This window comes from Impatiens glandulifera, chromosome 1 (assembly GCF_907164915.1).
Source record: "Impatiens glandulifera chromosome 1, dImpGla2.1, whole genome shotgun sequence".
NCBI classification, from domain to species: domain Eukaryota; kingdom Viridiplantae; phylum Streptophyta; class Magnoliopsida; order Ericales; family Balsaminaceae; genus Impatiens; species Impatiens glandulifera.
Genome location: NC_061862.1, coordinates 130,863,031 through 130,931,301, shown reverse-complemented (window position 1 = coordinate 130,931,301; position 68,271 = coordinate 130,863,031). Strand labels below are relative to the sequence as shown.

The 68,271-nt window shown below is 30.3% G+C and overlaps 2 protein-coding genes and 1 non-coding gene across 4 annotated transcripts; all 3 read left to right on the top strand.

The window, feature by feature from the left end:
- The first annotated feature begins 9,950 nt into the window (after positions 1–9,950).
- Positions 9,951–10,179, top strand: LOC124923226. The gene has a single exon (XR_007098228.1). It is a non-coding gene; the product is annotated as a small nucleolar RNA U3 (small nucleolar RNA).
- A 7,108-nt stretch (positions 10,180–17,287) lies between these two features.
- LOC124919789 (arginyl-tRNA--protein transferase 2-like) lies at positions 17,288–27,027 on the top strand. The gene is made up of 6 exons (XM_047460123.1): positions 17,288–17,572; positions 19,833–19,871; positions 22,027–22,177; positions 22,597–23,688; positions 25,084–25,390; positions 26,692–27,027. The coding sequence occupies exons 1-6, from the start codon at positions 17,434–17,436 to the stop codon at positions 26,806–26,808; spliced, it is 1,845 nt and encodes a 614-aa protein (XP_047316079.1). The 5' UTR covers positions 17,288–17,433; the 3' UTR covers positions 26,809–27,027.
- Positions 27,028–36,919: 9,892 nt separating this feature from the next.
- Positions 36,920–39,714, top strand: LOC124932314 (GDSL esterase/lipase CPRD49-like). 2 transcript variants are annotated; one of them, XR_007098741.1, is made up of 7 exons: positions 36,920–37,093; positions 37,229–37,306; positions 38,143–38,283; positions 38,706–38,782; positions 38,865–39,014; positions 39,241–39,536; positions 39,584–39,714. XR_007098741.1 is itself a non-coding variant. In XM_047472937.1 (6 exons), exons 1-6 carry the CDS (start codon positions 36,983–36,985, stop codon positions 39,452–39,454), a joined length of 771 nt encoding a protein of 256 aa, XP_047328893.1. In that variant the 5' UTR covers positions 36,920–36,982; the 3' UTR covers positions 39,455–39,714. The 2 variants fall into 2 exon arrangements, 1 of the variants encoding a protein (XP_047328893.1); XM_047472937.1 differs by having other exon boundaries at positions 39,241–39,714.
- Positions 39,715–68,271: the final 28,557 nt, after the last annotated feature.

The window sequence follows — 68,271 nt, the reverse complement described above, 5'->3', positions numbered from 1 at the left end:
GAAAAATACACAAATGTAGTTCCCAACAACTACATATTTTCACTCTTTAATGCAATTCACTTCAACTTTAAGGGGTAATTTAAACATAAAAGGAGATTTGAGAATCTCAACATTTGGTTTAAAATCCCCAAGAAATTTTGCCTTTGTATTGTACTTGAGTTTAATCTTTTTATTCAGTGATTTTTTCCAAACTTCATTCACTTTCCAACTAGAGCTACTTCTGATACTATAAGTCTTGGTTATTGGGAAATTCATTAACTCCCGCGTTATTTCTACGGACCATCTAACTATCTTATCATATTATTCCTTATTGAGTAAAATTCAGTCCTGAAGATAGTGAATATTAAGTTGAGTTATGGACTGTTGGATTTTTTCCTTGCTAAGAACAATCTCTCAATTCTTCGCTTGAAACAACAATTTCGTAATTTGATTCTTTAGTATGTAGAGATTAGCCCTTTCATTATATTCAACCCTGCATTTTCCATCCTTATAGAATTTTGCTTGAACACTTTATGTCTTTTCAATTTGATTTTGAGAATTTTCTCTATTTCCTTCTACTATATTTTAGCCTTCTTATAACCCTATTTTTTCTTTATTTCAAAATTCCCAGATCTCTGTTTTTTCTATGTTTCAGCCATCGCTTTTTTGATTGTATCAATTTCTCCAAAGTCTTTTACTTTTTTCGCCTTATTTTTGTTATTTCTCCCCATTTGTTGTAAATCCTAAGAATCCTTACTTTCAGTAAATCTGCAACAACATAATTGTAGAATTACAGCCTTCCAGCAATACTGCAGCAATAGACAAAATCCAACGGAGTAGGTTTTGAATCTACGGAGGTTATGTATTTCTGAGAAAGCGGCATGACAAACAAATGGAGGCACGGCGAACGACGAAAACACAAATGCACAACGAACATCCAACGACACAATGAACACCTAACACGACGAACACACAACAACACGACGAACTCACAATGGCATGAGGAACACCAACCGAACATGAGGACCACAAGGCGAATGTACAAATCGCACAGTTCGCACGATGATTTTCCGTAGGATTTAGGGTTTAAATTTTCATAATTTGATTAACCCTCCTCCACCTTGATCTTTTTACCAAGTTTCTTTTCAAACTCATTTTTATAAATAGTGAATTTCTCTATGACTTAATCTTTACTTTTAACAATATACACATAATAATATTTTGTGTTATAATCAATAAAAGTAATGATGTATTTGCCTCCACCACGTTTTGGTGTTACTTTTAAATCACACACGTCTGTATGAATTAAATCGAGTGGTCTATTATTTCTTTCAACGTTTTAAAAAGATAATCTCGTCAATTTCGCCTCAACACAAATTTCACACTTGTGTTTCTTATTTATTTTGAATGTAGGTATACTATTTAGTTTTATTAATCGATGCATCGAATCATAATTAATATTACATAGTCTACCATGCCATAAAATTAAATATTCCAACAAATAAATAGAAATGTTTTTTTTTCATTCATACTTGGCTTAACTACCATTACATTGAACTTAAAAAGTACATCAGTAGCATAACCTTTACCTACAAACATTTCACATTTGGATAAAACAATCTTATCCGACTCAAGCACAATTTTAAAACCATGCTTACTTAAAAGAGAATTGGATGGTAAATTTATCCGTATGTACGGAACATACAACACATTAGTCAAAGTTAAGTATTTCCCTAAAGACAACCTTAACACCACTTTTCCTTACCTTGTATGTCGGAAGTGGTAGAATTTCCCATAAAAAACTTTTCACCGTTCTTCACTCATTCGAGGCTTGTAAATACTTCTTTATTGGATCAAAGATGTCTTGTAGATCATGTGTCAACTCACCATTCTCATGGATTAAACCCCACCAAGTTAACCTCAAATATCACCGCACACAGATTCTTGTTCGACAATCCTTGAGTTAATTTAGCCTTTCGAACTCTTCTTGACTTCTTGCAATAGGAAGATCTATGGCCCATGTCATTGCAATTGAAAAACTTTCCGTGAACTTCTTAATTAGAAATCCTGCCTTTAAGTTTAATGTTCCAGTTTTATACAAAAGAATTGTGTTTCTTCTTGTCCTTATCATGTTCTACCAAATTTTCTTTAGCCACATGTTGACTAAAGTATTTCTTTGAGGCACTTTTATTTTCTTCATCAATGCATAGACGAATCACTAATTCTTCTACGTTCATCTTCTTTCTCTTGTGCTTAAGGTAGTTATTAAAATCATTTCAAGACGGTGACAACTTCTCAATAATAACCCAAATTCATGCCCCCAACATGAATTTCATGCAAAATAACTTGGATCTCTTGAATTTGTTTAATGATCGGTCTTAAATCTACCATTTTGTACTCCAAAAATCAACTAATCATAAACTTTTTTGCACCCGCATCTTCGGTTTTGTATTTACGTTCAAGAGATTGTCATAGTTCTTTGGTCGTATTCTTTTCACTATACACATTGTATAATGAATCTGACAAACCATTAAATACGTAATTTATACAAAAAAATCTGAATAGTGTCAAGCATCAATGGTTGAAGCCGCTTGCACATGAACTTTAAGATGCATGTTTGCATCTGATGATGAAGCCACATCTAGCTCATTCATCTTAGGAGTGAGAGGATTCTCCATGAGGAATCGTGCGAGAGTCAAGGTCGTGAGGTAAAAGAACATTTTCTACTGACATCTCTTAAAGTTTGAGATATCAAACTTTTCTGGCTTATCTAGATGGTTAGCGGGAACCGGCACCCTCATGTTGGAAGTAGGTGTTTCGGTAGTCATTTCTAAATCACAGCCAGAAACGTGTAAACATCCGAGATAAGTAATATTATAAATGTTTTAAGATTGTTGGTTATCTTATCTCGTAATAATTAGACATACATATTATTGAATACAACACAATGATAATAAAAAAAAATACAATAGATTATTTAATAAAATGAAGAAAAGTTTTCTTGTTTGCTCTAAGGCCTATGAAATCATATTTTCCTTAAAACAATTTCACCATCTCCCGTTTGTGCTGAAGAGTTTCTTCGGTGGCTGCTTCCCAAGATACAGCGGAACCTGCAAATAGAAAAATCACTACAACAACGAACTAGAAAAATTTCTTGAATCACAATCACTAAGTTTCAAGAGAACTAGTTGAGTCAAGAATTCGAAGAATGCTCACAAAGAACATGAATTTTTTTTGGAATTCTAGAATGAGAAATGATAAGATGATGTCTGTAAAGGAATACAATGTGAAGGGATATATAGCTAAAAATTAAACCATAAAACCGTTAATCAATTCTTTAATCCAACGACCCCTCATTCATCATTCATCCATCCAATGGTTATCATTGCTTATCTTTTCATTATTTTTGCAAGTTACATTCATCCATAAATATTTTGTAGTTATAATAGCAATTAAAAACGTTCGTTAATTGCCTCATTCAAGGATTAACAAATTCAATTTCATTTGGATTAAATTTTATCTTGACTCACATTGAATTTGATGTGAATTTCATTTTGATTAATTTTACCTTAATTCACATTTGAATTTGGTATGAATTTCATTGGATTAAATTTCACGATTTATTCATATTTGAATTTCATATGAATTTCATTTGCTCAAATATCATTTTCATTTAATTAATGAAATTAGTTTAATTCCAACACGAATATGTTCTAAACAGCATAAGGAACTTGTTCATATCCTTATAAATTAAAATAATCAAGCCTAACGAATCTTGAGTGTAGGTAGAAGCTTTCATTTAGTTTTGATTTCTGGTTATAGGTGGATGTTCTTGATATGGTATGATTCAATGAGTATTTTAGAAGAGGAATAAATCGAATTCATTGATGAATTGGCGATTAATCGTAAAAAAAAACTAATGAAATGTGTGAAGAAGATGAACTGAATTTTGGTTCTATTGACTTTTCTAAGATTGACTAATTTAGTTCTGTTTGGACTTCGGTTCACACTTTAGACCAACCAGTTGATTAATGAGGATAATTGTAATTAGCTATAGTAATTTTATTTAATTTGGTCCTTTTGTGGTGATTTTTTAGTGGTTTGATCCATAATAAATGATTGAAGAAGGAATAAGTATAATATTTATATTTTGTCCCGGATATTAATAAAAACAAATAAATATATATTAGGACACTAATATTATTTATTCTTAATATTTTTGAGTATTTTAAATTTGTTTACGTATTTGTTTTTAATTGTTAAGAATATACTATAATGTGATTGTATAGTAGTAAAAAGAACATTGAGTAGAATTGGAGACCATTTGTAATATTGATAGTATATAAATTAATTAACGGCGTCTTGTGTGAACCCGGGCCTAAACCCGGATTCCGGATTCTCCCTCCCTCCGTCTCCTGCCCAGATTGATTTATTATTAAATTAATAATGCTGCAATCTGATTGGTGCGCCACAGGGGAACACGGCAATCGGTAGCAGAAGATCTGAACTGATAATATACTGTATATTGTAATTGTTTTAAAATTTAACGTGAACTAATATATTGTGACACAATTACTATCCGTTCATGATTTGTTTTTGGCACAATTTCACTAATAGTTGACCTGAAATTAGTTAAAAATAATATTTGTGTCCCTCACATCGACTTTGTTTCGCCCAAATTAATAAACACAATTAAATATATATCTTAATTAATAATAAAATATTATTTTATAAGAGTTTTAAGTTTATTTTTGCAATCTCGAAAAAACCCTTTAGTTTATTGGTTCTGAAAAAGCCTGGGTTCAAGAAATTTCAACCTCGATTTGCGTGTAAGAAATATTTTTAAAATAAAACATCATTTTTAAAAGATTTCAAATAATTTCTAACCGCTTTTAAAATTAATTATAAAAATAATTAATTTTGTTCAAATTTGAATAATCCGGAGATTTGTATTTTAATCAAATGATAATTTGATTTTTAGAAATCCGATGTTTAAATTAATTAAACATAATTAATTTAAAGAATATTATTTATTTGAAAACAGAGTCGCCAATTGATTTTTGAAAATCAATAAAATGGCGTATGTGTACAAACGTATTGGCCAAAATTTCTTTTAGTTCGTAGTTTAGTGATACTCAAGAAAGGGTTTTCGCGCTTCATCCTCCATACCCGTTTTAAAAACGTTCTCTACTTATAAATTTGGCTTTTGAAAATCGGTTGTATAACGCTTTATTTTTACCGATTATTCTTTTGGTCCTATGCATGCGCGCATAAGGTTTGTGCGTTATTTAAAAAATTGTAAAAACAATTATTTAAATGCCGGTACATGTTGCTGATGATAGTTTAGGGAGGAAAATACCTAAGAATTATCAGTCATTTAAGGCATTAGGGTTTATGTATAAATCTCAAACAAGTCTTTATAAAAAATTATTTGTGAAAATATCTCAAAAATATTTTGAATTTCTAATTTTTTGGATTTTTAGAAATTGATTTGAGGTTCCAAAATTACAAAAAAAAAATAAGTTTGGATTTTATAAATAGGAACCAAATAGGCCTTAGGACCGATGTCCTAGGCCTTGAGTTCGTTTTCATCGGTCGGGGTCGAAAGGAGCCTCTCAGTCGGGGTCGAAAGGAGCCTCTCGGTCGGGGCTCGGGATCTTCGGTCGGGATGTAGAAGTCCATTGGTCGAGGTGTTAAGGGTTCTTGGTCATTGGCTGAAATCCTCAATCGGGATGTAAAAACCCTCGGTCATGGGTTAGCTCGGGCTAACTCTCTCGGTTCTTGGTTTAGGAATTCTCGGTCAAGGGTCAAGATTCCTCGGTCCTAGGTTAGACCTCTAGGTCTTTGATGTAAAAATCCTTGGTCGAACCTCTCGGTCCTAGGTAAAGAACATCGGTCGCATCTCTCAGTTCTAGCTGAAGAACATCGTTCGAACCTTTCGGTCATATCAAAATTCTCAATTGGACCTCTCGGTCCTATGTTAAGATTTTTTGGTGAGGTCCTAGGTGAAGAACATCAGCCCTCAAGAACATCAAAATTGCAGGTTTTCTAATTTTAATGGAGGCTTGGATTCTTCAATCCAAGAGCCTATGTAGCTTCACAAAGCTCCCATAAACATTTAGAACATCACCATAAGGTATCAATTGATCTGGGTGATGATCAATTTGTTCAAAACAGTTTATAGCCAAAAATTGGGTTTTAAAAAGTTGTTTTGAAGTGTAAAGAGCTAGTCAATAGTTTACTTATACTCAATATATTTATTGGTACCAAATCAAGAAAACTACATGTTCATTTGGACCAATTCAAGAACTCAAAATTTTCAATTATTATGAAAATTTTGATTTTGATCAAATATGATTAGGATGGATTAAACATGATCCAAACAGTTGTCCAACATCATTACAATCATATTGGGAAGCTTTTTGAGCTACGATCCTCAAGGATTAGGCTAAGAACAACGAACCCTATTTTTTGATTTTTTAAATTCAAATTTGGATTTTTCTTTTTAAGACCGATTGATAGGTTCTAGCTTACACATAAAGCTCATAAATGTTCATAAGATTGATTTTCAATCATCAAATTCAAGAACCAGACAACACACAAACTTATGAAACTAAAATATAAAAAAAATCAATTTCAAACTAAAAATATGAATTAAAGGATGATTGAAAGTTTACCAAGGATTGGAGAACACTCCTTAAACTTTAGGAAAGCTTTAGGGATGCCTGGATCCAAACTTTAGAGCCTTATGCATAATTTTTGAAAAATCAGAAACATTGAGCTTCAATGGCGGATTTTCGATTTCTTCTAATTTAAGGCTTGAGATCTTATCTCTTGGCTTAAAAAATGTTGAGGGATGTTATTTATAGCTGTCTGAGGTTAGTGGAAGCTTTAAGTGGATTGAATCAGCTAAACGCCATTAATGGCGTTTTGGTTGTTCTTCATCCCACTTGCTAGAATAGGGACGAGTCATCCCTATTAATGTAGGAGAAATGATCGTCGTGGTAGGGTGATCATTTCATCTTTCGAATCAGGCATTTTGGTTGACTGTGGAGAATGTTCCATCTTTGAAAAATCAAAGATGGATTTGTTCTTATCATTCCGGCTATCTCGTTGGAGAAGACAATCTGGGCTTCAAATCGGCGTCGTTTCGAGGCTGCAGCGCGTTCCTCCAAAGATCCGTCAAACGTCGTTGGCATTTGGGCGCTATGTTAGCGTTCTAGCTGACGGGCGTCCACCGATATGGTGCTTCTCGGTCGCGCGCTCCTTCAGCTACAACAGGCTACGCGGGCGCGTTTGGGCGTTGGATAAAAATTCAGCGCCTATCTGATGGACGTGGTTCCGGTTGTAGGTTTCTTTCCTGATTTCGGCTACACCGAATTGCGTTTTATTTTTTTAATTAAAACCTTAAGGATTTGTTTGAAATTTATTTTTCTTTCACCCTTTTGGTTTTAATTTTGATCTTTTTAAATACACAAAATATGAAAACATATATAAAAAATGTTTTGCCAATTTTTTTATATATATTTTAGAGTTAAATAAATAATTTTGGAGGAAAAAATGGGTACACCCCATTTCATCTAAATTATATATTTTAATTCCTTAATTTTTTAAATTATTTTAGATAAAATGAGTACAACATTTTTCCCATATAATTTTTTTTTTACTATTTTTCTTAATTAATTAGGCTTTAAGATTTTCAAAATTCCGGTATATCGACATATACAAAATAATATTTATAAATTAAAAATATTTATAAGAAAATAAATAATAACTAATAAAATTATAAATAATTATGTTTAAATTTCATAAATTAGATTCACGTAATCAATATGAATTTTTTATCAAGATAAATTGTTATTAACGAATTAACCAATTTTAATAATAAAAAAAATTCTTTGAAAATATTTGAGACTTAACTTTTAAAGTATCTATTATGTTTTTGTAGACTTAACAAATTTATTTATTTTCAAAGTGATTTGAAAAACATATTTTATGAAAATCAAATCACGTTAACTCAAATCACTATTATTATCTAAAATATAATATTTGTGTATAATGATCAACAAAAAATAATATTGTCGGGTAGAGTTAAATATTCTTATAATATAAAGTCTATTCTAGAATTTAAAATTTTATAGTATATTTTTTTCCTAACTAATTCAATCTATCAAAATCGTAAAAAAAAAAAAAAAATCAATCTTTAATCTATAAAAATTGTAGAAAGATGAACCGGAGATAACTAAGGACAATCAAATCATTCAAATAGATAGGATTTGAAATTTGGAAAACAATATAGAAAATAGGGTTACGTGGATAATTGAATTTTGGAAAGGCCCATAAACAATAAGTTCATAGATAATTTTATGGATATGTTTCAAATTTTGATTAAAAAGTAAAATATAATAAAAAAATAAATTATATGATTAAGCTTGAAAAGTTCGAGGAGCCATCAAGCGAGTATCACCTAAATTCAAATTCAACTCGAACATTAAAAGAGTTGGCTCGAGCTCGACTCAAATTCGAACCGAACTTTCACCTGGCAGCAGCGGGTCAGCTCATTTACACCCCTAGGGTGTACCAACTAACTTCAGGTGCTGTTTTTAAATGAGTATGAAAAGGAAGATGAGTTGAGTCAACTCGGAGGAAATGTGAGTTTGTGTCATGTCAACCGCCTATAAACACGTCCGGATCTCTAATTTCACTCGCTCAGATTTATTTCTTACTACTAATTTCACTTTACTTCAGTTTTGCTACCATGCGATTACGTCAAATCCACCTCTTCATCTCCTTGTTGATTGCTTTCTGCGGATTTTCTCATTTCGTCGCAGCAATTGTCGAATTTCACCTTCCAGATGCATGCGCCAGCAGTTACGGAATGAATGGCTTCTCTTCCGTTTAAAATAGTATGTGCGGCTGGCTGGCTGACCACGATCGGCAGCAGATAGAAGGTTCTCCGACGGACGGAAATTCCAGTCTTGGCATCATCGGATTGTAAGACATGATTTCTTCTTCCCTTAGCTTATGATTAGTTTTGCTAGGGTTTTGTCTTTGCACTGTTTGTTTGTTTGTTTGATTGATGTGTCTCGTAGTTTTAGTCTGCATTGCACAATGGGATAAATTTCTTGTTTGTATACATCAAATTCATTCATTCTTCATGTGTTTTGCTTTGGGGATGGATGAATGATGATGGAACAGGCAGCAGGATAATTAAAGGTAGTCTTGACCAAGCTTAATTATCCTTCAAAGTTACAATCCATGACTAATTAATTCCATCACCTGATAAAAAGATCTCTCTTTCTCTTTCTGTATCATTAGAGATCATTTTTGTGTCCTGTATTATTACCATATCACTCAACTCTTTATTTAATTAGATCTTGTTGGGTATTAATATTGATTATGCATGCATGCTACCCTCAATGTGCAAAACATTCCATTATTGACTATTATTTGTTTTTGAGAAGAAGAACTTTCTGTGAAATCCATCAATAGACATGACCTTCATTTTGCTTGATCCATCCTCCTATCAATGATCGATCAGTTTTATCATCCAAGTTTTTGTTTTTCTATCATCTCACAGGACGGACATATCACAGTGTTTTGTGCAAGCCCAATTCTTTAGTCTGAGCTTGTTTGGTTTTGGGTTAAATTAATCGAATGGAAGCTGATTTGTCCGGACAAGCATTTGAATATGAAAAGTTTTACTATTTACACTATCTTCCTCCCATGATGAACTAATTTTCCTTGTCATTTACCCTATCACACTTTTACTATTAGTTTGGTTTGGTTAATTTGGGATTAGTTTTAGTATATTATTGTTTAGGTAAATATTTGTGTAGATTATTTGTGGTATAATAATTGTGTTGACCATTTTATTCCAAACAATTCCTTGAGCTAGTGTTATTATCCCACATTGCCCAGATGACATATGTTTCTGTACTATATATTAATAAGGTTAGAGAGTACAAGTCACGACCTTACTTGAACAGGATCTGTTCTATAGGCTCGTACATCTGTATCCTTGATTTCTAAGGAGACAGGAATCTATGTCTGGTTGATGAGATGTTGCCGCTAGACCAGAGCGTGAATAACGGTGCTGTTGGCCACCTGTTTCGGCTTGTGCTCACACTGCTGTAGAGGATCGTTCTCAGTCGGGGCTTCGGCCCAAGCTGGGTTGGTCTAGCGGTTGTCTGACAGGCTCACCTTTTTGTTTTAATTTAGTATACATAAGAGATCAGACTTATGATATGCCTTAAGGTGGCATTGTATGTAAGTTCATCTTTTAGATATGCCTGCAAAGTGTTTGATGGAATGCACTCTAAAAGCAAAACCTCTTTGGAAAAGACTTTTTTCTACTTTTGGAAAGAAGGGTTTTCATGAATGATCTGAACATACATTTTTATAATTGCTGACATAATAATATTACTGCCTTCTTCTTCTTGTCTTTTCAGGGTGTTCTTGAATTCATATTTATGTTAGACTTTACTTGAAGATGAATTGCATACAGACTTTGACATATAAAAAGACAGGAATCTAAGCCTTGTTCTATTTGTGTGAATTTTGTTTTGATCGAAACATATTTTACTATGCAAAAAAAAAATTCCCTTTTGAGCTGATGATATTTCTTTGTTCCTTCATCTTGATGTTCTGGCTAGCTGAGTAATGATTTAATAGCCACAAGTGTAATTTTTTAGCATGCTGCCTTCTTCTTGTCTTTTCAGGTTGTTCTTGAATTCATGTTTATGGTATTATGCTTTTGTACTTGTGTAAGAGTTCGACGAAATGTAGACAATGAAAGCAAAACCTCACATTGATTTGATTTTCCAAGCATGTTTAGGATTGAAAAACATATCTAGTCATAACTAGGTCACCTCTTTGGAACCTTAGGTGGTGTGGTAATAGACACCCCTTGTCTTGAGAATTTGGAACTTAAGATCGACCCTGCCAAACTATGTAATTGAGTTCTTGTCCTAGGGCTTGTTTTAATTATTTAATTTTATGACTGATGATATTTCTTTTTATATAAAATATTAATTAAACTAGAAAAATAAAGTATCTAAGCAATAGCTTCTTCTGGGTTGTCAGTCTCATAATATATAAAATTAGTGGTCAAAATGAGTACATTCCATAGGAATGAGTATGTACTGAATCAGAACCAAAATCCAATTAGAACAAGGCCCAAGACTATGTGTATTTGGTTTAAGTGGACATGATTGTACACTTGGAACAACTAAAATCTACAGATGTCGCTGTTTAGTTCAGTTCAAAGAATTGTTTGATGGAGTGATTAGGAAATTCTACCATTGCTCAGATGACGACTTCTGATCTTATGCTGCATAATTTACACATGCATGTAGTTTTTGATAGGCAAGTCATGAATCCTTGAATGAATTTACAGGAAGCATGTAAATGTTGTGAAGTTATTCTTAATGATCTTTGCAGCTGTAGTCATTTTTCTTCTGCTGAATCTTCAAGAGTTTTACAGATATTAAGTTTTCCTTTCATTTTCTAGGGTGGTATTAATGTCTGCTACAGCTGATTTTAAAAGATACACAGATTATTTCAAAATCTTGTTAGGGGTGAAAGGGTGGAAATCCTTGCTATTTCTAGCCGTGGCCAACATACAAATTATCATCGCAAAGTTTCATACCTGGAGCAGTTAGATGCATTATTGGTTATATGATATCCTGGACTGGACATATAATTGCATTGATGATTGCTGAGTGTTTAGTTGTTTATGATGCTGTATATCATGAAAAACTATTCTATAATGTTAAGCTAGCTCTACCATCTTAAGACTTAAGTGAGCTGAATAATTAACATAATGTTACAGAACTTCCATGTTTAAGAATTAATCTTTGCCTTTCCACTGTTTAAATCATATTATTCCTTACTATATATTAATAAGGTTAGAGAATACAAGTCATGACCTTACTTGAACATGATCTGTTCGATAGGCTCGTACAGGTTGGTCTAGAGGTTGTCTGACAGACACACCCTTCTTTTCTCACTCTATCCTAATTCATTCCTCTTGTTTTAGTATACAGAAGAGTCTGAAGAGAGCTTTATAGCTTACTAAATCTTCTACCTATAATTGATTAACTGCTTCCATATATAAAAAAAATAAAGATTTGAATGCATTCTCTCTTTCAAAGTTGATGTCAAACCATACATAATGCAGAGCTAAATTAGATTAGATATGCCTTGAGGTGGCATTGTAAATTCATCTTTTAGATATTTCTGTAAAGTGTTAATTGGAATGCACAATGAAAACATATGTTTTGGCTTCTAGAACATGATTAAGCCTGACAGACTATTTTTTTTAAGCATACTTGAACATAATCTGTTCTATAGGTCTGCATTCTTGATATTTTAAAAGATATGAATATATGCCTTCTTCTGTTTGTGTTCTATATATGTGTTTTCTTGAGTTTTTTCATTTCAAAACATATTTTAAGCAACACTTTACATGAAGATGATATGTATACCTACTTTGACATCTAAAAAAACAGGAATTTAAGACGTCTTCCTTTTGTGTGAATATTGTTTTGATCGAAATATATTTATTTTACTATGCAAAAAAACTTCCTTTTGAGATAGAGTTGACAATATTAACTCATATAATAGGAATATCATCATGAACCTCTAGAGTCTAGACATTACAAACACCCACGAAATAACCATCTTTCCTCTTGTAATCACTTGATACTGTCTCATAAGAAATATTCCTCCCCACATTCACTACATAAATTCTCTTGACAAACTTTGAACTATAATATTTATTAGGATTCCCTCTTCTAGTCTAACGGCAATAAGAGGTAAATACTAACCCTAGGTTCCTGGGTTCGAGTCTGTCGGGGGGCAATTCTACGCATACTTAATCTGATGTTCTATTTTTTTTCCAAAAAAAAAATATTTATTAAGAAGCTAATTGAAAGAGTATGAACATGGACAATATTCATATAAGGAGTTATTTTAAGTCTATATGAGTTATTTTAAATCAATATAGACTAAATCAAATCATCTCAAATTTGCTGTCCACCACTTTGTCCCCACATTCACATATGTGAATATAGGTTGACTTTTTTTTCCTTCTCTTTTTTATTAGTTTTGACTTATTTTATAAAATGACTAAGTTTTGATAAGGGACAGTGGAGCACAAAATTTAGAACAACATATTTGAGCCCAAATAAAATACATATTACTTCCTTTAAAAAAAAAAAAAAATTCCAATAATTTTTTTTTATTTGGATAGAGAGATAATATTTAATTATTGTATTTTTTTTACAATTTCCCATTTAGTTTTTACTATTTTATCTCTTTTAATATAATTGTATTTAGGAGTTTTGATATTATTGTTTATGCGGTCATGCTAAGTTACTCCATTACAACAAAATAATATAAACTAAATTTATTATTTCTAATAAGATTGAAATTCATAAACTAGAAAAAAAGAAAAAGTAAAAAGGTAAGCATAAAACTAAATAAATAGACAATAAGTACAAAATAATAAAATTTACAAACATATATTCATTTAGTCACACTTTTTATATAACTTATCTAAACCTAAATATAAAAATTATTTATTAATTTATGATCAATTACACTAATATTTTCAAATAAGTCTATTCTAAGAAAATAAAACAAATCACTTGGTTGATTTTGAGATTTTTTAGATTCCAACCCTAGGTGAATTGAAAAATTCATTTTGCAAAAATATATATTAAGTTATAACTTGTCTTGCAATTTTTTTTTTCCTTTTTTGTTGTTGTCAGTTAACCTTTAGTTAACTAGAGATTGAATATTATATTTATTATCTATCTCCACTATGTGTACACAAAAAAAATAATATATATATATATATATATATATATATATATATATATATATAATTTTGTAAATATATTTATTTATTTTCAATATTTTGTAAGAAATATAATCTCTTATAACAATACAAAATTTTAATATATTATATTATATATATATAATTTTAGTATTAATATTTTAAAGAAAAAAAAAATCATTTATATATATACAAATTATCAGTTCATTTCAGTATTAAATTATATATAAAAAAAATTATATATGGACACATATTATTAAAAATGGACTATTTTAACCTCTTACCTATATCCAATTAAAAAAAGCTCCATTGTATTTGAGGCTCGAATTTATGTAATTTTCATCAAATCAAATGGGGTCGAACTTGAATTGGTGTTATGGAAAAATTTGACGAAATAACCCTGATAATAGAGTTATTTCTAAAATTAATCTAGGTAGGATAATTTTTGCAAATATAACCTTATGTCATGAGCAAAAGACCTTTTTATCCCTCAAATAAAATATTGGGTTATTTCCTGTTTCTTTTCCCTCCCTCTTCTCATTTCAGTTTCCTCTTTCTCCCCCGAACTTTTGGTATTCCCTTTCTCTCTTCTTCTCCCCTGACGATCCAAGCGAACCAACAAAATGAAGGAAGTCGATCGATCAACTCCCCGAGGCAACGCCGAAACGCCTTCATCATTTCAGGTGAGTTTTTCCCGTTTTTCCGTCGTTTTCCTTGCATGCATGCTGAAATGTAAGAATGGTTTAGGGTTTTAGCGTTTAGAGTTTAAGTTTAGGGTTTTAGGGGCTGACTGAATCCTGTATTGTGTTTATTGTTAGCGCGGCAAACGAAAATGCATTTTCCGCATACGAAAAAGGCGACAATTGCATTTTTCGTAGACGACAAATACATTTTTGTCTGCGAAAAATGCAACATCACAGACGAATAATGCATTTTCGCCTGTGAGGCCATTTAACTTTTTTAACATTGTTTCACTTGGCTAATTTTGCAGAGATTGTTGGTTAAGTATAGGTCTTTAATTTCGTTGATCTATTTTGTGAGTTTATTTGTATACTTGATTGTTGGTTAAGTCTGGTGGTGTTAAAAGAAGCAAAAAGAAGTGCTAGGAAATCGGTTGTTCTCCTTTGTTTAGGACTTTGAGATGAAATTCACTTTTCTAATAAGTTAAAGCGCGATCACTCTTTTAGATCTTTTTTTTCTGTTTGTGTTGTGTTTAGACATTTTGTATGTGTTTTAGTTAAAACTTTTGTTACAACTTGTTACTAAAGAAACACAATTTTACTAATTTTGGGTTGTTATAACTTACATGATTATGATTATTTTTTCGTCATTAGAGTTTTATTTCTAGCACAATTGTACAACCAAATAGATTGAGGTGCTTTGAGCAATTATTGATTGAGATATAATTATGCAACCAACTCTAAACCGTTTAATAAACCATCAAATGCCTATTTCTTAGAACAATTTGTTTTGAAATGGTGTTGTTTTCAAATTAACTTATGTAATGGTTAATGTAAAAATAACTTAATCAATTGAACCAATCAGATTTAAAACAACTATATTTTCCGAACTAAAACAATGATTATAATAGAATGAAACCATGAGACCATCTCTGTTTTCAAACTAAATTCATTCACTTTTTACATACAAAGATGCATTTTTTCTCTAACTCTCTTAGAAATCTGAAACAACAATTACATTTCACATCTCTGTTTCCAAGCTAAATCCATTCACATTTCACATCTCTGTTTCTCTAACTCTCTCAGAAATCTGAAACAACAATTACATCACAATTTATACAAAACAGCAAAAATAGAAACAAATCAAGTTTATAGAACCATATACCTGCAATTGGAAGCAATGACAGTAAGATCATCAGTTGTGAACCCTCACAACTAACTAAAATCAAGGTTTTCAAATTTACAAAGTTCAAAACTCTCATCAATTCAGTTTACAAATAATGGGATAAGTCTAGTTAGTCCAGTTCAAAGATTTAAATTGCATTTTTCTTAAACGAAAATGCATTTTTCGTAGGCGAAAATGCATTTTTGCTTACTACGCTAACAATAAACACAGTACATGATTCAGTCACCCCCTAAAACTCTAAACCTAAACTCTAAACGCTAAAACTCTAAATCATTCTTCCATTCAGCATGCATGCAAAGAAAACGATGGAAAAATGGGAAAAACTCACCTGAAATGATGAAGGCGTTCCGGCGTTGCCTCGGGGAGTTGATCGATCGACTTCCTTCATTTTGTTGGTTTGCTTGGATCGTCGGGGGAGAAAGGGGAAACTAAAATGAGGAGAGGGAGGAAAAAGAAACGATAAATAACTCAATATTTTATTTGAGGGATAAAAGGGTCTTTTGACCATGGCAAAATGTTATATTTGCAAAAATTATCCTATCTATATTAATTTTGGAAATAACCCTATTATCAGGGTTATTTCGTCAAATTTCCCTATTATATGGGGTTCGAATATCAAAATTTTAACAATTTGAACTTTTTTTCAAATGGACAAAACATATATCATATTACTTTAACGTATTATTTTCGTTTTTTAATTAATTTGTCATGTTTTTAAATGAAATAATATTTAAAAACAATTTGAACGTATTAAAAGTTATAATATTATTTTTATAGTTTACGCATTTTAGTTTGTCAAATTTGATTTGAGTGACTAAAATAATGTATAATTTAAAAAAAGTTTTGAATAAAAATAGATTTTTTATTTATTTAAAAAAAATTATAATAACATAATTTTGACACAATTTATCAATTTGGACATATTTGTATTTTAATTTGAGTATTATTTTTGAAATATACGCGTTTAAAATTCCCGAACACGATTCTGAATGATTTAAAATTGTGTGAAAATAATTAAAAAAAATGAGAATTGCTATTTTATTTTTACAAATGTGATAAATTTAGTCAAAAAAATGAAAATATTATGTTAAAGTAAAAAGACGGACATTCATCCGTTTGTGAAAAAATCACAACAGTTTGATCGTTATTTAATAAAAACGATCTAAGTTCGAGCCTTAAATATCAATTAAGACTTAACAAATTTCTTAAATTCGAATTATCAAGATTTTAAAATACGTGATCGAATCAACGGTTCAATTGATATAGGAAAGCAAAACGAATGATTTTATCCAATTCTAACTTCAAATATGTCTACCTTTCAAACTGTCCAAAATCCTATCCAACCAGACTATTCATCACAAAAACTTTTCCTATTGGAAATATTAGCATTTCCAATAAGGACCTAAATTCCAATAGAGTAGGTAAGAACCATGATTGTGGTCGAGTCATGCCATTCTACTGGTCCGATTATCGAGAGAGTAGAATATTAAAACTAAGAATATTAATAATAAATATTAATAATTATAATACAGTAGAGGGAATTTTTTTTTTAATAAATTTAATTTATTATTGTAAAGACCATGACATTGTCATGGTAAACTCTCATTTCCTTGCGAAGACCTTTAAGAGTGAACCAGGGCTGGTGTTGATGGAATCACGTTGAAGAATCTGAATTTGTTTGGTGAGAACTTCGTGTTGATGAAACTATCGAACCTTGGCGAAGAGAAATTGGATTGAGATCGATAATGACGGAAAACAAGAAGCTCCGAAACGAGGCTAGCGGCAGCGGCAGCAATAGAGGTGAAAGCGTCGTTGGGGATGTGGGTCGCCGAAGAAACTCTTGCGGATACTGTAAATCAGGCGGAAACTCGAGTATTTCTCACGGTGAGTTTTTTATGTGCAGATTTGACTCCCGATTAGTTTCTGGATGATTATATATAGATTTCTTCATTTGTTGGGTATGTTCTTGATAGGCGTTTTTAAATTTATACTGTAAAAAGAGTATTTCTTTAGATAAAATTATGTCTGTGAGGAAGAATTCAATTTTGGCTTCAGGAAAACCATAGTTAGTGACAGATCAGATAAGATTACTGAGTTGGTTTATAAGATACAAAATTTTGTCAAATTAAAGAGCATGGTCAAATCAAAAGTCTGGTTTCAAGATCTATGAACAAGAGAGATCCCTAAATATCCATTTTAAAAAAGAGATGAATTGAAGGGCGGTGCAATTGAGCTTCTCTAAGTGGAAGAATTTCCTATTGATGGTGTAGGACTATCATTTACTTTATGTGAAAGGACTCCTAATCAGCTATTCTCCATTACACTTCTTTATGGTAGTGAGACCTTTTAAAGCTGTCACATCTTCGGAATCGATTTCATAAACTTATTCCTAAAAGAATAAATTACAGGTTTCCATCTTCATCTTGTTTAGGGTTGCTATCTTCACCAACATGCAGTTTTCTTTCTATTATAAAAAAAACATTGTGTTCATCACCATCATTGTGCATTTTTCTTTCGTTTCTTTTTATCTTCACCAATCTTCTCTTAACATTCGTGCTCATAACATCATAATGGAAAATCGTGTTGGGAAATTATCAGTGGACCTACATTTTTTCTGAGTGCTTGAATGTTTTATCACTTGACAGATCAGGGATATAGCCGTGAAGTAGTTACAACATCAAGCTTTAGATTCTTAACAATAGATCTTGAACTAAATGAGTTTTGTTGCAGTTTGATTTGATGGAAGATGTTTGAAAACTTAAATAGACTATTAAGGAATAAATATCAAATTATCTGTAGAATTGACATGGAGATTAAAATTACCGATTTTACTTTGTAATGACTCAAATTACTCATCAAACTTGGCATTTTGTCTCATTTTACATAATCCTTATAAATAAACACATTTAATATTGTCTGTTTGGATCTATCTACACGTTCCTCTAACTTGGCCTAAAACACGAAATTTGACATGATGCCAACTCATTCTAAAGTAGTCACAATAAAAAAAATCCCTTAACCCATATTCTTTCCCTTCTCCACTAAATTACAGTTTCCATCTTCATATTCTTTCCATCATTTTGCTAGCCCACCCCTCTCTCGCCTTTGGTCCCATTCCGCCATGTTGTCTTAGATTCGATAAATTTGTTGGGTGCGCTCTTGATAGGCATCGTCAAATTATTCTTCAAAAGAAGTATTTGTCTAGATAAGATAATGTCTGTGAGGAAGAATTCAATGTAAACCTGGCTTCATTGAACTGGAAACCATAGCTAGTGACAGATCATTAGATATGATTACAAGGATTTTCTTCAACGCTAGGTTGGTTTATAACATATTAAATTTTGTCAAATTAAAGAGCATGGTCAAATCAAAAGTCGATAATTCATCAAACTTGGCATTAAAAAATAATCCCATAACCCATATTTCCCTCCCCCATATAAATTACAGTTTTCAATCTTCATATTCTCTCCATCATTTTGCTAGCCCACCCCCCTCTCTCTCATTTGGTCCCATTTCTCCATGGTATCTTAGATTCGAGTTTTCGACAAACTCTTTGGTCTCTCCTGCAATAATCGGTGATGTTGAAAGTAGTTGTTGAACTCATTGTAGACAAGCTCTTGGCTAGGTGATGTGGATTGGGGAGGTTATACACTGTTGACGGAGGCTACTGCTTTTAAGATCTGTGATGAGCAACTTTATTCACATGTTTTTCTTTAACTAAAGAATCATAGTGTACAAGGAATAGGTCTTTTGTTTTATGATGAAGGGTAGAGACTGTATAAATGGAGACAATGTCATTTAATTATGCATCTGAAAGTCCATAAGTCACTCCCTTCACAAGTTATAACATATTTCTCACTCTTAAGTTTCTTTTTGGTAAAACCTTAAGCATAGGACTACATATTTTGTTTTGGAAAGGATTAATTCAAACTCAATGAGAATTTGTCCTATATTTTTTAACTTTTATTTGCCTCTGTAGATTGATGGTGAGGCAAGTTCTTCAAATGAGAAGAATCTTCTCTCTTGCATTTCTGATTTGCTAAACATTAAAATGTATACTAATGTTGCATCTTGCTATGGTTTCAATGTACACGTAGATATTAGTGTTTCATTTTCAACTTCCTTAATTACCTTTGTTGTGCAGGTTTATGGGCAAATAGTTTGACTGTGGATGACTATCAAGGTTGGTAAATCTTCTTACTTGTTACTTTGTTTTTACTCATTTAACCTGAGTTGTTCTATATTTATATGTGAAGATATAATAGATACATAGATAGAGTAATTAGTTGAACCCAGTTTGAACTGCTATAAATTATGTTACATATGGCATGCGCACTAGTGTGTACATATACCTGAGAGTGGAGAGAGGAGAAAGTTCTATTCAAGTATCTTTTTTTGGGAACCGCTTAAAGTTCCAACTACTCAATAATTATTCGTTCGCCGGAACCAGAAGTTAAAATTTTGGTAGAAAGGATTTCTAAGCATCTTCTTATCCTAAAAGTGAGAATCTCATTTCTTTTCATGGGGAGGTTATGGGCGACTAAAGGATTTTTTTATTCGAAAGCAATAAGCTTTACATTATTGAAACTGGGAATAAGCCTATCTACATTTAGGATAGAGGTTAGTTCTTATGAAGACTTCGGCTATTGCTAGCATGTGGCATCTTTGAAGTGGACTCTCCAATATTTCCCCTCACAAGAAACTACAAGATGTAGATATTGGGCATGTCACATGGAAGAGCAAATGGATTTGACGTCATTCCTTTAGTGAGAAGATTAGCCAAGTGACCCTGTGTGGATGTATAGTGAACCAAATAAATTTGTTGCATACAAGTATTTCTAGAACAACATTAAAACTATTTCTAAGTAGTTCATGTGGGATTGCTAACTTGAAAACTGGCATGAAGATTTGCCAAACCAAATTACATTAACTTGCAACAAAGATGTGAAGTTCCGTAGAAGAGTTTGCACCTAACATTGCTTGATATGAACATGAACTAGTGGTCAATAATGAGATTTGCTGCTTGAGCCTTCCACCACTTGTTGTTTCTTGGCCATTAAAATAGATCGTCTAAAAAAGCAACAACTTGTGTTTGAACAAGACAAAATTAACATAAAAATATTGTGAGACAAAAGAAAGAAGACGGTCAAAGAACAAGGCCATGGTGCAACGTGTGACAAAGGGAACATAAATGTGTTTAATTTAGTGCAATGTAGAGAAGGGGGTATGCATGTATTGACATGCTTAATTTGTTTTCTTTAGAACAATATCAGATAATTAGTTAGGAACCAGCTGTCGATTATTATCAACTTTATACAATGTTTTCTGTAACTAAATAGATCTTATATTTGTAGTACCTAAAAGTTTATCTATCATAGGAATTACATGTATTGTGTATTAAAAGCCACACCCCTTTGCATAAAATCATTTAGATAAATATTCCTTCAAATTCTGCAACGATTGTGGCAGAACACCAATTCCTAGAAGTTCTTCTTTCAGTTCTCAAAAACCCTTTGAGTTGTCCTCCAATATTCACATTCAAACATGACTCAATATGGAGTTGCTCTACATATTTCATCATCAAAAGTTTCGTCACATTCTATACATTTTTCTTCCTTTGATTCCCATGTGGGATTGAATTTCTATAAGAGTATGTTACGTATACAACACTGGTGTGGATAAGCTATACAGATAAAACGGATATCAGCCTCTTTACATTGGGATAAAGTTATGTTTTTATGAAGACTTTAGTTATCGCTGGATTTTCATTAAATGTGATGGTTTTGAAGTAGACTCTCCATTAATATGCTGTATGATTTTCCTACTCCACACTTTGATTTGGCTTCTATAATGACCATGCATTAGATATGTATTATGCTTTCATAGGCTCTTATCCTAATTCGCACAACTAACAAGCAACACCTTATGCTTCATCAAGGCTGTCCAATCATATTAATTGACCAATTAAGGTTTATACATATATATGCAACTTAATGCTGTTTCATAATTGTTAGGCTGAAGTTATTAAGATTTCTTTGGTGTTCCCCTGGTCTTCTCCATGCTTGCATAGCTTTTCTTTTCTTTTACTGAAGCATAAGTGTAAATCATGTGTTTATTGTTCTCTACCAAAGAGTCAATTTGACATATTTTCCAATTGTTAGTGTTGGTTTTTGATATTTTCTTTGGTTGTGTCGAGACGTTTTGGTTTTATTGTTCGAAAGTTGATTGTAATATATTGTGTTGTTTTTTTCAAGCATTGGAGATTAAGTTATTAAAAAATTATCATTTTAGAAGAAAACCGTTCTACTATAGTATAACCAACATATTCCATGTTACAGCTCTTCTGGATAGAGGATGGAGAAGATCAGGTTGTTTCCTTTACAAACCTGAGATGGAAAGGACTTGTTGCCCTTCTTATACTATTCGTTTGAAGGCAGACGAATTTGTCCCATTGAAAGAGCATCTTCGGGTGTCTAAAAAGATGCAAAGGTACAATTAACTATCATCATAGTATTGCTTGAACTTACCAATATCTTGTAGATATAGAGACTAGTGTGGAAATAGTTATTTTTTTATTAGGTATATGTTAAAAGAAGTGTGTGCCTTGGGTGCCTCACTATGTTCATCTGCTTGACTATGAAGATGTTATACAAATCCCAACTATTAGATTAGTTGGTATTCAGATACTTGATGGCCCGACTTTATCACCTTTTGCATTGTGATTTTAGTTAAGTATTCACTTTTCATTCCCTTCTTTCCTCCTGTACACCTGCAGTTACCATGTAAAATGAAGCCAATTTTGTACCAGTGGCTAATTTCCCTATACTTTTTCATATACCTCATGGGATTTGGAAGTGACACCTTGTTTGAAATATCTAATATAGTAACTTTTTTGAATTGAACAATAGGTTTCTAGACGGCACAGTGGATATGACAAAGAAAGATATGTCAGTAGATGAGAGGAGTACTAGAAAGGGTTCATGCAGCAATATGCCTATGGAAGGTAAATGTTTAGCCACAGAAAAAACATCTCAAATTAACCCGGGTGGACAGAATGAAGTGGAAGGTTGCATACTTCACTTGTCCAAACAAATTGATAGTGCTGTATTAGCATTTTCCCAGAATGTGGATCTTCCCTGTGACATTAAATTACCAAAAGCTTCTGTCAGAATAATTTTGCCAGCTAAAAGAAAGACACTAGTTCAAGGATCTGAAGATCTTTTGTTCTCCAGCAATATTGCCTTCCAAGTTGCAGCTACTTTAAGACATGTACAAAAAGATGTGCAGTCTGCAGATATAATTGCAGATAAACTGGCAATTTCTGTGGGTCAGTTGGTAGAAAATTCTAGCTTGTTGGTAAGATCCTCTCGTGGACATCTAAATTTCTATTCTCCTAACAACATTTTATTGAGGGAAGCTGTGGAAAGAGATGTAGTTTCTAAGAAGTCTCATACAGGACCTGTAGATAAAGGTATCTGCTCAAATACTCTGCCTGGATGTACTCATAATAAAAGAAAGAAGCTTGAGATTGAGTTGAAAAGATCCACTTTTGATCCAGAAGAATTCGCCCTGTACAAGAGATATCAAATAAAAGTGCATAATGATACACCAGACAAGGTTACAGAAAGTTCGTACAGTAGATTTCTAGTTGATACTCCCTTGATATTTGTACCCTCTAAGGGTGACGGTGTAGTTCCTCCGTGTGGCTTTGGATCTTTCCATCAGCAATATAGAATTGATGGAAAGCTAGTTGCGGTTGGTGTAATAGACATTCTCCCTAAATGTTTGTCTAGCAAATATTTGTTCTGGGATCCAGACCTGGCCTTTCTTTCTCTAGGAAAGTATTCAGCTCTACAAGAGATATCTTGGGTTAAAACCAATCACCTTTTCTGTCACAGTCTTGAGTATTACTATCTGGGCTACTACATCCACTCTTGCAGCAAGATGAGATATAAAGCATCATACTCCCCATCCGAGCTACTTTGTCCTCTTCGTTATGAGTAAGTTACTTTCTTGTATTAAAACGAACCTTTTAGAATTTCCATGACTAAGGTGATTACTTTTGTCTTTACTGTTTTACTCCAATTCATTCTCCACAAGTACTGAGTAACATGCTAAATATATTGTATTTAAAATTTTGATTTTGAAAAGGGTTAAATAAGTCACTGAACTTTTGATTAGCTCAATAGCCTGGATGAAAAACTTAAATAGCTCCCTTTTAAGAATAAATATAATGTGTTCAAATTTCCTTTCCACTAGTAACCCCATGGTATACCAAACATCCAATCGAAAGGGGAATTGTTGAATGACGCTACAATTATTTTTACGGAATGAGGTATTTGAGAATTGTTTGTAAGTTCAATGTGCTACTTGAAACAATCAAAAGTTTAATGGCCTATTTTAAAGCCTAACATAGTTCAATATATATTATTTTCTGTATTTTTTTCATTACTTTATTCTTTTATATTTCAGAATATTTTGGTTAATATTATTAACATTACTATTTATATGTTATTTTTTTTTATAGTAATATGAATCTTTAATTCATTAGACTATTTATTTATAATATTATTTTTGATAAATCATTTTAGTATATATAAAATTGTTATTTTGTAAAATGTCTATAGTATAAACGGTACCTCACGAAGTTTCCCCGAACCGGATGGTAGTAAGAAAAGCAATCATGGTAGTAGAACTGGGAAGTTGACAGTAAGACCACTCCCGGATCCCCCCATTGTCATTCATATAGAGTACAATAGCCTAATATAATTAGTACAAATAATAAATAGATAATTAGTATTGTAGTACTTAGTAAGTTACAACTTACAAGCTATTAATAGTAGTTAAGTGTTATTTAAAAGTAGTTATGTAATTCCCTATTAAGTAGTAGGATGAAGTCGTTTTGGAATGTGTTGAATTTGGTACTGAATGAACTTGAATAGTTTGGTTTTTAATCTCATCTAGGCCTTGGATCGTTGTTCTTCTTGATCACCCCTTTTTGTGTTTATCACCCACTTTCTATCCTAATTCTCATCAAATTCTGTTCCAGTTAATGTTGGACACGTAACATAAACATGCTAAGAAAACTGTGGTTGTCTTATCTGATTGATAAATGTAGAATAATATTGCCACAGAAAAAGGTGTCCAATTTGTCAAGTGAAGTTCATGCTTCTTGTAATTCTCCTCATGTTTGAAATTTGTTAAAAGAACATAATTCTAAATCTGTTCAGATCAGCCTGAGTGATTTATGTATTTCTAGTTTTGAGATACATAGAGATGGAATAATTTATTTGGGTATTCAGTTGAGGCATCACTTCATATATAGTCGTCTAATTTACTAAACTCTTGTCGTGGCTAGTGTTCATTTTCTTACAAGTTTGCAATTTCTGCTCTAGGTGGGTTCTGTTTAATATTGCAAGGCCTCTGCTTGACAAGAAGTCATATGTTGTTTTGTCTGATTACGCGTCTTTACCAGTGGAGGAATCTTCAACAGCTAATATTCCTGAAAATCACGTGGAAGTAAAACATTCTAGAAATGGTGACGAAGACATGAATGATATTCATATTGAAAATGATGTTGATGATGATGAAGAAATTGATGAACTTGATAGTGAAGAGAGCGACGATGATGATTCTGGATATACAGATGGAAGTATTGCTAATACTTTAATTGGCTTGAGACGATCTCGGCTTAGATACAAGGTACTTTGTCCATTCAATGGTCTATAAAACATTTTGGAAACTATTATCGCTTTTCTAATTGATACTTGATTTATTTTGTCATAATGTCATCTGTTGTTGCAATAGGTTGAGGTACCACTTGGTGAGAAAAAATTGACAATTTAAAGTGAGAAATGAGATCAATTAGGAAAGGAATTATTATTTTCTTTGAATTTAACCCACCTTAGATAGCTGAGTGACATGAGACTTAGATTAATTGACAATATATCTCTATTTGATGGGGCTTCTTCCTATACCTATGAATTCCATTGGACCCAGAAATGATACATTGGAAGACTCCTTTGGGTCTTCCAATATCAATAGGTTGATTGTTTCGCTCCTGTATCTTCCAAAAGGAAAAAAGATCTCTGAGAGTTGTTGTTTCCTGAATCCGAAAGAGAGAACTTGGATTTTCCCAATAACTAAAAAGTGTAGCATGCCTGACTCTAACTGGGGTTCGCGGTGGTGGATATATATATATATATATATAATATATATATATATATAATATATATATATATATATTATATATATATAATATATATATATATATATATATATATTATATATATATATATTATATATATATATATAATATATATATATATATATATATATTATATATATATATATATATAATATATATATATATATATATAATATATATATATATATATATATATTATATATATATATATTTATATATATATATAATATATATATATATATATATATATATTATATATATATATATAATATATATATATATATTATATATATATATATATATAATATATATATATATATATATATATATATTTGTACAGGAGTATGAATTCTTTGAAAATAATGGAACTCTCTCTTTTTTTTTTCCTGTTGACATATAAAGGAAGTGGAAAAATGTGAATTTCAGTTAAAGGAATCACATGAGTAAGATATAACATTTTAGGTAATTTACCTTTTATCCACCTATCCAAACTTGATTTTTTTTTTATTATCTTTAAATGGCATATTAACAAGGGCTTGTTTTATCAGAATTTATTTCAATATAATTGTATTGTTTTTAGAAATTGTTTGATGAAAAAGTGATTCATTTGTGGCAATTGGTCAAAATATTCTTAATAAAGTAATAATATATGTGTATTTTGATTAAAGAAGTTATTGTTACTGGGATATTGATCAACATCAAATAAAGTCCAAATGGTTCTAAACAATTGCTTTATTGAGTCTACATATATATCTCTAATTTAGATTAATGATTTTCCTATTTCCCTATGCGAAAGGATTTGGAACATGCTTTCGGTTCGACGGAGAGAAGATATTTGGAAACTCAACTGCGTAGGTATAATAAGGCAGTCGGCTCAGAGCTCTCTGAGAGAATGGTGTATTCGGTAGGGTGATACACCTCGGTTCAATTCGAAAACATCAGGTACCTTATTTGAACCATATAAAAAAATACTGTGTTTTTCTACACAAGTGTCGTCTGTTGGTCCAAACAGAACATGTGATGTTTTTATTTCTTCTGAGAAGTTAGAACAATGGCTTGTTGAATCCTATATACATTCTAAAGGATTTAAATCACATATCAATTGAATGAACACTTTGTTTGTTTTGATTCATGATCCAATCTTGTGTATAATTTATGGGATGAATGTTTTCAAAATTCATAGAAAGTTAAATAATAGTAGGAAATGAATATTCAGTTATGTTCAATTATTATCTGCAACATCTTGATAGTGAAACTTATGTATTATTAATATGCAATTTGAAATTAACAACACATTTATTCAACATTTGAATTTATAACTTTCAATCAGATAATTAGACCATTTTAATAAACTATTTTAATGTATGAGTGAATTCCAGATTATTAGAAAGTAAAAAAAATTAAAATAACAGTAAATGAATATTGGGTCTTTTTTAAATTGGGGTTATTTAATTTAGAGAGTGAAAATAAATAATTATTATTGATATTTTGAGGAGGTGAAAATATTTTATTTATTTTTAATTAATAATTTAAATTAAAGAATATTTTAGTATTTTGGATAAGGAATTAAGTGATGTTATTGATAGAATGAAATGATGTTTGAGTGAAATAAATCAAATAAGCCCTCCTTAAGTTAAAGTATTAGCTATTAAAATATTTTTGTTAATAAAATTTATATAATATTATGTAATTAAATGTTTCAATTAGATAATTATTAAATCCAAGGGAGAAAATTATTAAAATAATATATTATTTATTTAATCTGTTAAATTATATTTGAATATGTGTCATTAACTCTAATATTTTATATTTAAATAATTAAATTATTAATAAAATATATTGTTCCTTCAATTTTTTATTTTATTTTAAAAAGAGTTATATATATATATATATAATAATAATAATAATTTGTAAATAATATCTAAATAAAAATAAAAATATTAAATAATATGATAAATTTATAAAAACAAACTTAATGTAAAACAAACTTATTTAAGTTTATTAACATACAAAAATAGAAAAGGTTGAACAAATTAATAAAAAATACAAAAAAAAAATCAATTTTCAAATACAAAATAAATGAAAAATAATTAAATATGCGTTGAATAGTTTGGTTTTCTAATAAATACGTTCCATCCATCATATTAAAAATGCAGAATAAGTCGGTAGAAAAAAACTGTGGAAACACAATAAATCCAATAGGCACAACAACTAAGACTAGTAAACAATGAGTCAATAAGTTTTGGTCTAAGTATGAAATGAGGACCACAACGAATTGATTTTGAATCTATGTGTGTGGCTAAAACTTATCTCAAAACCATTTAATGTTAAAACACTTCAAAAGTACAATATCTCACTTTCAATATATTATTCATGTGTATCTTGTGAGAGGGCAATAAAAAATAATTTGAAAACATTTTTTGAGTTTTCCATCTAAACAAAAATTGTGTACATGTATCATCATTTTATTACCAAACATTAAAGAAAAACATTAGAGTTAAGCAAAACAAACATTTTCTTTAATATTTTCAGAGTAATAACAAAATGAGCAATACGATTTTTCTGTTCCAAATCTCCTAATTACTGATCAATCAAAATGAAGCATAATATTATATTATTAAAATTGAGTTGGTTAAAAAAAGCTGAAACCAAGCTCCACCCGTTCTTTTGTCCTTTCTGTTTCCCGTTTGTAACCCAAATTGTTTCTCGTTCTGTCACATTATATCCCAAAATTATTCCACATCACCAGTTCGCATCTCTTTCAATTTCACAATTTTATTATGATTTACGATTTTTCTCTCTAGACTATTCACGATTTCTTTGTCCAAAACCTATTACATGAATGTTTGTCAGAAACAAGCTCAGTAGTTCGCCGAAACTTCATGAATTTTTGCCGAAAACAAGCTCTGTAGCTTGCAAAAGAAAATGGTAGAACTAACAAGGTTCTGTTTTGTTCGTGTGAAATGTTATATTTTGTTTGAAGAACTAACAAGATTTTTTTTGTTAATATATAGGAAATATCCAACACCATCAACGATAATGATGGGATGTAATGTATTTCATGTGAAGCACGCTTAACATGAGAGCGCACATCGCCTGAGAGCGTACATCAACTCTCTTGTAAAGCGCCCTTCATATTATAGCTGATGTACAACATCTATCGTGTGATGCTCGCTTCACATTAGAACTATTGTACAAAGAGTTGTACATCAGTTTTCGTGTGATGCTCGCTTTACATTAGAACTATTGTATAAAAGCTCTCGTGTAAAACGAGCACTACACGATAGTTGTTGTACATCAGCTCTTATGTAAAGCGCTTAACACGAAACAAATTATAACGGATGTACAACAATTATCGTATAATGTTTGCTTTACACGAGAGTTCACGTACAATAATTTTAATGTGAAGCGAGCATCACACAATAGCTGATGTATATCAGTTCTTTGTACAACAGCTCTTTGTATAGCAACTCGTGAATCGAGCATATCACACGATAACTGTTGTAACAAAATATTATTATTATATACAATGTTCACCAATATTTTGTTTTTTTCATTATCTAGAATTGAGAGCGAATCTACGAGTTGTCACCATCATTTAAATTTTGATCAAAACGGTGAGAATTTGAAAAGTACTACCCCTATGTTTTTCATAAGTAGCCTCCCCAAGACAAAGGTAAGGTACATCACAAACCTTGTATAGTTGAACTCAAGCCAAGCACAATATGCCATTTTTTATTTTTTGCGCAAATTTTCAAATTTTGTGTAAAGTTGTTTAAGTGTTAGTTAGGCATCTAAAAAGCTTTATACCGCTCCTAGGAACTAACTGAAACTCACTATAAATTTTCAATCCCCTTGTAATTGCACTTATAAACACAACTTGTTTTTGCACACATTTGAGTTTGAGCTTTGTTAGATTAAATTAAAGAAAGAGAAAGGAAAAAATTAATTAAGTTAAAGATTAAAGAAAAATCTTTAATTAAGTTGAATTAAGAAAAACGTTTTAATTGATTAAGATAAAGATAATAAAAATCAATACGACGTAGTTTTGATGATGCGTTGATAATTAAATAAAACTAAATTCTGCAAATGTTTAATGTACATGTAAGTTGAAAAGACGCAGGTAAGTTGAAAAGGCGCGAGCAGCAAAACTGACGTCAGTAGAGCTGAAGAGGCATTGACAACAGGGTTGTCAACAACAGAGCTGTCTTTAGCACGGTGACAGCAGGGTTTGAGAAACGTTAATAACAGCTTTGCTTCAGCAGCAACCTGAAGAAGCGCTGACAACAGTCTTACTTCAACAGTAGGGTTGAAGAAGCGCTGACATCAGACTTGTTTCAGCAGTAGTCTGAAAAAGCTGACATCAGCCTTGCTTCAGCCTTGCTTCAGCAGCCTGAAGAAATACTGACAACAGCCTTGCTTTAGCAGCAGCCTGAAGAAGCGCTAACAGCAGTCTTGCTTCAGCAGCAGTCTGAAGAAACCAGCAGCAACGTTGCGTCAACAACTATATTGCGCTAACAACAGACTGCCACCTAATATACAACCATCAGAAAGTTGACACGTATATACGAATGAGATTCAATCATTTCCACGTTTCAATATAAAATGACATCAGAGTACAACGACGCATCCTCTTGGTTAATTCACGATCCCTGAATATTTGGACTTTCGATCAATTTACGATCCCTGAATATATGGTCTCTCGGTCAAATCACGTATCTACGAATGAGATTTGACCATTGTTACGCGTCAATATATAAAGGCTCTAGATTACAACGACAAAATATATAAACAACAAGCAACAACAATGAACAACAAGCTTCAACTCTCGATCAATTTACTCTCTCTCTAACTGATCTTTCAAAAGCGCATTTTGTATTTCATTTACGCCAAGTTGATAGTTAATTTATTGTACTACTTGAGAGTATATTAAGTATTGTAAGTTGAACAAAACGTTGTTTGTTCAATAGAGTGATAGCAGAACAGACAACTATTAAGTCCTGTGTTCTGACTGGATTTGTGTAGACACTATACAAATCAAAATTTTCTAGTGAAATCTTTCTGAAAACAGAAAAAATGTGACGTATGAGTTTTATCTCCGAACATCCATAAAATCCTGTGTGATATCCTCACCGCTGTATTTAGTCTTGCATCTACCGTTTCAAATCTAGCAAACACTTTCTGCACTTAAAACCGTTCAAGAACTTGTTACGATTGACCGAAGAATATAAACATATTTTAATCTCTAACAGAATTAAAATTGCATTGAAAGTGAAAATTAGCACAAGAATATTCAACCCTCTTTTATTGTTGTCATCGATCCTAACAAGCTTGTTCAGATTGTAACACATTTCTTACATGATTTAGGAGTTTTTTGTCGAATTAGATTCTTTCAATTCACCTTAAATCGAAAATTCCCAAATTCAATTTTAAAATTGAAAAAAGAATTTGAAGCAAACTCGAAAGCATACTAGTATGTTATGGAATGGACTATGATCGATTCTAGACCATTTCCAACGAGTTTAAGGCATGAACTTTTTTTTTTTTTTAAATTCTTGTACCTCTCAGATTTTTCTTTCTACCATTGGTTTCGTTGTGTGATATTATGTATTATGTTTGACAATGACTTCTTACGAGTCTAGGAGAGGTTTTAGTGGAATAGAATCAAGTTTTGACCTTGTTTACTTAAATTGCGTTTTTATGGCCATGCTTCGAGATTTCCGGTGAGGTTCTGACAGGATATTTACCGGGTGAATGACGATCCCGGGCTAGTGTAGCATGAGGAACGTTCCCATGTGCTCAAATTAAAGGATGGAGTTTTCAATCGGGAAATAGTAAAAACTGACTAAAGATGTTTTTTTTAGAATTAAAGTAGAACTAACATGACACCCCACTATTATACCTCACTTAAATTCAAAATGCTTCCACATAAAATTCAAAAAAATATGAAATTAAAAATCGACTAAAAATGTTGCATGACATAACTCTACACTTGCCTTTCGTGCCTAGCAATAGCATCCGAATTCAAAGCCAAAGCCAAACCCACTTTCTAATTGCTCCGCCCTTGCGTCTGAGACCCGCTCCCGTATCCAAGACCTGGTCTGTGCCTTCGCCCGTGACCCACACTTGCCTGACCCAACCCTGAACCCCTTAAACTCTGTTTGTTCTGCGAAATCGCACTTGTCTGACCTGGCCCTTAACTCCTTAAGTTTGTTTTTTTTTCAACTTTATTTTATTATTTTTACATTTTTATATCTTGTTTAATTTTTATAAAAATCTAAAATAATATTAAAAAAAATCACTATAAATATTAAATACAATAAAAAACAAAAAAAATATGCTTAGGGTCCGTTTGGTTCATTTTCAATTTTCCTTTATGTCCATATTTGGACTTTTAAAAATTCAAAAATTATAAAATCAATTTTTTTTGTGCTCACAAAATTCATTTGTGATTATAAAAATTAATGTTTATTATTTTGTAATTTCTTTTCAATTTTCACATTTATCCTTAATTCAAGGCATTCATTTTTGTTTCTTTTAATTATCCTTATATATAGGCTAGGGCATAAATTAGACCTTTTAGACCGGATATGACTTTGATAAAATAAAATAATCTATAAAATAAATAGTCAAAATTTATGAAGTGGAGATCGTTCATTTTGGGACGGGCACGTGAAATATATAACGTTGATGTCATTTCTCACGTATAAGGAAGCACCGAACCTCTAAGAAATTTCTTTCCTAAAACGTTATTTATTCATTTAAAAAATCGAAGAGTTATTCATTTATTTTATTTTTTCAGACAAATATTTTCGGGTCAAACAATTTTTTTAAAGTCTTCTCCTTTCTATGAATCAATTGTCATTCCTTAAAATAAAATTTAAGCAAATTAACGAGGAATCTCTTCAAAATCATGATCGTGTATGGCCATCAGGGAGCATATTATGTGTTTACTTGTACTAACACAATTCAAACTCGAATGAAACTATTTAGGTACAAATACTTTGGGTTGAGTGGTTCGAGTTAGGTGAAATTTAGGTTAGGTTTGGGTTTACCCGAATGTCCCAAAAGAAAATATTTTTTTTAAGAACCACTGCACAATTTTTTTTATTCATTTTGTACTTATAATTTATTCTGTTATGAATTGTTTATAATTTATTTTAAATACTATTTTAAACTTATTTGATAATTTATTCAATAATATTAATCAAATTAAATTAAAATATGGAATTAAATTAAATTATAATAAAATAAAACATAAAAATAAAATAAAGTTACTTAGAATTAAAAAAATAAAGTGAATTTTAAATTTAATACTTTTCGCAACCATTAAAAGGATGAAAAAGAGAAATTGCTAAAAACTCTTTAGAAAGATTCACGCATTATTATACAGCGAAACAAGCTATATTTTGGGTTGGTCTTGTTTGGTAAGACGAAATTGGACAAAGAAAAGAGAGTACTCGATGTAATATAATACTTTCAGTTAATTTATTTCAACATTTTACTTTAAATTTATTTTTCATATGTAATATAAAACGTATTAATCGGGTTAAAAAACATGTTAAAATGTATTAAATTAATTAATCATGTGTTAAACGGGTCAAAAACATGTCAAACGGGTCAAAATATGTTAAACGAATCAAAATATATCAAACAAATTCAAATTATATCATATAGATAAAAACACTATTAAACGGTTAAAAACATATTATAATTATAGACAGAAAAAAATAAAATAATAAATAAAATTTAATTTGAATTACCTAATTCATACTCGACAATACGGCTCATATTAATGAATAATATAAATCGTCGAATAGGATTTTGATAAATATAATTTGAGCTGAATAATACAATTTGATTTTTCAGTTTTCTCACCATAATAAACATCTTCCTAAAAGATGAACAATTGTTTCAACATGTGTGTGAATAAAAAACACAATCAGTATCCGAAATAATAATAAATCTGCTTATTAGGTCTCAAGTCATAAATCAAAAAGATTTTTGATATTTTGGTATGATCTTTAAAGACTACACCACACACCACAAATCAACATGTCCTTAGGATCTCATCACGCTAGAAAATTAATTTAATTAAACTTAGATTTATAAAATTATTAACATTCTTCAATTTAAATTTTGATCCGGAATTTTTTTTTCTAAATTGATATGTATGCAAATTAAAGATAGAGATATTTATAACTGACAAAATATTTTTTTATTCATTTTTTATTCTCAAGATTAAATTAATGTATTTGTTGTTATCATAATGATTTATAAAAAAAAATAGTATTATAAAATATAATAAAAAAAAAATGACACTACAGTATTAATGATAATTAAAAAAATTGAAAAATCATAATTTTAAAAACAACATTTTACAAGAATGAATTCAATGGACAATGTATAATGGTAAAAGTGGTCATTGTTGAAAAAGTTAATATTGACCCAAAATAAATTGAAGCAACAACTATAACCTTTTTTTTACAAAATAGAAGAAAAAACAATTAAAAATTAAGGATGGCTACAAAATGTAGAATGGCTTGAATTAATGTTGAACTTTGAAATGAATGCTTGTTTTTCCCTATTTTTAAGTGTTGAAATATTTATATATGCTTTAAAATGTATCATATTTCATTTCATAATTAATGTTTTGCGTTTTTATTTGTTTTATTCTTTTGTTTTTACTTAAATGATCGGTTGGATCGAATTAAAATTTCTTCCGGAATAAATTATAATAATTTGTTTTTGATGATAATTTCTTAATGAAATGTTTTTATACATGAAAATAATGTGTTAATAGATCTTAATGGTGATAAATTAATGGTCTGACAGATATATTCTAATTTTAATTTTTTAATTTTAGTTTTAATTTCACAATAAACCTGTAATCATATTTTATTTTATAATTTAAAATAACGAGGTGTTTGGTTAAACAAACGAATTCTAAGTGTAGATATGAGAATGAATGTGATTGATAAGAGTTTTGATATTTAGTTATGATCATGTAATTATTATTAATATGATTGATAGTTGGATTGATTGTAAGAATATATTTTTTTTTTAAATAAAAAGAATTATTATGACACTCATAATTATAAACATTAACTTTTATTTAAAGTGTTTTCAGTGAGAATTGAATTCATGATATTTTAATCTCTTAAATATTATTTTGTAACCATGAAAATTAATATCTCATTTTTTAAAATTATATTTATTTAATTAAAAATATAAAATATTAATATTGTTACATCATAATTATTTTAAAATATAAAAATATTCATTATGTCATCATTTAATAAAATAATAAAAATATAAACATATAATATCAATTGGTCATATTAATTATATTTTTTTACAAACCTTTATTAAAAAAAAAATAATGTGATGATCTCAAAACTTTTACAACTAGGTTATAAAATTTATCAACATATTCTCAATTATTTTTTTTAGAATTATAATTAAAGCATTAATTAAACATAAACAATATAATATAAAATATAAAGTCTTGTAAACATATTAATAGTGGACCAACATACACTTACAATTAATTATATTTATAAATTAAATATAAAGTTCTTCCTAATAGCATATATTATAACATTTATCATTTTTTATAATAAATTTTATTAAATATTTCATATTATTATATTTTTTTAAATAATTTTTTTATACATAACAATTATTTTTAAGTTTTTATATTTTATATTTTAATTAATTTTATAATTTATTCAGTAATATCTAATATTTAAAAATTATATAAATGATTTATATTATTATTAAAATTTTGTTTTGTTAAAATTATTATTAATAATATTTTATTTTATTTTAAATAATCACTCGATATTATTTAAATAATTGAGATACTTATTTTTAATAAATAAAGTAAAATTATTATTATTATTATTATTTTAATTATAAAATAATAGATAATATAATTTTAAGAATATATAATATAATTAAAATTATGAAAGAAAACAAAATGTATTACAATAAAAGATTTATTCTTCTCAATTTGAACAATTTGAAGAGGAAGGGACTCTATATGTAATCACACCTATGAAACAAACATCCTCACATGTTTCCCTTTCTCATTTTAGGATAGAAAACCGACCAACCAACAATCCTATTTAATTGATATGTTTGAAATCAAACTATAATAAATAATTTAATAAATATTATTAAAATATTATTTGAACCTAACCTAACCTAATTAATATATATATATATATATATTATATATATATTTATAAGTTCTGCACATTAAATAATAAATTAATATTATGTTTTTTTATTAAAAAAAATAAAAAGAATAAATATTAAAATTACTGCATTTATAAAAATGATTCCTAAAAAATCAAATTTCATGCCTTTAATTTTTAATACATTAAAGTGAGAATAAAAACAATAATTTTAAGATATAATACTAGATCCCTGTATTAAAAAAGAAAAAAAAATTAAAATTTCATACTAAAAACAGTGAAATTAAAAATGACAAAATCGCCTTTATTTAAATTTTATTAAAATTATAATTTAAAATCTAATTCTTAATTTTAAATAGTTGAAGAAACATAATAATTAAAATTAATTTTCCATTCCTAATTTTACCAAATACACTCTAAATTCATAAAATATGTTTTTTAAACTATCTTTATCCAATTGTATTTTTTAATCACTATCCAAATCATAGATAAAGATTATTTTTACTTCATATAATATATAAATTATTCTATTTTTTTTAAACGTCTTAAATGAAATTAAAAATAATTATAAAAATACTAAAGTAACTTTAATATAAATTATATTTAATTATTTTTTTTTTTAAATTGATAAAGTTGAAAAGTGATAATAAATTGGACAAAGTTGAAAAGTGATAATGAATTGTAATAATATGGATTTAAGATAACAAATAAATTAATGCACACAAAAGTGGTTGGCTAACTGTTTCTTCTCTTGTCTTGTCTCCCCCCTTATTTAATAAATAGCCTTCTCCCAATATTCACAATACCCACAGACCATTTTCATTCACACCCTTCTCTCGGTGTTATTAATTTGTTTCTCCACCACATTAAGAGAGAAACACGAAGATGGTGGGACCGAAAAGACCACAAATCGTTCTCTTTGGTTCGTCCATTGTTCAGCTAAGCTTCAGCAATGGCGGTTGGGGTTCCATACTTGCTGATGTTTACTCTCGTACTGTAAGTAGTAGTAAACCCTCTGTTTCCGATTTAGTTCACATTTCATTCAGGCTTTTTGCAGCTTATCTGTTGAGATCTTTGATTTCCGATGGCAAAAACATTTAAATTTTTTGTTAATTTTCTTTGATTTTTCAGGCTGATATAGTGCTGAGAGGATATTATGGATGGAATTCTAGCCGTGCTGTTCAGGTTCTGGATCAAGTATTCCCACAGGTCTGTTTATGTTTGTCTTTTCATCTGTTTATCATTTTGTTTTTGTTTTCCACAAAGGAGTAACATATTAGACTCCTAAAACTTCTTAGGTTTTTGGGGTTATTTCGATGGTACCGTACAAGGTAGTGCTTGTATCCCACTCATGAAGTGACACGTATACACAAAAATAAAACATCACCACCCTCATTTGTTGATTTTTTCTCTTTGTACATGTGTCGTTTTCTTAGTGGATACTAATAGCATTCAACTAACCACCAGGTTTTGGTGTGTTTTTTCAGTAAGTAAGATGTTGAACTTTTCATTGTATAGTTATAAACATTTTTGGTGCTTACATCATAGTTATTGTGACCTTTGTATATAATATTTTCATTAAATCTGGTTGATATTGTTAGAAGAATATGAAGTAAAATAGTCATGTTTTGTACCAATGATCAAGTCATGTGTTCAAGACCTAGTTTATACACTGTTTGTATTATTGAAAATTGCATTTGCGACAACTCTTTAATGCAAACTTTAACATTTCAAACGTATAAAAAAGATAATTAAGTTTTGTACAGAGGAAAAAGTAATTTTTTTATCCATGAACATAGCACGGATACTCAAATTTTTTATTTTGAACTTAAAATTATCTAACATTGATATTGAATTATTTTGTCATATTTTTGTAAATATGTGTAGAAATTGATGCTTATGGCATAGATTTATGTTCTGTAAGCATGGTATGTTGGAGAATGGACAATCTTTCTTTTATTACTGATCTATTTCTCAACTGATTAGTGTTCTTGGGGTTTTACCTGTTGAGTAGTATGTTCTAACGTGGGAACTCTCTTGTTAAGGATGAAACTACTCAGCCTTCTTTGGTAATCGTTTACTTTGGTGGTAATGATTCAATGGGACCTCATTCATCAGGCCTAGGTCCTCATGTAGCACTTACTGAATATGTTGAGAACATGAGAAAGATTGCGACTCACATAAAGGTATCTACTTTAATTATATTTGTATGGTAATAAGATTTATCATATGCATGGAAAACCAAAAGAAAATTTTAAGTTGTTTATGGGCACCTGGTTTATATTCTATTTAACCCTCTTTTCTTCCTGTTGCAAATATGGTTTGTGTTTATAGCCTGATTCTTATGTTTGCAGATCATAATAGTTGTCTTTCAGCTGATGTAATTTGAACTCTTTTTCTGCTTTTACAAGAGTTATATTAAACTCTTATGTTATAAGTTGAAGGCAGAAAGCACAGTTTTGTAAATATTGAATGCAGAAAGCACATTTGATAAAAACTGAAAAAGAATACTGAATTTTAAGGATAGAATGAGCTAAGTCTCTTAAAATTTAATGTTGAATAAACCAAATGAGATTTATTAACTTGCGGGGTTGGCCTCCGATTGCAGAGTCTTTCAAAGAAAACACGTGTGATTCTTCTCAGTTGTCCTCCAGTCAATGAGGACAAAGTTCGTGAAAACACAAGGTGCTACAAATAAAAACATGTAATTTTCAGTTCTCTTGTGAGAATATTTTTCTTCTGATTCAATTCATATTACTGTGAACAGTAACTTCTTTAGCGAGATGGTAAGGAACAATGAGTTGTGCAAAACATATTCGGATGCTTGTATAGAGCTGGGCAAGGAAGTTGGAGTTAAGTGTGTTGATCTTTTCAATGCACTTCAAAGTCATAAAGATTGGGAGAATGCTTGCTTCACGTAAGTTTACTACTTATCCCATTTTCTTTTCAACTTGCAACATTGTTATGGAACAGCTGAAGTTGCATGTGGATCCAGATGAGATCACGTTTGAAAACTGAACTTATTTGCAAACAAATCATTGACAGTTTATCATAAAATTCTCCCCCAAAATTCCTCCTTATTTATCATTGAAGTTTGATATTATGGGTCAAGAAAATAATTATGAATCTTATTGTTTTTGCAGGGATGGGGTTCATTTGTCTGAAGAGGGAAGTAAGATAGTGGTGGAAGAGATACTGAAAGTGTTAAAAGAAGCAGAATGGGAGCCTAAGCTTCACTGGACATCAATGGAAACCGAATTCGGAGAAAATTCACCATATGATCTTGTTGCGTATGATGGGAAAACCACTATAAATCCATCGAAATGGACTTACCACAGGGAAATAAAATGGGACTAGTAGTATTCTGTGGTTTTAAAAACAAAACTGCCTTATTATCTTTCTCTGTCTCCCTAATAATAATAAGATTCTGTTTCTTCAGGAAAAGATTGGTAAGAATTCTGAATTTCATGCCAAAACTATCCTGAGAAAAAGATTGGTAGAATTTGTATGATGATTTGTGACAATTCTGAATTTCATGCCAAAACTATCCCATATAGCTGATGTTTGTTGTATTTATTAAGTCTTAAAATTGAATTTTACCTTGCTCTGTTTAGCCATGTAATCATGTTATTTTGATTATTAACTGGATAATTTATCCAGATTGGTATAAATGTTGAGGATTAAAGAAGGAAGTTCTGTTTCAATATGACCTGATTAACTAAGCACCTCATATCTTGTTATGCAAATTTTGAAGAAGTGGAGTTTTAACTTTGTTTCCAATTGCCTGTGAGTTTTTGGGCTCTCACTTTTGATTTAATTATCTTAAGTTCAAAACTCATCATTTTAAATCATAAATTTTGAGTATCATGTTCAATTCTTTGCAACAAATAACTACCTTTAAATTTTTTAACCTTTGTAGTTAAGTGTTGCGTTTTCAATGAACCTATTTGTTTTCGACAACATTCTTGTTTTCAATGTCTTTTTGTAGTTTAGATTTTCAACCCACACTACGAGCATGACTCTACGCATGTCCCCAAAGATTATTGCGAGTCACATGAATTAGTTGTCGTGCAATTTGTACAATATCAAATATAATTTGCAAACAATTGATCCACTCTCTTTCAGTCATGACACACTAGGGGGCATTTTTTTTTTGTATTTTACATTACTGTCGAATAAAAAAAATATTGACTCCTCATCGAATGGAAGAATAAGACAATTTTTCCAAAGATTCATTAAAGTGTTACTTAGAGCATACAATCCTTAAAGTTCTACTAGAGCATATCATCCCTTCTCAATGCTATTAAATCAAATTATCTCAATTATCTCAATTTTGATGCAACTCGAGTTCAGACTCTAACTCTACTCATTTGTCATCTTAACGACTTTTACATTATGATCACGTGCAAACTCAACTATCTTGTGACGGATAACAAGATTTAGTACGAAGTAAGCATCGTAGGCCGCCCTAACCGAAGGAATATACAGAATATACAGAATCAAAGTCATTGGTAATTCTAACGTAGTTGTACTCCAAGTGATTGAAGTACAACATCAATAGTTAAGTTCGGTTTAATTTTTCTTACAAAAATTAAATTTCATTTTGTTATCCATTTAACCATGAATAATGAATACTATCACCTTCTATTAATCAATTAATTGTTTTTAGAAATGTCATTTTAGTTATTTCGATTAATTTAGATCAACATGAGAGACATTTGGTATAAATGAAAGATTTAGTACTCTTGTAAACACATCCAGTAACTTCCAATATCAAAATCAAAGGGAAATCGAAAGAAAATTGTATTTGCCCAATTTTTCTAAACTAGATCCCAAACATGCAAACTGAAATTAAGCAATGTAAGGTTTGATTGATTTCAGCAAGTTTATTTGATGATTTCTTTGATCTTATCAATGGTTAGAACTATTGGTTACCCCGATAATCGTTAATTATTTTTGTCGGACGCGTATTATTCATAATGTTATTAATTATGCTTTTTGAGATTCGTTATAAAAAAGTCGTTGGAGTCGGTCAAGGAGTTAGTTGTTCTTCTCGAGACCCTACGATTTCGATATCCTATTATGCAACGTGTTTTTATTCGTTTCATATTTAATGACTTTTTATTTTTCTCATTTCATGCTTTATCGTTATACTTAAACGATTTGTATCATTTTTTAATATACATGGACTATTTTAAAAAAATACTTTCAATAACATACATTATAGTTTAATGATTTATTATAAATAGTAATCACAAATTAAGAAATAAATGAGATTGAAATTAACTCGTATCCCATTTCTTCACTTTAGCTTTCAATTTTGGTACAGGAACTTTCCCTCTTTCACTATATAATATATCCAATATTTTTCATTAACATAAAAAATTATATTATTACTTATTTTATAATAATTTAGTTTTCTCAAATATAGATATTACTTTAGTATTCATAGTATATCAATACAAAAAAAAAAATGCAAAGATCGAACCACAATAAATCAGCATTAATTCGGCATAGTATTTCACACAACAAGATAACTAATTAAGTCAATAATTTTGAAAATGAAAGGCAATATGTATGCTATAAATAATATTGTTAGTTCAGGTCTATAGGTAATCAGGACCACAATAAATTTGCAAAAACTGTGGAAAAAATTAGGTCAAAAGCTTTTAATGCCAAACAAGTACCACATGTGTTTTTCGTGAGATCTAAACCCCCTAACTTTATATATATTTGCAAACAAATAATAATTTATAACAGATTTGTATTTGATTTAGTTCACATTAATAAATAATTTATTATTAGAAATATAGATGAAGGATCCATATATATTTTTGTATAATGAACAAGTAAATGTATGAGATACATCAAAAATAGTCACTTTTAAATTAGAAAATATTTTTATTTATTATGCTAGTAGATCACAATACCGGTGTGAAAACATACCATACTAGCAGATCATAATATTTTAACTTGCGGGCAACTATTATATGCATTATTAATTATTTCCCGGCATATGTAAATTTGTCTAGATGGAGTATAAAGGGAAAATTTGCATGTCCGTCTTGTAACTAGAACACTATATCATTGAGGTTAACAAATTGCCAGAAAGAGTGTTACATGAGTCATTGACACTTCCTCCCGTCAAATCATCGTTGGCGCAAAGAGACCGATACGTTTGACGGGCGTACTAAGCATAGAGCGCCTCCTGTTTTACTATCGAGTTCCAAAATTCAAATGCAAGCACGAGATCTAAAGGAATTTTGTTTGACAAAGTACCTGCCCAAGAAGACAAAAATTATTCATGAATCTCGGGGTGATAACTGGAAAAAATTTAGTATATTTTTCCATTTTCCTTACTGGAAATCGTTGATGTTGAGACATAAATTGGATGTAATGCATATTGTGAAGAATATATATGATAGTTTATTGGGAACTTTAATGAATTTCAAAGAAAAGACCAAGGATGAGATTAAAGCGATGAAAGATTTGGTCATATTGAACATAAATCATTCCTTACATCCCATTAAAGTTGATGGTGCTCTTCGGTGTCCGGCAGCCCCCTATGCATTATTATCAGAACACAAGAAACGATTATGTCAGTTTCTGAAAGATATTAAAATGCCAGACGGTTTTTGTTCAAATATTGGGGCGTGTGTAAACATGGAGGAGAAAAAATTTCAGGATTGAAGAGTCACAATTGTCACATTTTATTACAATATCTCATTCCACTAGCTACATGTGGCCTACATCCCGATGATGTGTACGATACTGTGGTGAATTTATCAAAGTTGTTTTGGTTGCTTTGCCAAAAAGTTTTACAACGCGAGCAATTGGAAAAACTATAGGACGACATTGTCTTGACACTTTGTAAATTGGAGAAGATCTTTCCACCTTCTTTTTTTATATAATGGTGCACTTTGCCGTTCATTTAGCTTTTGAGGCTTGCCTTGGAGTGCTTGTCCTGTATCTAGTTGAACAATATATGAGCACACTAAAGAAATACCTTAGGAACATGAACTTTTCAGAAGATTCAATTAGCGAGAGTTACCTTGTGAATGAGAGTATGAGCATGTGTGCCCGATATTTGGAGGTCAAGAGTCACGAAATGCCTCGATACAGACTAGTACAACATTTTTGATATTTCTCGCCATGGAAGACTTATCTAATGGCACAACCTACACATACCAACCGGGGGATCGTGAGCGTGCTCCTTGATACATCTTAAAAAATTGCCGCAAAGTTGAAGAATATTATAAGTAAGTGCATTGATTTCATTATTAAGTATGATTTTAGTACTTTTAGCAATAATTTAATTTAACATTTGCGCAACGATTTCGTGTAATCATGCCAACCTAATATTTCCAATGAAGATCGTGATAAACAATACGTTAGATATTTCCAAGAAAGAGTAATTAATCGTCTCAACAATTTCTTTTTAGTATATGACAATGAGTTTAACAACAATTTCTACTAAATATGTGGAGCAATTAACCGATGAATCCAATAAAACAATGAATTTTAAGATTTTAGGAGGTGGGCCTACAATGTATGCAAAGAAATATAACTCGTGCAAAATAAATGGGTACACGTTTAACACTGAGAAACACGACGAGAGCTTGACCACCCAAAATAGCGGGGTTTTGGTTGTTGGAAATAATGGGTCTGAGACAATTCACTACTATGAAGTGCTAATAAAATCATAGAAGTGGCATTCTTTAGTGGAAGACGAGTGGTTCTCTTCAAATGCAGATGGTTTGATGTTCATCACAAAGATCAGTGCATTAAAGTTGATAAGTATGATTATGTTAGTATAAATATGAACAGACTCTACAAACTCAAATAAATGAACCATTCATAATGGCAAGCCAATCACAACAAGTCTTTTACTCTACAGATATGGCATCAAGGCTTGGATAGAAAATTGTGACACCAATAAATCCCCGTTACTCTAATTAAGGTTGAGTTGTTTTTATTAAGGGTTTACTTGTATATTTTTCTTATAAATATTACATTCTATATTTGCAGCCATCATGACACCTAAAGGGAGAGTAGTAGGTAAAGGTTTTGGTAGCCAGTTAGCGGACCTCGTGTAGAGGACCGAGGAGCATCCTGAGGACCCTTTAACACTACTTAACTCTATCGGTGACATTGATTTGGATAGTATATTAGGTAGTGATGATGACATGAACGTTGATGGTGTCCGAACACTAACCTCGATGATGATGATGATGAGACACAACCCTGTTTGAGGAGCAAGATGGAGGTACCGGTATTTGATTATGTATTTTGTTATGATCCTATATAATTTTGTGCTTAATTTTAGGATCTTCCTTGAGGAAGAGACGGGATAAGATAAAAAATACAATAGTTGGTAGGTTGTAGGCGGGGCAGAAGATGACTCTGGAGTTCAACCCAATAGATTGAAAGCCCATGTATGAGAATATGATAGCGTGGTCGAGACATATTGAGAGTGTCATTCGAGACTTCAATGCATTATCTCACAGGACCCTACGTTGTACGAACTTGAGTTCCACACAGATAGATCACATATGTATGGCTATCACTGTAAGTTATTAGTTTTGATGTATTAATCACAATCTATAATTATATTTTAATATTAAGTTGTTGACTTTTCATGATCATTTTGAGTCTGTAGGGGAGCACATCAACACCTATCGCCGCCAAGGGCTACATCACACAAAATAACTATGGGATAGATGGAGATGTCAATGGAACACCATGTATATTCGAGCTTGTGAAGGTGACGAGGCAGCGATTAGGGCCAATCCTCCTTTAGATATCGCCCTAAGTGATTGGCATTATCTTCTTGATCGCCGCTTTTTCACTCCGGAGTTCAGGGTAAGTTTATTTTTTTTAAAGAAACCTTATTTTAATAATCTATTAAACAAAAAACTTTTCTTAATTGCAGAAAACAAGTAATGTGAATTCGAGTAATAGGTCGCATGTTGTGTACAAGAATCATGCGGGCAACATCTCATTTTCTCAAGTCGAGAGGCAAATGGTGCATTTTATCATTTAATACGAAGTTTCTAATATTATTTCTTTTTTTTATTATAATGTCAATTATTAAATTTGTACAGGAGAAGACAATTGGAAACTCGCCAAATTTCGCTGACTTATTTCTCCACACTCATACAAAGAAATCAACTCTACAAGATTCAACTCTAGAGGCCCCCTAATTATTCAAGAAAAAGTGGTAAGTCACGTTTATTAGTTTAATTTGTTTTATGTCTGTAATAAAATGTAATTTGTGTTTGTAGACTGCGTTGCGAACTACTATAGAAGAAAACCCGAATAGGATTGAGCTGCAGTTGACTAAGTACGTGTTCGGGTCTTAGGGACATGAGAGAGTCGTGGGTATGGGCTCAGGTGTCCGACCTTCATCTTTTAGAGAAGATGCTCGTGGGAGTTCTTCGAGCAATCAACGCAATGACACACATCATATACGTGAGGAAAACTGGGCTTTAAAAGAGGAGATGCAGAAAATGCGAGAGGAGACACACCAGTCATGGATAGAGCGTGAGGAAGAACAAAGGGAGCATGAGGAAGCACAAGGGGAGAGACAAGGATCAATATAAGACCGTGATCAAATACAGAATGAGATGATCGAGATGAGAGAGAAAATGGTCTTCATATTATCCATGTATCTCGGCAACTCTCGCCCTCCACGCCCTCTCCCACTTGAGATGATTGAGTGATTTTTGGATTGTGTGATTTTGGATTATGCGGTTTCTGGATTTTGAATTTTGGATTGTGATTTTTAGATTATATCAATGTTTTTGGAAAAGTGAATATTTAATATTGTTTATAGGTACAATGATTGAATATTCAAAAAAATAAAAAAAACGATTATAATTTTTAATAACGATATTAAGAATGATAAAATCGTTACTAATAATATAATAAGTAACGATATTAAGAATGAGAGAACCGTTACTATTATAAGTATCTGTAACGGTATTAGGAATGAAAGAACCACTAATAATATGAGTATCAGGAACACATTATGAATGAGAGAACCGTTACTCATATTTGTATCAGTAACGATATTACCTTTGGTAAAGCCCTTAGTGATGTTAATATCCGTAATGATTGTATAGTCATTACTAATATAAACATCAGTAAAGGCTTTAGAAAACCGTTACTGATGCTTTTCTATTATCAGTAATGCTCATTTCTGTAACGAATGATAATGACAATAAATGTCGTTATAGAAGATCATTAGTAACGACTTTATGGACTTTCAGTAACGACTTTCGCTCTTACTAATGCTCATTTTTCTAATAGTGTAACCAAGTAAATATATGAGATACACAAAAAATAGTCATTTTTAAATTAGAAAGTATTTTAATTTAGTAATATTTACGTGAGAGCAATATATATATTAAAAAATAAGACACTACAAGATAATGAGCTATTTGTGACGTTTATTTTTTTTTATAGAATTTATGACGAATTTATAATTAGTGGCATATTTTTCATTTTTATAATAAAGGTCGGTATCTCGCTCGTCAATAAATCTTCCGACGAATAAATACTTCGTCAGAAATATTTGTGACGGTTTTTCCTTCATATTGTGATGCTAAAATTTTTTTATTGTATTTACTATGGAATTTACAACAATATTTTTGATGGATTATTTCATTGGAAACTATTCCGTAAGAATATTCGTTAGAATGTTTTTCTGTTTTCATAGAAATATCCGTAGAATATTTTCCTTATTTTAATAGAAATATTAGTCAGAAATTAATATATTTATTCCAAATTTCTTATAATATATTGCATATTTAATAACTTTAATAATAATATTTAAAACAAAGATATTAAGTCAAAAATAATATTCACTTAGAAACAAAATACAAAATATATCATTCAATAGTCACTGACATAAAAAAAAAATTAACAAAATGTATCAATAGTAGTTTCTAACAACTTTTAAAAAAGTGAAAGTTAGTCAATAATTTCATTTTAGCTCACACCTCCAACTGTTGCTTTGTTGTAACCATTTTGCTCCAATAGCTTTATCGAGGATCTAATCCATATCCTTGTACACATAAATACATTAGAGGTACTTGTAGGCATTGTATTAATAATGAACAACAAAACTATAAATGCATACATGCAAAAAATTGAATATAAAAATAAAATAAAATCGAAATTGCCAAAATAGATATAATATATAATGTCATCTAGTAACATCAAACTAATTAATTGTTTTCTTCCTATTCACAAAATACACAAAGAACTATCATTCTCTTGCCATGCCCTAGTATTTTGGCTTAACTTACCGCGTTTCTTCATTGTCACGTTTATAATATGGTATTCTACAAGGTAATCACATAATAAATTATAACTACTTTATTTATGCATTTGTTTTCAACACGATTGTTCCACTAAAATAGTGATCTATTGACTCATTTTTCTATATAGGTGGAAGAATATACTTTAAATTTGACCCAAGTCTCATGATTTCACGACAATGGTTATAAATATATAGTAACATGTCTGTCTAGCAAACAAAATATAAATTGTGGATAACTTTTCACTAAAAAAAATAAATTATTGATTTTAAAAAAGGAGAAGATTCCACAACCTTAAGACGGACTCTTCTTCTTGACAATACTACTACTATCATAATACTATACTAGCATAATGCAATACAGTTAGCAGGAATCATCAGTAACAAAAAAACAAAAATAGATGACTAAGTTACCAATTCATGTACCCCTAACAACAAGTATATTCACATTTTTAAGCACGCCTCCCATTTTTATCTTCCAAGAATGAACAACTAGAGGGCTAATTCCCTGCACCACCAATAACAAAAGAGACAATAATGTAAGATGACACACCTGAAAACAATTGTAACATGTCAAAATACCAGACTATCAACACTCGTTAACTTGAGAGAGATGCAAACCGCTGCTAATATGCTTGTTAACTCGTTACCAAAATAATATTTATAAATTAAAAAAATATATAAAATACTTATAAGTTATAAGGAAATAAATAGATTTGATATTAATTTAATTAAAAAATATAATTTTTGAAAATCAAATAATATATAATTCTACTTTAATATTATTTAATATATGCAATCTTAATGTGTTAGATTTTATAAGATATAAAATTATTTTTATTTCACTATAAAGTGTTTTATTTTTCAAAATAAACATAATAGAGTCTAATATGTTTTTAAGTTAATCTCAAATACAATACACGACTTGAAAATATTCTTCTCAAACTTGCTTGAACATGAATAACTCCCTTAGGTATTCTATATGTGTTTTTACGCGAACTAATACGTCCATTCTTACATGAACCAAGTCCTGATTGAGGAAGAGTTACGGGACGTAAAACAAAAAAAATATGCAAAGGGTTGTACGGTCAGATGAATGGAATCTCGACTTTTATTATGTTTTTTTAATATAAGAAATTAATATATAAATATACTTATATTCGAGCCGAACTCGAGCCTATGGTTATTTGATCAAGCCGAGTTCGAGCTTAATATTGAAAGCTCTATCGAACTCAAGCTGAGCCAATAAAAAACGAGTCGAGCCGGACTCGAGGCATGTCTATTTCGAGCTCGGTTCGGCACGTTTACACCCATACTTGTAACACATGAAGCACCAATTCGTATAAACCTGCTTTTCATTATGGAATTTCAATGCATTATTAAAATATGTATGGAATCGAACAAAAACCAATGAATTTAGAATCAATCATTACAACAAACAATTAGAATTCCTCATAGTTTATGCATTGCACATGAAGGAATATGAGTTCAATACAACAGTACTATAAATGAGTATCAATTGCACATGTGTTTGGAATGTAAATGTTCACGATAAATAGAAGGGAATGGTACCATGGATGAAAAGAGCATTTGGTTGCAAAACATGCATATAAACAATTTCTTGAGGCTATTTAATGACAAATGAATTAATAGATGCACTCAACTAATTTCAGATCAAACTTCTGTAATGGAGTTCTTCCTAAATCAATCAAGAGTTGTCTTGGTCCTATTTGAATCCTACTCTATAGTTCTTAATAGGAAAGGTAAACTTCAGATTGTGTTATTATATAAAATTCAGAAAAAAGCACCTAAAAGGCTTGTGCACCTAATTAGTATTTACACCTGAGTTTTTCTAATTTCAGCAGGGCCGACCAACTCTATCAATCTATCAGTACGCCAAAATAAAACAACATCCAAGCCTTTTAGACTTGTTGAAAGAAATAATAGTTATAGAAGTATGGAAGAGAGACGTAAGAAAGATATGGAAAGAAACTTACTCCATTCAGACTTCAAAGAGATCCATTGATTGTGAGCATCCGCCTAAATAGTCATGAAGAAGAGAGATGTAAGAAAACAGAGAGTAAACTGGTGATTAAGGTTTTTCCATATATATATATATATATTAAAAATGTGTATACAATAAAAAAAATTAAATAGTATTAAAATATGACGATTTAATTAAAATATTAAAATATGTTTTATACTTGATGATACATTTTTTTTATTTTGATCTTAATAGAGAGCGTTCACCGTTTTACTCTTTTGCTTTGCGCTTCATCTCCTTAGGAACTGCTATTCTTTTGCCTAGCTTGGCAATTTCACATGATAATTTCATGGACTGTTATATCTGTAGCAGGTTATTATTATATGGTCATGGATTGTAAAATTTCACATGATATGGTCATGTACTGTAAAATTCATTTTTTTTATTTAATATAATATATAGTAAGAATCGTTGTTTAGGAGAACATTAAACAAGAGGGTATCTGCAAATTTTAAAATTAAGGAACCAAATATGGTCTTAAGTGATTTTTATTCAATCAAAATATAAAATATGAACTGAATTTGACTCAATTTACTAATTTCAAATATTCAACTATTCAACCCTCTAAATGTATTAATTATCAACCTTGGAATTTGATAAATAAGATGTGAAAATAGTGCTTATGCCAGTTCAGAAAAAACATAATAAAATCCTGATTAGGTAAGTCTGTTAAAAATAATTAAAAAAATGATAATTATATGTAGTATACATAAGAATACCCACAATCCCAAGGGCCTGACATGAATAACCACAATCAAGACATATCATAAGGAATTCTCAAGTCTTTATAATCTACCAAGATCAGCAAACCACTCTATCTAGTAGCAGAAATTCCAACAGCTCAAATTATAACTTCAAACAATCAAATAAGAAGTAGGAAAGCAGAATAAGTAGAATATCATAAGGAACATAAGCAGAGTAATTAGTACATCATAAGCAAATTAATTAGAACAAATAGAAGTCAACAACTGCTTCTAGACAGAAGAATCATAAATCTTTTCCTTTAGTTAACCATTTCCTGCATCCCTGCATCCACAAGATGGTCTCAAATTATCTTCCAATTGAACAAAGACCCTGAAAAAGTATATCATAAGGAACCTGAGTACTGGTCTTGTGCCAACATGATTTCCCTAACCTTCAAAATAAGTTGCAAATAAGAAGCTTTGTTGGCAACCCTTCATTGATATTACACAAATAAACAGTTCATGCTCATAATTAATGTTCAATACAAACATAAAAGTTATTCAAATGATGGAGATAAATAACTTGGAACACTCTTAGGGTTCATTATTGTCATCTCCATTGTCTTCACTCTAATTTTCGTTATCAATATACTGCAATTCTTCATTTTCATTAGTATCAAACTCATCAATTGCTTCATCATCATCATAATGAGTACCATCATGATCATATAATTCTGTAATTTCATAAATTGGTATCACAAGTACTGATCCCTTCATTTCATCTGGTTGATATGCTTTATCGCTCCAATATTTTTCAACTTTTGTTTTAGCCTTTGTTTTGCAAACAGCCAACCATTTTGTGTTCTCTTTCATATTACTCCGATAAGGAGAGTAATACACTTGAATGGCTTGTTGTGCTAATATAAATGGTTTATATTTATTATACGGTTCATTATGATTTATATCAACTAACTTATATTCGTATGAACATTGACACCTCTAATGGGATGAAACCATGAACATTTAAATAACACTACTCAGAGATATGAACCTGGATACTCCAAATCAACAATTTCATCTAAAAATCCATAATAAGCATGATAAACATTGACACATACTCCACTGTTCATTGCAGATTTGTTTCATCCATATTTTCGAGTGTGTCAAACAAATCATAATGAAATATATATGTCAACTCATTGATTGACTTTTCGGCATCCATGCAAGGTTATAAAGAAACCCCTTTCCGTCCACAAGAATAGGATAACCTAAAATCTGAAATTATATATAGAATAATTTTTAATATATAAAAATTCATTAACAATAAAAACATAATTTTAAATTCTTACATGGGTAAAAAACTATTTTGCAAAATCATCACCAACATCGAGAGAATTACAATATACCCTATAAATCATAAGTTTATAATATGTTATATCATGTATATTTATAGAAGTAGTAATAATTATTAAAATATAACGAACTTACTTATAGTACGGATCTACTTTGGGACAATTTAATAGAACATACAGATGTGCGGTTCGAAGTTCTTCATCGTTCAAATGCCTAGGCGTCGAACTACCACTTGGGCGTCCAAGGTAATTGAATATAGAATGTGGAGGAATAGATATATTAATTGCACCTTCTATATTCTTTGTGGTCTTTTCCTTTTTGATTGCACACGTGGATCAAAAAAATGTGATGCAAATGTGGATATTTCTTCAACAAGATAAGAGCTGCATATAAAGGCTTCCACTTTTGCTTTATTTTTCACTTTCTTCTTCAAATGATTTAAAAACTAATAAAAAAACTCCATATTATTAATAAATCATAAATAATATATAACTTAAATATAATATATAATGTACCTTTCAAATGGATACATCCATCTATAATGAACGGAACCTCCAACTTTGGCTTCATAAGTAAGATGCACCAAAATATGCTCCATTGAGTCAAAGAAAGATGAATGAAATATTCTTTCTAGATTACAAAGAATCACTGGAATATCAGCTTCTAATATTTCAATATTTGAGATACTCAATGTTATATAGAAAAGTTAATGAAAAAATTACTCAAATCTGTTATCGTACTCTACAAATAATTCAATAGTAATTTCTTGAAAGAAATTGGAATCAGTCATTCCATGAAGATATGACAATCATGGCTCTTTAGCCACTTCAACTTGCATTCACTTAAATCAATACATATTGTAATTTTTGACACATAACCATTCGAAAATTTTAGACTTTTAAGCCATTAAAGCCCTATTCGATTTTCTTCTTTGGTTAATGTGTAAACAAATTTAGGCTTTGGGCCATTGCTATCAGGATGTACATGTAATGTGGGATGATTGAAAAGAAGAAACAAATCTTTTCTCGCGTTGACATTGTCTTTTATATTTCCTTTCACATTCATCATTGTGTGGATGACATTGTCAAAAACATTTTTCTCAATATGCATGACATCGAGGTTGTGACGGATGAGAGAATGATTCCAATAAGAAAGCTCCCAAAAAATACTCTCTTTTGTCTAGTTGTGCAAGACTCGGAAACCTACAGGCGTGTCAGATGGATTTTCTATAGCCATAGACAAATCACAAAGTATCGATAATATTTCATTACCACTCAATCTTTGTGGAGGAGGTGATATCTCAATTTTATCTTTGATGAAAATTTTCTTATCTCGTTTGAACTGATGTTGTTCTGATAAAAATTGTCTATGAAAATCAAAGTAGCAATGTTCCATACCAAACTTAAGTCTGAAGTATTTTGATTTTTTCACACAAATTGGACACCATCAATTCCGACAGTACTCCAACCAAATAACATTGCATAAGCTGGAAAATCATTAGTGGTCCATAAAAGAGCCGCTTTCATATTGAATGTTTGTCCACTTGATATGTCAAATGTTGAAACACCTTCAACCCACAATTGTTTTATCTCTTCTGTTAATGGTTGCATATAAATATCAATATTTTTCTTTGGATTTTCTAGACCGGGCACAATTAAAGAAAGAAATAGGTATGGTATTTTCATACACATACCTAGTGGAAGATTGTATGGAGTCATAATCACCAGCCAACAAGAATAATTTTTTCTAGACATACCAAAAGGTGCAAATCCATCAGAGCATAATCCTAACGAATATTACGATGCTTTGCTACAAATTCTTGATATGTACGATTAAATGATTTCCACGCTTCTCCATCTGAAGGATGACACGTCACATCATTTTCAATATTATGTCGTGCATGCCATGTTATATGTTTTGCTGTCACATGTGATACATATATTCTAAGCAATCTTGGTGTCAAAGGAAAATATATTAATTGTTTACAAAGCTTTTTCTTTTTAGATTTTTCTTCATTTTGCTCGTATCTTGGTTGTAAGCAAAACTTACAATGTTCAGATAGATTCTTATCTTTCAAGAAAAGCATACACCCTTTATTGCACACATCAATCTTTACGACTGGTAAACCTAAATCTTTAAGCAATTTCTTCGCATTATAATAATTTGTAGGCAAGTTGTTGTCATGTGGCATTAGGTCGCACATTAAATTGATAATATCATCCATTGCTCTTTCAGATAAATTATGTTCATATTTGAGGCTGATAAGTCTCGTAGTTGCTAATAATTGTGTTTAACTTGGGTGATCTTGCAAAATATCTTGATCTTCAGTATTTAACATTTCCCCAAACTTTTCTCCTTCAATAAGATCAACTAAAGGAACGTGTGAGGAAGAACTTTCATCTTCATTTTGTATTGGCGGATCACAACTAACAACAGCATTGAAGATCATTTTACGATACCAATTAGTGTCATCAACACTAAATTTTGGTTCAACATTAACATGTCTACCCAAAAATTGCACAAAACAAGTTGGTGGTTCCCCATGACATACCCATGTATAATAGTTCTCAACGAACCCACTCCGATAAAGATGACTTCTACAAGTTTATGAATCATGAAATTTACGATTTCCATATTTTCTACATGGGCACAAAATATGTCCTGCATTCATAAATTTAGTATTATGCATAGAAAATGTATAAACTCTTCAGTCCCTTTAATGAACTCGTCAATTAATCCTCGAAAATTTAACAATTTTTTATTATATATCCACCGTCGATCTTCTCTCATATTTATAATATGCACCCTGATAATATATATATATATATATATCAGATCTAAATAGTTTTAATTCTACATGCATATTGAAATTGTGGATTCGAAGAACATACCGACTGATACGAGCGTATGATCAATTTCGAAAGGCGAATATCTTTGTTGCATAATCAAGTACTTTTTCTGGTGTCATGTTCTTCACACAAACAACTTTTTGGTTATTATTCCTTGCATAATGCACACATAGAGTAAGAATCCAAGAAATTCCTTAAAAAAAGTGTTTCTTATTAACATAACAAATAACATTTCATAACTAAAAAAAAGTCCTAGTCATACATATTTCAGCATCTGTTAGGAAAATCTAGAGTGTTTCTATATTCCATCATCTCTAACTTAACTAATTTAACCATGAACAATGGAGAATCTTAGTGAATATCATCTGGAAATTTTGCAATATTGGTTCAATGGATTGAATGTTCTAACAGAAGGTTAGATTTCAAAAAGAATTTGCATGATTAACTTCTTTTTATAATTCAATGGATTGAATCCAGATTTTGCTTACCAAATAAGTTTTAATAGTTTCTTTAGAAATCTCCTCATTTGAACCTCTATGTGCAATATTGTAAGAACGAAATGTCCGAAGAGGTTTACGATTTCTATTGCTGGTGGCTAAGAAGAACCAGAATGAAAGTGACAACACCACTTGAAATCAAAATTAAACCCATAAATTTTATTACTCGAAACTTTCAAGGGTTATACTAAATCAGGTAAAGGAATCAGTCTTAAACATCATAATCATCATGAATCTCAAAATCTATTAATTGAAAATGAACAAAAACTGCTCGAAGACCATAAGAAACAAAACCCAGAAATGAACAAAAACATGAATATAATAAACCCTGTCCCAAGCAATCATTCATGTATTAGTTTCTTACCATGTCTTTCACCAACCAGATGTGAATACTAAAGCCAGAATAATATTTTTAGATTAGATTTTTTTATTAATCAAATGTGAATATTGGCCGTGAATGAGCTCTGTTATCACTTCCTATTACCACTTACAGCTTAGGGTTACTATATTTAAAACTTTTTAATAAGTTCTTAATTATATGAAAGGGTAAACAATCAACACATTGTTCATGACAAAAACTTTCATTGCAAATTCCTTCAAAACATCTATCATTAATAACCCGAAAATTTTGATAGAAATTATCGTCGCTTATTTCGTCAAAAAATCTATCGAAAAACATGTTATTAAAAAATATTTCTGACGAAATCTAAATTCGTCAAAATATATCTCGAAAATACCTCCAGAATTCTTCAATAGATTTTGTGTCCTAAATTTCCTTAATTATTTTCTACGTTTTTTTCCTATTTTCGTTAATTTTTCTGACGTAGGTAAAATTGTCTGAACATTCTAACATCCTTTATCCGTCAGTAATTTTCGTCACAAACACCTTTATTTTAAGTGAGATAAAAATAACACAAAATTTAGGGTTAACGAGCTCAGAGATTTTAAATGAAGTTTAATGAGTTTATAGACCGCTTCCACTAAATTTTAGAATAGACCTCCCCTATTGTCATAATAATAACGTTGTGGAGTATACGAATCGATCGATCACGATTATTGAACATCCTACGGTTCCGTTCGAGATAAATGGTCCACCAGAAAATAATCGAGATAAAAACACATTGACTCAATCCAACTAAACTCGTAATTTCTATCCAAACATCCCAACAACCAATAATTGACTAATAAATCACCCACTCAATTCCAATTATATTCCAAAGTATGATTCAAATCGTAGTTACTCCTTTACAATGCAAAAAAAAACAAGTGAGGTATTATCTCAACCTCTTTGCAACACATTCTGCAACGATTAATCATAATATACCATTTTTTTATGCATCTATCATTCGTTATGATCCCTCAATGTATGACACTCTATCCAAAAATCTAGATCTTTGAAGATAATTTAGAATCTACAACTTCTCTTATATTAAGTCATATTGGACAATCTCCGCAAATAAAATATAAAAATGACCAACCTTAAAAGAATTTATATTTTGTCATCTCTTCATTGGTTATCTTCGTGTAACTTTTACCAGCGCAAAACGTCTATGTTAAGTTTGGGGATTAAAGAATATGTGATCTTGGCAAATTGACAATGGAAATGATTCAGGTAGATACAAAAATCTTGGGTTGGCTAGATATGAGGATTTAGTTAATTTAAGAATGTTTAGATTTAATTTGAACTTTGAATTCTAGTTGAAGTTGAAATTTGTATAAATAATGGAAATAATACTATATTTTTTTTTTTTTGGAAAACAGCTTAGTGTCATTTCATTAAAAAAACCCAAAAGAGGGAAAAAAAAATACAAAAGTTTAAGATCACATCTAGACAATTTCTAGATTTGACAATAGAACAATAATTGAATTACAGACAATAACAATAATCAATTAACGCTTACATCGTTTTTACTTTTATAGAAATAATACTATATTTAAGGTTGTCATTCGAGGCTTTGAGAGATGGAATAGATAGGGTTTTCAAATTTATCCACTACCTACAAATATGTTGTCTCTATCCAAGATCTTTTAAATTGTGTCAATCAACAATATTATTTTTTTTGCAATATAATCTACACACGTATGTTTATTTATTTATTATTAATCTAGACATGTCTGTCTGTTTATTTATTTATTAATTTACAAACTCAGTTTTAATTTTTTATTTATTTTATTTTTTAATTAATTAATTAATTATTATTTACTCTTAAATTCATTATTATTATTATTATTATTATTATTATTATTATTATTATATATATATATATATATATATATATATATATATATATATATATATATTTAAAGAGTAATGATAGAGATAACGAAAATTTTATAACAAAAGTGTAGCGAATAATGTGGAGAGCGGACTAGTATTAATGACCAAGTTAATTCAAAATATTTATTTATTTATCTTGTTCTCTCTTCTCTTTATTTATATATATTTTTTCTTTTAATCTATTGATTTATAATTATATATTTATATATAAATTAATTAATTAATTTATATATTTGTAAGAAGAATAATAATAAAAATTAATAAATCAATAAATATATATTGCATTTAATAAATATATATATAAGAGAATAAGAAGTTAAATATAAAAAATATTAATTATTTTTTAATTTAATTAATTTTTATTTGTCTTCATATTTTATTTTCATATAAAATGAATTAAAAATTCAATTCAACTACTGCATAGTATAAAACTTCTCTTTTATATTACGATATTTTTTTATTTAGTTTAAATAGTAGTAGTTTATAGTTTGAGTTCAATTATTTTAGTAATTAAAAATTTATTTTATAATAATTAATTGTGAATATTTATAATAATTTTATAAAAAAAAAGTTTAAAGAGAAAAATTATTAAATAATCATTTTAAATAATAAAAAGTTGAAGATATAGAAAATATTAAATACTTTTAGTTTACCTTTCAATTTTAAAATTAAAGAGATCAACTAATACATGTTCTCTTTCTAAGCCTATCATGTGCAAGCCATATCATTCGCTGCTCCATTTGTAAAAAGAAAAAATTTCGCTCACTCATATTTAAATTATTATTTATTATAAATTTGATATATATATTTAAATTATTACTTTTATAAATTTGAAATATATATTTAAATTATTATTTTTATAAATTATTACTTTTATAAATCATTTATATTTTGATATGGGAGGTGCTTTTTCCACTCTTCTCATATTCTCACTCCGTCACTTTTCAATTAATTCCAAAATTATTTATTTATCCCTATCACTTTTATATATTTATCTTTCTTATTTTATTTATTTTACTTATTTTATTTTATTTTATTATTAATTTTTTATTAAATATAATTAATTAATTTTTAATATATTTTTTTAAACTTTATTTAATTAAAAATACAAAATATTATTATTTTTATATTATAATTATTTAAAATATATTAAATATTGAAATGTGTACTAATTTAATAAAATATAAATATTTAATATTTTATTATATTAATTATATATTTTTTTAAATACTTCTAAAAATCAATTTTTTTATAAATAAAATTATCTAACAAATAAATAAAATAAAGTCTTTAATATATTATATATTAATAATTAGTCAAATTAAATATAATGTTTTACTTAATAATATATACGGTAACATTTCATAATATTTTTAATAATAATTTTTATTAAAATATTTTATATTTAAAATTTTAAAATATTTATTATTAATATATAATATTTAAAATTAATTAAATATCTTTTAGATTATTTTATCTTTTAATTTCTTAATATTAAGTATTTTAATATATATATATATATTAAAATAAAAATATTAAATATTTATATTTTTTTAAATCAAGACACACTTTAATATTTTATATATTTTAAACAATTATAATATTTTATATTTTTAATTAAATAAATAAAATAGAAATAAATATTAAAAATTAATTAATTATATTTAATGATAAAAAAAACTTAATAATTAAATAAAATAAAATAAGTAAAATAAATAAGATAAGAAAGGTAAATATATAAAAAATTATAGGGATAAATAAGTAATTTTGGAGTTAATTAAGGAGTGGGCGAGATGGGAAAAGCAATTTGCTTTTGATATATATTTTAAATTATTAATTCTATAAATTAATTTGATTATTTATATTTTAGTATATATGTATATATATTTCAATTATTAATTAATATAATTTTTTTTTAAAGTTTTAATCAATAATATATAAGTGAAAATCTTTTAAACATTATGAAAAAAAAATTACAAAAATGCATTCAAAATTTAATCAATCAAAATCAAAACATAATCAAATTAAACATTTAAAAAATAATAATAAAAATAGAAGTAAAAAATATTCATCAACTAATAAATCTAACATAAAATTTAGGGATGCTTAAGAAAATCAATAAATTCACTAGCCATCTTCACTAATTTTCTGAAAAGACATTTTATTGTTATAAATTTTCATAAATATTTACTCGATACAATTTTTTATTATAATAGTCTAGTCCAACTTTTTTATTGCAACTTTTTTATTGTGTTGTTTATTCTTAATAAATTTATTATGAATATTTTAGTTATCTTTTTCATTATATTGTATCTCAATCAAATAAATTATATTGAACTTTTCTAATAGCATATAATTGCAGGAAGAATACATTAATCTTATTCTCAATAAAAAAAATTGAGAAAGATAAAACCAACAGGATCAAAGTTAGCATATTAAAACTGAGCTATAAAAAAATATAAATAATCAAATCTATAAAAATAATAATTTAAAATATATATCTAAATATATTAACTCCCGACGGACTCTACCGAGTACCGACTTTCCGAAATGAATCTCAAAAAGCTTCATAATAGCATTATGAATGATACGTATCGTATGACTACGATCATTGAAAGTTCAACGATTTCTCTCCAACTAGATAATCCACCAAAAAATAATTGTGATGCTAACCAAAATATGTAAGCATGTCATATCAGTCGCATCAATCCAAATTTTCCAACAACTACCCAAAAACTTAATCATCACTCAATGAAATCCAGTAATACTTCACAAAAACTATAGATACTAGTCACCCCTCGATAATATAAAAGTGAGTTGTCGATTCAACATTCTTGTGACACATATGACAAATCATAATACAAAATTTTTTCATACACATATCATCCGTAAGAATTCTACCATAAATAACGCTTCATCCAAATAATGAGATCTTGGATGGAATCTTTGACTCCCAAATTTTATCCCAACAAAAATTATATGGAATCATTTTAGCGAATAAATTGTAGTAATGCCCCATATGGAAACTATCTATGTTTTACCAATGCATGACGTCTTATTCAGATGAAGACATTAGTTTACGTCCTACCAAAACTAAAACTTTATTATGGGGCAAACTCTCACTAATGTTTAATCTACTTCTATATATAATTCGGTTAAAGAAATCACTAGACCGAGGATCAAATATGTTTTTAACTATGTCATTTCTACATATAGTTATGAAAGAAAGCTCAGGATACGTCGTTGCTAAACTTTTGACACTACACCAAATGTCGTCCCAAAAATTGATCAAAGAACCATTCTACACAATGAATCTAGACTGCTCATAAAAGTTTTTCCACATAGAATATATTCTCCTCCAAATGCTACACTCCACTGGATAATTAGACATTTTGGTGATCTAACAAGACCAATCATGACCATACTTACATCTAATCATTGATACCCAAAGACTATTCAGATCCATTACAAATCTACTAGACTATTTTGATAAAAGATCATTATTAAAGGAAATAAGATCTCGAATATCTAGACCTCTTTGATCTTTATAAAATTTATTTCAACTAACTAGATGACAAAATGATGAGTTAGACGATCCCCGTAAAAATTTACACATTAATATCTCAATTTTCACGCCGCACTCTTGAGGAGAATGAATAAAAACATCATATATGTGGACATAGATGACAACACACTCTTAATGAGGATTAGCCGACCCACTTTTAAGATTATTTTACTTTTCTATCTAGACAGTTTACATTCTATTTTAGTGATAATTGAGTCCCAAGACCTTAAATCGTAATTTAGTACCCAATGACATACCTAGATAGGTTAACGGAAGACCACTAATTCTGAACCCTAATTCGAGTTTTCTGTAAAAGCCATCATTTTTAGAGGACTTCCATAACAATGACGAATAAGAAAAGAGAGAATGAGTCACCTTGTCAGATCCCTTGGGAGTTTGAGAACTCCCGTTAACAATGACAAAACACATAACCATTGGGAGGCAAAATCTAATAAAGCCAATCCATTTCGCACCTATTCCTATTTTGTCCATTACATCAAACAAAAACTCTCAATTGAAATGATCATAAGCTTTTTCGATGTCTCACTTGACAAAAATACATTTGTCACAACTTGAATTAGTAAACTCAATGCACTTATTTCGACACATTTTAGCAACCTGTTGGCCAAAATTTTTGCGACAATCTTGTATAGAGATGAAACGAGATTAATAGACTTAAAAGTTTTCACATGAATAGTCCTTAGAGCTTTACAAATGAGACATATCAAAGTAGAGTTTCAACTCTTGTCAAATGATAAAAAACGATAAAAATGATCAATTTCTTTCATAATTCCAGTCTTAATAAATATCACACATTCTTTAAAAAATCAAAATAAACTCATCGCATCTTGACGTTTTATCACTGTTACATCCTTTAATGGCTTTCTCAATCTTCTCCGTCGAAAAACGAGCATCCGACATATCTTTTTGCACTGTATTAATTAAATCAAAAGTAATATCATTAAATTTAGGTATGACTTTAAATAACTCCTCAAACAAAACCTTAAAGAATCAATAGTCTCTCAACCACACAATTGTCAATTACATAGATCCCTAACGATTCACTAATCAATTTCCAAATTTTAGTCTCACTAAAACAATATATACCACAACCAAGAGTTCTCATTAGTGTCATAATGACACTCTTTTCCCACCATCATTTAACTCATAAACGTTCCAAACAATAATATTTCTAATTATTGATAAAATTTAGTTAGAATAACATTTTCTCGTCTTCGAGACACACTTACCTACTTACATATAACCTTGCGGTAGACTATTTAGTTTATTCAGTGGATAATATAGGTAATTTTTTTATGAAGAAGGGCTTGGGTGGAAATTATACGGGTGAGTGGAATCTTGTACACATTGGGCCACACTTTAGTCTCTAATTTAAGGACCTCCTTCATGGGGGATTTGTTTTCATTCATCGTCATGTTATGTATCGAGAATTCTACTTGAATATTCTTATTGACATTTTAATCTAGTTTAGAAACCATCATTCCTCATTAGACACATCATTAATGAAAACTAGTGATTCAAAAATATGTTGTTAATTAGATGTGCACAGCGGAATAATTTATAATTCTAATCTAAACATATAATCATATGATCCATGCATAATTGATAGAATTATGATATATAGATTATAGTAATATACCTTTGATGCGTGAACCGGATCAGATCTGATAGTAATGAATAATCGAGAGCCCCACGTGTTGCTCCTCTACTTGATCCACACGAGTCCGACTAGATCTCTTTTCTTTCGACTGCTAGGACGAAAAAGACAAAGGGGAAGCAATCCAATTGCTAGATTTAAAAGATGATTTCTTTCTTTTCTCTTCTTACAAGTTACCACCGTAATATGGCAAAAACCATTTTTTGAAAGAGGAACAATTCTCTTTATTATCACGTATCTCGTGTCTCTTGAAAAACTAGTGAATATTTATCTCTTAAATAAAATTCATTACCTAATTAAGGAGAGCGAATCAAAAGGCAACAAAAAACAAAAACGTATGACTTTATTGTCTTTTGTATTCTCTTATTAATTAGTCTTAGCTCCATAATTAACCATTAATTATATATTATTTTATTTCACAAATAAATAATATTTCTTATTATTAATAATATCTAATATGTATTAATAATTAACCATCTTTCTCGTTTATCTAGTCTGTCAACTCTAAGTGTGTGACCTCATAGGACCCGATTATAATAGTTATAGGTTTAACCCCATTAATCGTAGTTGACTTCTAGCAAAACACTACGACTCCTAAAATAATTGGATTAAATTATATCTGTTAATTTATCCTATCCAAGTTTAGTCATTGATCATTAATTTAAAGGACACAATTCCTTCAATCTCCCACTTGTCCTTAAACAAGTGTGCAATATAAGATACCTTTGTCTCTTAATGTCTTATTTGATGATATGGTGACATTCATACATTTTATCAAATATGTTTCTTGAACTCTGAGTTTGAACTGTCAATTAAACGGATGATTCATATTAATCCATCCGAGCATGGCCATGCATTTTCAGTTCTCGCTTTTCAAGTGGGCGAGACACCATTCCTGTTCAATGTATCATAGTATACATGAAGTAGGAGGACTTCTCCATTTTTCATCAAGTCAAACATAAAACTGGTGTCTAACACTCATAAATACATAATGTAATACAAAAGCAAACTCAAAGCCATTCTCCAATGTGCTTGAGACCCTTAGCCCTAGTGTGACTCTCATGCTTGGGCCTAGGCATAGGTTTGGTCAATGGATCTGTAATATTGTCATCAGTATGCACCTTACACATCCTAATGTCACCCATAGTGATGATGTGTCGAATAAGGTGATACTTTCTCATAACGTGTCTGGATTTGGAGCTTGAACTCGGTTCCTTTGCCTGAGCTATGGCACCATTGTTGTCACAATAGATGTCGATAGGCATTGAAATGCTAGAAACAACACTAAGTTCATCTAGGAACTTCCTCATCCAAACGGCCTCCTTTGATGCTTCACTAGCAACAATGTACTCAACCTCTGTTGTAGAATCTGCTATAGTACCTTGCTTGAAGCTCTTCCAGCTCACAGCTCCTCCGTTAAGGATAAAGACATAACCCGATTGAGACTCAAAGACATCTCGGTCAGTCTGAAAGCTTGCATCAGTATAGCCTTGTACTATCAATTTTTCATCTCCCCATATACTAAGAAATCATCCTTAGTTCTTCTTAAGTACTTTAGGATATTCTTAGCTGCACTTCAATGTACTTCTCCAGGACTTGATTGGTATCTGCTACACATGCTCAAAGTATATGCAACATCTGGACGTGTACATACCATGGCATACATGATAGATCCTATAGCAGAAGCATATGGGATCTTGTTCATCTTCTCAAGCTCAGCAGGTGTTTTAGGACACTGCGTCTTGCTGAGATATACACCTTGTTGAATGGGTAAAAATCCCTTCTTGGAATCTTGCATCTTGAATCTATTAAGAATCTTATCAATATAATTTCTTTGACTTAATTCAAGAAGCCTCTTAGATCTATCTCTATAGATCTTAATTCCGAGTATGTACTCGGCCTTTCCTAAGTCTTTCATTGAGAAACATTTCTTCAGCCATTCTTTTATGGACTCTAGCATCGGAATGTCATTCCCAATAAGTAGTATGTCATCCACATACAAGACTAAGAAGGCTGCCTTATTCCCACTAAACATCTTGTAAACACAAGGATCCTCTTCGCATCTAATGAATTCAAACTCTTTAATCTTTTCATCAAATCGAAAGTTCCAACTCCTGGATGCTTGCTTAAGTCCATAAATGGACTTCTTAAGCTTGCATACCTTCCCAGCATGATTTGGATCTTCAAAACCTTCAGGTTGTGTCATGTACACATCCTCTTCCAAAAAACCATTTAGAAAAGCGGTTTTGACATCCATTTGCCATATCTCATAGCCATAATATGCAACAATATCTAGGATTATCCTAATGGATCTAATCATGACAACTGGTGAAAATGTCTCATCATAGTCTATACCATGAATCTGTCTAAAACCTTTGGCAACTAGTCTTGCCTTGTAAACAGATGCATTTCCATCCTTGTCATTTTTTAGTTTGAAAATCCATTTGCTTCCTATGGGTTTTACCCCATCTGGCAAATCTATCAAGTCCCATACTTGATTTTCAAACATCGAATCCATTTCAGACCTCATGGCGTCAAGCCATTTATTGGAGTCTGGACCCGTCACTACTTGCTTATAGGTCGAAGGTTCACTATGTTCTAGCATAAGAACATCAAGGCTTACATTTAAAATGAAATCATCATTACATCTTGGTTGTACCCTTGGCCTTTCCGATCTACGAGTGGGTTCAACTTGTTCAACAACTAAATCCGGAACATGATCTACAACTGTTTGTAGATCCTCTTGTTCCGGTTCTTGGATGATCTGAGACCTTAAGCCTTCAAAAGTAATCATCTCTGCATCGACATCATCCATGTCATTTTGTTGTTGAGTTTATTGCTCTTCATCATCTTGAACTGTTTCAAGATGAATATATCTCCCACTTGACTTGTTGGAAAGGAACTCTTTTTCCAAAAAGACATTATCCCTTGCAACAAACACCTTTTGCTGAGTTGGATTGTAGAAGTAATATCCAAAACTTCTTTTGGATACCCTATAAAAAAGCATTTATCTGATTTTGGGGCAAACTTCTCTGTTTGTAAACGCTTTACATAAGCTTCACATCCCCATATTTTCAGAAAAGACAACTTTGAAACCTTTCCAGTCCATATCTCATATTGAGTTTTGTCTATAGTTCTTGACGGAGTCCTATTTAGTGTAAGTACAGCGGTAGTGAGGGCATATCCCCAGAAGGATACCGAAAGATTAACATAACTCATCATTGATCAGACCATGTCTAACAAAGTCCTGTTTCTCCTTTCAGACACACCATTTAGCTGAGTTGTTCCTGGGGTAGACAACTGTGTTACTATCCCACGGTTTTTCAAATGATGATCAAATTCGTGGCTCAAGTACTCACCACCACGATCAGATCGAAGTGCTTTTATTTTCTTGCCACTTTGAGTCTCTACTTCGTTTTGAAATTCCTTGAACTTTTCAAAGGACTCTGATTTATGTGACATAAGGTAAATATACTCATATCTACTCATGTCATCAGTAAATGTGATGAAATATCTATAGCCACCTCTAGCTTCAGTGCTCATTGGACCACATACATCAGTATGTATTACGCCCAGTAGTTCAGTAGCCCTTTCAAACGTTCCTTTGAAAGGTGACCTTGTCATCTTGCCCATCAGACATGATTCACATGTATCAATGGATTCAAAATCCATGTCTTTTAGAAGCCCATCTTTGTGGATCTTCTTCATGCGATTCTCACTAATGTGACCCAATCGACAATGCCATAGGTAGGCCTCACTCAAACTATTTAATTTTTGTCTTTTGTTATTTATGTTATACAATTATGATTTGAGATCCAATACAAAGAGTCCATTACTCATTGGAGCAGTCGCATAGAAAATATCATTCTTAAAAACAGAAATATTTCCATTTTTAATGCTAAATTCAAAACTTTCAGAATGTAATACAGCAACCGAAACAAGGTTCTTAGTAATGCAAGGAACATAATAACAATTATTCAGTTCTAATACTAAACCAGAAGGTAAAGATAGACTTAAATCTCCTACGGTAAGTGCAACAACACTTGCTCCATTTCCAACGCGTAAGTCTATCTCCCCTTTCTTCACTTGTCTTTTATTTCTAAGTCCCTGCACATATGAAATAATGTGAGCACCACATGCAGTATCTAATACCCAAGTAGGATCATTATCTAATGTGAGAACACTAGTTGTCATAATCTCAATAACATAAATACCTGAAGTGGAACTCACAGTCCCGTTCTTCTTGTCTTCTAGGTACTTGAGACAATTTCTTTTCCAGTGTCCCTTGGCCTTGTAGTAAAAACAATCATGATCAGCAGCCACCTTTGGCTTCTCACCATCCTTGGGTTTGGAAACTTGCTTGCATTTCCCTTGGTTATTGTTCCTATTCTTATCCACCTTCTTAAACCCCTTCCCATTGTTGACATTTATAACTTCCTTCTTCTTTTCATCAATAATATTGCCTTCAGCATTTTTAAGCATGTTATGGAGCTCATTCAGATCATGCTTTAGACCATTCATATGGTATTGCATTCTAAATGGTGCAAAACCATCATGTAAGGATCTAAGAACAATATCAGTGGCAAAATCTTGGTCATATGTGGTCCCCAGATTTTCCATCCTCTTGAAAAGCCCAGTCAAGCTAATCACATGAGGACTCACTGGTTTTCCCTTCACAAGCTTGCTATCAAGTATAGCCTTGTGAGTCTCATATCGCTCTATCCTTGCCTGATCCTGAAACAGTGTTTTCAGTTCAGTTATGATAGTATAAGCATCATAATGCAAAAACCTCTTTTGCAATTCAGGCTCCATTGCAACTAGCATGAGGCAAGTAACGGGTAATACTTCAGTTTTCACCCGAGTTGATGTTGCCTTCTCCTCATTTGATGAGGTTTCGGTCACAGTAGGGATAGGGGTAGTTAGGACGTCCTCACGTCCCTCAGACCTGAGAATAATTCTCAGATTCCTTTCCCAATCAAGGAAGTTCGTTTCATTTAGCTTGTTTTTCTCAACAATTGAGCGCAGAGAGAATTTCAAATTATCGTTCGACATATTCTTCAAAATATAAATGACATACAAATCAATTTATGTTTGAAAATTGCAAAATACTTATAATTAAATAATTTAAAATAAGTGAATGCACATTTTATTAAAGTTTTTATAGTCCCTTATGAATAAAATGATTCCAAGATCCCATTACAGACAATCCCCAACGTACTTTTGCATTGCGTCTTGTGTGTTCAAGGTAAGTAATAATTACTAATTATAACTTCTTATAATTCTTGGTTGATGATCCACATCCAATGTAGGATTCATCCCCATGCCTTAAGATCCAAAACTTTGCCTTTTGGTCTCTTGTTGGGTACAACCGTATCAAGGTTTATGAATCCCCGTATAGATTCATCCTTAGGAGCCTAAGGTTGAGGAAAGACACCATCGCTTTTGCGAAACCTATCCAACCAAAACCATAAACTTCATGGGTCATGACACGGAAAGGCATTGCCCCAATTTTCTTTAGGGACTTAAGTTTTAAGATAGTTTTACATCTTAATCTATGTAAAATTATATCACCAATATAGATCTGCATCAAAATTAACAGTTAATTTATTGATCCTATCAATATATGCAACCTTGCGCTCTGATATCACTGTAGTTAATTAGATGTGTGTAGAGGAATAATTTATAGATCTAATCTAAATATCTAATCATATGATCCATGCATAATTGATAGAATCATGATATATAGATTATAGTAATATACCTTTGATGCGTGAACCGGATCAGATCTGGTAGTAATGAATAATCGAGAGCCCCACGTGTTGCTCCTCTACTTGGTCCACACGAGCCCGACTAGATCTCTTTTCTTTCGACTGCTAAGACGAAAAAGACAAAGGGGACGCAATC

What these genes read in the sequence shown, in the direction of transcription:
- LOC124932314 (XM_047472937.1), top strand. Translation starts at nt 36,983, where the DNA reads ATGGTGGGACCGAAAAGACCACAAATCGTTCTCTTTGGTTCGTCCATT. An exon ending in TGGATCAAGTATTCCCACAG is followed by an intron (nt 37,307 to 38,142) that starts GTCTGTTTATGT and finishes TCTCTTGTTAAG; the next exon opens with GATGAAACTACTCAGCCTTC. An exon ending in AAAGTTCGTGAAAACACAAG is followed by an intron (nt 38,783 to 38,864) that starts GTGCTACAAATA and finishes TACTGTGAACAG; the next exon opens with TAACTTCTTTAGCGAGATGG.
- LOC124919789 (XM_047460123.1), top strand. Translation starts at nt 17,434, where the DNA reads ATGACGGAAAACAAGAAGCTCCGAAACGAGGCTAGCGGCAGCGGCAGC. An exon ending in GACTGTGGATGACTATCAAG is followed by an intron (nt 19,872 to 22,026) that starts GTTGGTAAATCT and finishes TCCATGTTACAG; the next exon opens with CTCTTCTGGATAGAGGATGG. An exon ending in GTGTCTAAAAAGATGCAAAG is followed by an intron (nt 22,178 to 22,596) that starts GTACAATTAACT and finishes ATTGAACAATAG; the next exon opens with GTTTCTAGACGGCACAGTGG.